At 50.1% G+C, this 52,860-nt stretch overlaps 1 protein-coding gene and 1 pseudogene across 1 annotated transcript; one reads left to right on the forward strand and one right to left on the reverse strand.

The window, feature by feature from the left end:
* Nucleotides 1-6,034: 6,034 nt before the first annotated feature.
* Nucleotides 6,035-49,037, forward strand: Ttc39a (tetratricopeptide repeat domain 39A). Its single transcript, XM_051171309.1, has 18 exons — nucleotides 6,035-6,151; nucleotides 15,244-15,348; nucleotides 24,567-24,698; nucleotides 25,447-25,523; nucleotides 25,894-25,961; nucleotides 29,966-30,030; nucleotides 31,854-31,953; nucleotides 32,585-32,650; nucleotides 34,320-34,428; nucleotides 34,841-34,908; nucleotides 34,987-35,046; nucleotides 36,459-36,620; nucleotides 43,495-43,586; nucleotides 44,971-45,091; nucleotides 46,683-46,794; nucleotides 47,162-47,276; nucleotides 48,039-48,155; nucleotides 48,566-49,037. Exons 1-18 carry the CDS (start codon nucleotides 6,114-6,116, stop codon nucleotides 48,687-48,689), a joined length of 1,731 nt encoding a protein of 576 aa, XP_051027266.1. The 5' UTR covers nucleotides 6,035-6,113; the 3' UTR covers nucleotides 48,690-49,037.
* Nucleotides 15,431-18,203, reverse strand: LOC127211901 (SAP domain-containing ribonucleoprotein-like; annotated as a pseudogene).
* Nucleotides 49,038-52,860: the final 3,823 nt, after the last annotated feature.

Consider the following 52,860-nt stretch of genomic DNA (forward strand, 5'->3'; position numbering starts at 1 on the left):
CATCTACCCAGATTGTCCTGGCTCTGCAGCCGGGCTTTAGCCCCCAACAAGGATCCCTTCTCCAGAGCGAGGATCCTTGGCTGTCAGCCAGAACTGTCCTTGGCCGCTCTTGCCTGCCTTATTGCTCTTTCTTCTGGGCCACCCTTAGCAGCACTTGAAGACCAGGCTGGGACAGAGATGGTCCTAGTCCTCTGACCTAAAATATCAGAGAACCATAGAGCTCCCTTCTCTCCCTTCTGTGGAGGGGAAGGGGAGAGAAACTAAGGGCCAGAATGGGCAGTACTATTCCCAAGGTCTCACAGTTTATGGGGACTGAGTACATTGGAGAGAGCAGGCATCTCCCCAGGGGGTCACTGCTGGGGAGTATTTGAATTGTGACTCGTTATCTGTAATCTCAGTACTTGGGGAGCAGAAGCAAGATGATCACCATAAGTTTGCGGCTAGCCTGGTCTACGTATCGAGTCCAAGGCTAGCCTGTCTATGTATCGAGTCCAAGGCTAGCCAGGACTATGTAGAGAGTTTCACAAAACAAAACCCTCTTCAAGGGCCTATGCCAATGGGCCTGTTCACTTGTAAATTATTAAGAAGGCCAAGCAAGCCTATAGCCTGCCGTGTGGAAGGACAGAACCAACTTCTGACAAGCTGTCCTGTGACCTCACAGGGTAAACAGCCCGTACTTGCCTTTTCTCTGCAAACAGTGTTAAAATGTTTACAGAGAAATAAAGCCTATTGTATTGTCACCAATTCAGACATGTTGGGAAAACTCTGGAGTCAGAGACCAGATCTGAAATGGCAGAGGCTTCATGCCAGGGCAGGGCCTGAGGGAGGCAGCTGGGGAGGAGGAAGGGGGCCAGCCCCTGTCCCAGGGCCCCTGAGTGTTTGGGATACTGTTCCAGGTTTACAGATGGAAGAGAGAGGCTCGCTGAGGTGGGGGCACTTTCTCTGGTAAGAGCATCAGTTGTCACACACCTGTATACTTCAGCCCCATGACCTCCATTTCAAATACCAACTTTCCTTTCTTCTCCCATTCTCTATTTGGGGCTGTACTTGCAGCAGCCCCTCTTTGCTCACGAAATTTTTGCATGACCCCCAGGTATATAGATCTATAAAATAGGTATGCAAATCAAACATTGACTCATAAAACTCATAAACTCATCTTAAAACAGTTCTTTGACACATATATAGGTAGTTTATTTTTTTTATGTATGAGTCCTCTATCTGCATGTACACCTGCAGGCCAGAAGAGGGCACCAGATCTCATTATAGATGGTTGTGAGCCACCATGTGGTTGCTGGGAATTGCACTCAGGACCTCTGGAAGAGCAGTCAGTGCTCTTAACCTCTGAACCATCTCTCCAGCCCCTCTTTGACAATTATAACTTTACCACTTATTAAAGATGAAAGTAAATTTTCACACAGTAAGATGAATGTGTTTTCTACTTTTTACTTATTTTCTTTATGTACATGAATGTTCTGCATGATTGTAGATGTGTGCACTACATGTGTGCCTGGTGACCTTGGAGTCCAGAAGAAGTTACAGGTCCCTTGATACTGGAGTTGCAGACAGTTGCAAACTGTCCTGTAGGTGCTAGGACTTGAACAGCCATGTTCTTAACCCCTGAGCCCTCTCTCCAGCCTCCTCATTTAGCTTTGGGTTTTGTTTTGTTTTGCTTTGGTTTTTGAGGCAGGGCCTCACTGTGTGCCCTTGGCTGTCCTGGAACTAGCTTTGTAGACCAGGTTGGCCTTAAACTCACAAGAATTCTACCTGCCTCTGTCTCCCCTGTGCTGGGATTAAAGGCGTGTGCCACCATGCCCAGCTTCATTTAACATTTTTTTTTTTAAACAATGAAATTCAAGTTAGCAAACCAACAGAATTTTAAAATATTTTATATTTATTTTGAGACAAGGTCTCCCTGCCTGACACCCTGAATCTCTCTCTAAACCAGGCTGGCCTCAAACTTACAAAGATCCACCTGCCTCTGCCTCCAGAGTGCTAGGATTACAGGCGTGTGCCACCACGCCCAGTCAGGCAGCAGTTTTTGAAGCCAAACATTGTAACACCATCTAACCAGAAGATGTATTATCTTGATACTGAGGAAAGATGGTAGGAAAATACTGAAAGTCTCTGTTGGGGAGCTATGTAGCTGGCTCGTGGATAAGTAAGCTTGCTGTGCAAGCGTGAGGGCCTGAATCCCTAGCACTCCTGTAAAAAGGCAGGTGTGGCTGCACGTGCCTGTGACTCCAGTGCTAAAGGGTGGCAATGAGTGGACTGAGGAGCTTGGGGTGAACCAGCCAGCCCTGCTAAAACTCAGTGAGGGACCCTTTTGCAAAGCAGTAAGATGGAAAGTGACAGAGGACGATTCCACGCATCCTGTAGTCTCCACCTGTGTACACACCCTTGTTTTCCATGATTATATTTCTATAATAGCAGAAACCTTCGGTGCACTGCAGGAAAACGCTGAATCGCATGGCACCACGGCAAGACGAGTGCCTGCTCAGAGCCAGGGCCCCGCAGTGAAATCACGTGGGGCTGCCTGGCCAGGAGCTGCCAGGAACACCTTGGATTCATAACAGATTTGGTTTTGAATTAATTCTTTTGGTTGTTATGCGTTCAGAAACCTTTTATTGTTGCCAAGAATTTTGCAACCCTCACATTCAGTTATGTAACTACATACAGCAGTGACAGCCTATACAGGTCAAGAAGGTGGGCTCTGGGGTGGAAGGGGAGAGCCAACTTGTGCAAGTTGTTCTCTGACCTGTACACACACATACACAAAATAGTGATTAAAATCCAAAAAAACCAAAAACAAACAAACAAACAAACAAAAAACTGTGTTCCGTAGGATAAGGGAGCAAGCCCTGGGTTTAAGCTGACTAGACCACGATCCAAACTTCCATTTTCTCATCTGTGGGCTGGGAGGCAGTGCCACTACATGCTCGCTAGGGCATTCTGAGGAGGTTTTGGTCACCTTGTATGTTCTGAGACCTCTCCAGCAGAGAAAGCACAGGTGGGAGGAGTGCACAGACGTTCTCCTAGCCATGCAGAAGTGTAACGATCCTGGCCTTGTGAAGGAAATGAGGAAGAATGCAGGCCCGACATCTCTCGGGCCTCACAAATCAGGAGACAGGTGTCCTGATGGGTGAGGAAGGGACTGGGCCTTGGGAAGCTCTGTTAGTCCTCAGGGCTCTGTTGTTGGCTCAAGGTGGGGCTGAGCTGGGTCCTCTGGGCTGGGCTGAAAGGGGGAAGCAATGATGACTTGAGGACCAGCAATGGCCTTGTGGGCCCCCTGCTGATGGTGGGCCTCACCAGTGTTCAGATTCAGGGGATGCCTGGCTCCAGCCTCAGGACCACTGTGGTGACTGGGGAAGAGTTCTGACTCTGCTGCTGATGTTGCTCTTCTGTCTTCATCTGTAAAATGGGGAGGCGAATCCAGTATCCAACCCCGGGCGCCAGCACTACTGGGCACTGTACGCCGGGCCCCTTTTATCTTTGTGTGCACAAATCCTTGCTGCTCATGGTGAAGTAGGTAGTATCATTTCCATTTTTCCCCTGTAGAAACTGAGCTTCACAGGGTAGTCAAAAATGAAAATTAGGTAAGATTATCCGTGTGCACTTACCACCACATGTGGCTTGTGAGAGTTAGCCGTTGTTGCTAAGCTAATGCCCTTAGAGGGAGGGAGCTTTGACCTCCTGAGCCCAGTGTTCACGGTCAGGCACAGAGACACAGTGATGACCTGACCAGTCCTTGAGAAATGTCCAAGAGAGACAGGAGCAAACCTCTCTTCCCGCTCCTTCTCCACCTCACACAGTGCCACTCAGAGAGGTTAAGGGCTGGTCAACAGAAATAAGAGATGAGGGCCCAGGATGCAGCCAGGAACTTCCCAGAGAGATGGCATCTGAAGTGATGCAAGTATGTAGTAAAAAAAAAAAAAAAAAAAAAAAAAAACTGGCTAAATAGAATCAGAACCAGTGCAGCTTAGAGCTTCAGGATCCTTACCCACCTGGCCTCTGATGGCTCCAAGCACACCCTGAATTGTTTTACATTAGCAATCTGTTGTGTCTACCTATCCCCTATGCTCTATTTCTTGCTGTGTTTGTCTGTCTGCCTGTCTGTCTCTGTCCTGTTTAACCTAGCTGTCCTGGAAGTCCTTAAAAAGCTGAGGGTGAGGGGGGGGCGAGAAGAAGCTGAGGGTGACCTTGAACTCCTGAGCCTCCTGCCTCTACCTCTCAAATGCTGAATTACAATATGTACTCTCATGGCTGGCTCTGTCTTTTCCTTTGAAAAGAGACCTCTGATTGGTAAGCTTCTGGCTCTATCCCTAGTTACATGGATGAATTAGGTGACCAGGAAGGAGTGTGCATTCTAGGTAGGCAAAAGGAACAGCATGTACAAATGCCTGGGGGGAACGTGATTGTGCAGGGCATGTGGCACGTGGCAGGCTTCAGCCTCATCACCTAGGATTTGTCTCTACACTGGTGCTGGTCTCTCCAGAATTACAAACTCCAGCCATCATCAGCTACTCCAGAGCTTTTGTCTATATCAGCCCCTGATGGAGCACACCTGCTCCTAACTCCGTTAAAAATACACTTCTCAAGGCTCAGCTCTGTTTCCCATCTGCCCCAGACAGACCCTCAGCCCACATACACACACTCTCACCCTAATCTGGATTCCTTGTGTACTAGTTGCCAGTAGATGCCATAATGGTCAGCTTTCCACAGCCAGCTGTCTTTTCAAGCCCATATGTGAGGCTACCAGCACTGGGATGATTTTCACAATGCAGTGTCTGGCCTCTGCTCACACAGGGCAGCATAAGAACTCACAGCTGAGGAGATGGCTCAGCAAGTAAGAGCGGTGGTTGCTCTCCCAGAGGCCCTGGGTTCGATTCCCAGCACCCATATGGCAGCTCACTGTCTGTCACCCCCAGTTCCAGAGGATCTCACACCTTCACACAAGCATAGCTGCAGGCAAAAGAGCAGTGCATATAAAATGAAAACAAAATAATTTTAAAAAGAACAACCACCATCGCCCAGTGCCTTTTCAGGCAGCCCCCTAGACACTTCTCCCTACTCCTAAGTTCAACTTGCCTGGCTCCTCTGGGATCTGGCCCAAGCCCTTCCCACCATGGCTGCATCTGCAGGCTGCCTTCTCCGTTGCTTCCACTTCTGACATCCTGGTGCTCAGGGCCAATCCGGGCCAGTTGAAATCCTTCCTCCCGTCCCTTGTAAAGGGACAGCTCTAATCTAATGGCAGCCACGTGTTATGATGAGTCACTGGAGCATCTGGGGCCCCAGAGGTAGTGGTTAGTTAACTCTTAATGAGCCAGGGCTCTCTGCTAGGAATCCTGTGGGCTTCATCTGAGCCTGCAAACCCACCTCAGGTCTCAGTGCATAGTGGGCATCTGGGGACTGACCCCACACTCTTGAGAGTGTGAGGAGAGGGGACCGAAGGGAGAAGGGAGTGAGTGTGTGAGCTCTGGAGTTAGGGGGCTGAGTTGCAGTTCCTGCTTGCCACTTACTGGAGTGGCTCAACACAGGTCACATGGAGTTTAACAGCTCCAGTTTCCACATCTGGAAAATGGCAGTCTTACGGATTGAGAGGGCGAGTACGAGCTGCCTGATAGCGGTGCATACTAACTCGCGTCATTTCCCGCCCTCTGGTCTCTGGCAAAACACTGTCCCCCGTACGACAGGTAGTTAGAATGAATGTCCACGCCTGACTGCAGAGGCTAGGCTTTCTCGGCTCAGAATGCCCAGCAACGCGGCTGGACCGCGAGAGCTCAGGTGCTGGGTGGCGGGAGCTGTGGCCTAGGGAAGGTGGAGAATTTCCCAGCCCCGAGTTGGAGGTACTGGCAGTTCCTGTGGGTGTCGTATGCACCCGAGGCCCGGGCTGCGCAGACCTTGAGCGCCGGAGGTCTCACCTGGCCAGCGCCAGGGGCGGGCGCTGCACAGCGCGGGCGCGGCCATGGCCCCACTGCGCGGGTGGGCAGCCCGAGACCGGCCCGGCCCCGCCGCCTTCCCCGCCCCCCTTCCCCTACGCGCCCCTCCCCGGCTGCCGCGTCCTGGGGATCCGGCCGCAGCACCTGGGCTGAGCCTGGCGTCCAGCGTGCGCAGCGATGACCACGGCCAGCGGCCCAGGCGACCTGCCCGCGGGGTGAGTGGTGGAGGCCGCCTCCGGGCGCGGGCCTTACCGGGCGGATGCTGCGGGGCCTCCCAGGAGGAGCCCCGGGACCGCACTGCGGCTCTAGCCGCTGCGCAGCCCGCGCCCGCTGCCTCCCTGGGACCCTGACTCAGGCAGGACCTCTGGGCCCTAACTTTATCTTCCCCCTCATGAAGTGTGTATCCGTTGGGTGGGCCTTGTTAGAATCACCCCTCCTCACAGATAAGGAAACTGAGGTATAGCTCTGAAGTGACTTCCCTTCGGTTATTCAGGAGGTAAGAGTGAATAGAGAGTTTTGAACACAGCTCTGTCTGGTGGCATCCCCTTTAGGGATATTTTGGGTATTTGAAGGGCTCCAAGGGTGGTCTAGCCCAGGATATTGGGTTTAAAGGGAACCTCGGTTGTCAAGGTGGGTGTTGTCCCTATCAACATGGCTGTCTTGGCCAGCCTCACCCCACTCCCCACCGAAGTCACTATCAGACTTCCTAGATTGTCCCCAGGCACTGCCAGCTGCTGTCTGAAGACCAACACCTCTGCTGTGCCTGGGTCTCAGTGCTTGGGGGCAGTTGCTGGGATTCCAAGCTGCTGAGAGGTTGCTGAGAGATCCTGCTCAGGTGAGCTGGGAGGGGTGCCCGCCCTACCTGGGGACTCAGACCAGGACAATATTTGCCAAGGGCCTGAGGCCTGACAGATGAACCGGGAGGGGAGAAGCCTGGTGCCACATGCCAGCCGGAAGCCTCCCCAGGGCCTGTGAGTGTCCAGTGGGTCTGACAGTGGAAGCTCCGTGCTGGGGGACACTGTGACCTGGAGGACTGTCACCTGTTAAGTTTTCCCTTAATCGTTTTCTGTTTTATAACTTTGGTCAAGGCTTTTTACCTCCCTGACTTCTGGTCCCTCCTTTGGAAAATACAGAGAGGCTGGGCCAGCAGAGAGCTCACGTCTGGAGCTTGGCTGGGTACTTTTCTGCACAGCCCTGGCCCAGCACTGCCCTCCAGTACCAGAACAGTGGTTTTTCAGAAGAAAAGGCAGACACAGAGCAAGGCTTCCATCCACAAATCCGGACTTCCTGGCTAAAAGCCAGACTCATCCCTCTTGCTCCCACGCCCACATCTGTGCCTGAGTCCCTGTAATGACCCTGGACACTCCAAGGCTCCAGGCCAGGAAGCACAAAATTTCTAGCACAAACAAGAGCACCTGTCTTGGTGTATGCCTGTGAGGGCCCACTCTTTGAGGCCACATAGGTCCATCTGTTCACTCCCAAGCTCCTCAGCAGTGTCATCCTGTAGGATTTGCAGAGGAAGAACAAAGCAGAAGCAACTCCCACCTCCACTGTACACACTTAGTCACTCAGCAAACACTCAGATCTTGTCTGCGTCTATGGAAGTCTTATCTACCATATAACAATTAATAGTTTATTGGCAGTGCGTGGGCTGAGACAGGGTCTTGTGTAGCCTGGGCTGCTATTGCGTTCTCTGTGTAGCCAAGGGTGACTTTGAGCACCTAATGCTCCCAACCCTACCTCCCACTAGCATGTGCCACCATGCCCAGCTAAAAATTGTGAAAAAAAATTTGTGTGTGTGTGTGTGAAATGTTTTTAAGGCTTCAGAAGACTATGGTAGGTAATTCTAAGGCATTTTTATTTTTAAATTATGTACTAGGTGGAGACCAGAAGGGGGCAATCAGAGCCCCTGTAGCTGGAGTTGTGAGCAGTTGTGAGCTAGTGATGTGGGTCCTGGGAACCAAACTCTGGCCCTTTGTGACAGCGCCACACATTCGTAGCCGCTAAGCCATCTCACCAGCCCTTGTGGTAAATAATAAAATTCAGCCCCATGTTCTTGTCAACCTGTGTAGCCAGATATTAACCCTGTGCCCCATATACTTTATTCTTTTTAAGAGAGAAGCCAGCCAGGCACAGTAGCACACTCCTGTAATTCTAGCTCTCAGGGAGGCAGAGGCAGGCAGTTCTTTGTGAGTTCAAGGCCAGCCTGGTCTATAGAAGCCAGGGCTACACAGAGAAACCCTGTTTTGAAAAAAGGAGGGAGAGAGAGAGAGACAGAGAGAGAGAGACAGAGAGAGAGAGATTGAACGAATTGAGAGAGAATGTTAGTCTCAAGGCCCCCCTGTAGAATCATCACCCCATGTCCCTCTCCAAAGATAACTGCCACCCTGAGTCTTGGATCTATTGTTCCGTATAGGAAAATCTAAAAACAGTCAAGATTGGGGCAGGGGTAGTTTGTTCTTACTTTCAAGTATTCTGTAACCGGAACCTGTAGCATGGACCATTCTGCGCCTTACTTTTCTAAAATTTAGGGTTCTGAGGTTTTTCCTCCTTGATCCCACACACTGGTCCACCTTACCCCAACACCTGCTTCACCACCCTGTGTAAAGATTGTTTATTTACTCGTCCTTCCTGTTAGACTTTGAGGTGGTTTCCTGTGTCCTGCTGTTCAAACACAGGATATTCCTGTATGGCTGTCTTTTGTACATAAGGAGTGTGCCTCTGTGGTCCTCCTGGTAGGTTACTGATATGCCCTCAAGCCTTCCCTTCCTCCTCTTCCTTCTTTCTCCACCACCTCCTCGACACCCCCCCCCCCCCCCCCGCCCGCAACCTTTCTCTTTGACAGGATCTCACTATGTCTACCTTTTCCGGCCTCAGATTCAAGATCTTGCTACCTCAGCCTTCCTGAGTGCTGGGAGTGTAGGAGTGTGCCCCCAAGCCTGGCTTGTTCCGCCCCTAAATCAGTTATGCTTGATGAGTGGATGATGACAATGCACAACACTAAAAGAGAATAACTAAGCCAGGTGTGGTGGTGGCGCATTCCTTTAATCCCAGCACTCGGGAGGCAGAGGCAGGCGGATCGCTGTGAGTTCGAGGCCAGCCTGGTCTACAAAGTGAGTCCAGGGCAGCCAAGGCTACACAGAGAAACCCTGTCTCGAAAAACAAAAACAAAAACAAAAACAAACCTAGTAATAGTCGTGAGTAATTCTGGCCTCAGTCTTTCTTCACAGACCTGGGGTGTAGGCACCATCAGTAGAGGCGTATCGACGTTGAGGAACGTTCTCCAGGCTGAGCTCAGTTGGCATGGTGCTTGTCCAGCATGCACAGAGCCCGAGTAAAGCTGAGCATGGCGGAGCACAGCTGCAATCCCAGCATGTGAGACTGGAGGCCAGAGGGTCAGAAACTCGAGCTCAGCCTTGGTGATATGATGAGATCCAGGCCAGTCCTGGATATTAGAGACCCAGTCCAGTCTCAGTAGACAAAACCAAAAACCCTTTACCGGGTGACCAGGTAACTGCTGAGATCAAGCTCAGCCCAAGGCTGCTTTCATAACTCCGCAAGGTCATGCGTGTTAAGTCACGCCGTGCAGTACTGACCGTGTGTGGCTAAGGGCCACAGGAGTGAAACCTCTTGACCTAGGAAGGTCAGTTCAGAAGCCACAACTTCCTATAGACACACGCTGTATTCTTTGAGCTAGAGTCCCCCACACCCCAAATGCAGAGCAGAGAGTAAAAGCCAGGGCTGGCTCCAGTCTGCTCGCTGAGTGACTTTGGTTTCCTGGCTGAGGCTATGGTAAGGGGGTTAACTGGGTCTAGCGGGGCTGGGGGTGGGTCTCCCAGTCACCTTGTCCCCAGCCCTGTTCATGACACAACAAAGTCATCAACTCGAACCCCATGTCATAGGGAGATAAGAGGGAAAAGAGAGGGGCTCCAGCTGCCTGGCACCCCTCCCACCCTCCAGCTTGCCTCTCACAGTGGCACCCCTGTGTGTGCATGTATGTGGGGGTGAGTGCCAATGTGTCTGAATGGAACAGTCCTTTTACCACTGTGCCCAAGACCGGATGCTGATGTAGGTCACCAGCCATGTTCCATGCAGCTTAGTGCCTGCCCATCCCCATCCCTTACCCAGCCCTTAACGTCCTGAGTACAGCAGAGAGGCCACCATCACAAGAATGCAAGTTGGACAAAACAAGGTACCTAGGAACAGAAAGGCCTGGATGACAAGAGGGACAGCCTGTCCTTCACTGTGCCGGCAGGGGAAGCCCTGGGGAAGTCCTGTGCTTTGCTCTAGCAGAAAGCCGCTGGGAAGAGCCTGCTCACACAGCGGCCTTCACTCTCTTGTCTTTCAAATGCAACTAAGAGCTCAGCTGGGAGGAGGAATAGGGGGCAGGGGGAATAATACCAGGGCCATTTTAGATAAAGCTTGGGCAGTCCCTTGGTGGAGGGAATGGTTGTTAATGCCATTAGTCCCCTGGGGCTTATGTCTCTAAATTTCCCAAGCTCCCTGGCTAGCCCCTGCCTCTTCTCGCCTGCTAGCAGGCTTTCCAGACCCTTTGCACGGATCTGGTCCCTTTTTGGACTTCCTCCTCCTCCTTGTTTTCAGTTCAGTGCCCTCTGGCTCACAGACCTTCCTTGAATGCCCAGCCCAGCCTGAGTTGGGGCCTCTTCAGCCAGATGACTTTTACAGTCTCAGCCCTGTTAACTATGGCTGTCATTGCTCTGCCTGCTGGGTGGCTCAGAACGTTGAACTCAAGAGCAGGTTTCAGTTGGGCCCAAACAGAACATCAACCAACAGAGAGAGAGAGTTTGGTAGGTGTAGTGGGAGGGAAGACAGGAGAAAACAGGGTTCAGGACTATCTCTAGTGTTAGGGGAGATCACTATAGACCAACCTCACTTTAGTTAAGCCAAAGAGGTCCTGGGGTCCCAGGGGAATCAGTCCAGTCAGGCATGTGTTTTATCACCTCTCTTTAGGATAGGATGAGGTATGAGGTCTGCAAAAATGAGAGGCAGGCTTTGCCCCTGCACTAGATCCCTTGAGGCTGAGCCCATGAACACCAACACAGGCAGAAACACAGATCAGAGCCCAGCATTTGGCTCTGTGGGCTTGTCCAAGTCACTTCACCTCTGTGCCTCTGCTTTTTCATCTGTAGTGGTTATAAGCCCATGTCACAGAACACTTTGAGAGTGCAAGTTGAGTGCCATTGAAGCCAGGTGTGGTGGTGCACGCCTTTAATCCCAGCACTCGGGAGACAGAGGCAGGCAGATCGCTTCGAGTTCGAGGCCAGCCTGGCCTACAAAGTGAGTCTAGAACAGCCAAGGCTACACAGAGAAACCCTGTCTCGAAAAAACAAAAACAAAAAAGTGCCATTGAGAGCTGGGTGTGGAGGCAGAGGCAGGTGGATTGCTGTGAGTGTGAGGCCAGCTGGTCTACAAAGTGAGTCCAGGACAGCCAAGGCTACACAGAGAAACCCTGTCTCGAAAAAACAAAAACAAACAAAAAGAATGCCATTGAGCACCCATGGTACTATGTTTGCAGCCTCTTAATTCATTCACACCACAAATAGAAATGGGTTAGACACCAGCTGTGAGGCTGGGCCCTGAACACAAAGGAAGACAGACATGCCAGGCCTCATGAGAAGAGGGCCAGCCAGCTTTGGGTGGGGCCTTTTATAACCATGGAAAGAAAGTGGGTCTTTGCTCTCAGAGGCACAGGAAGCCATGATGGACTTGAAGTAACATGGTCAGATCTGTGCTTTCAAAGATACCTGCGGCTGTGATGATGGGGGTGCGTCTGGGGTTAGTGTTTCCAATAGTCTGCCTTCAGACCTGGAGGCAGAGTGAGTTACACCAGGCACCCTCTCAGATGCCCTCCTGAATTCCTTGCCATTGGCAGGTCCTCTCTAACTGTGGGAGCTGGGGTATGACTGGAAACAGCAGCAGCCGTGGCATCCTTGGAGCTTTGAGACTCAGAAACCTCTAGCCACCCACAGCACAGAAGACAGGGTTTGGAGCTTGAACTGTTGTGAAGACTCAGAACGCAGCCTCGTTGCCCTCCACTCCTGTGGGGACCCTGGAGGGTTCCAGTGTCATTGAATAGGAGAGGATCTGCCAGTGTAGAGAGTGGCTCCTTTAAAAATGACAAATACCAGTTGATTTTCCTGCAAGAGCTGTGTTTTTTAAATGCACACCACCTTTGAGGACCCAGAATCCATAAAGTAAAATAATGAATTTTTACAGCCCTAGGGTGGTAGTGCCCAGGGAGCCTGTCCAAAGTCAACATAGTGCTTTCAGAAGAGATGGGTTCTCATCACAAGGTCCCTTTGCGATTACTTAAATGTGAGTTAGCAGTAACAGCAAAAATACATGAGGAAACAAGCCACTGTGAGCGACAGGCGCCAGAAATAATAAATAGCGGAACTGTTTTCTCTGAGGATCTCAGATGCTAAAACAATGTATAATTTAGTTGTGTTTAAGATGTGTGGAGGAGTGGAAGCTGCATCTGAAACAATAAGTAGGGAACCAAATATTGTCTAAAATAACCAACCAGGTTTGACAGAAGAATCCAGTGGAATCCCTGAGGATGGAAACCACAAACAACATGAGGAACCCAGTGACTAACACACCCCACACCTGCAGCAATGAAAGCCCAAAAAGGGAGCAGTGGGCTGAGGGGAAGGAGGAATCGCTGAAGGAAGCTCTCAGCCTGTAACCCAGGAGGAGGACTGCGCTAAGCATTTGAGGCCGGCCTGGATTGCTGTTTTAGTCTCCTTCTTCTCTTAGATTGATCTATTTTCTCTCTACGAATGTCTTGCCTGCATGTATGTGTGTGTGCCACACGAGTGCTGGTGCCTACAGGGGTCAGAAGGGGGCATCCTAACTCTGGAAGGCGAGTGACAGATGGCTGTGAGACGCCACGTGGGTGCTGAGTATTGAGCCCTGGCCCTCTGCAGGAGCAACAGGTGCCGTGAACTGCCGAGCCGTAAACTCTCCAGGCCCTGTCTTAGTTTCTTTTACTATTACTGTAATACTGACCAAAGCAATGTAAGAGGGAAAGGGATTCTGGGCTTACAGTTCTGGGAGCTGCTGTCCATCATGCTGGGGGAAAGTGTGGGAATGGGAGCAGGAAGCTGGCTGCTCATATTACATCTACCCTTAGGAAGCAAAGACCGAACAGGAAGATGAGCGGGACTGTAAAGGCTCAGGGCCTGCCTCTAGCGGCCCACTTCCCTTAGAAGACCCCCACCTCCTGAAGGTTCCACAGCGTCACTAATCAACACTAGCCAGCTGGGGACTGAGTGCTCATACAGGAGCCTTGAGGGGACAATTTCACATTCAAGCTACCTAGTAAGACCCCATCTTTTTTTTTTTTTTTTTTTAAAGATTTATTTATTTATTATTATGTATACAGTGCTCTGCTGCAAGCCAGAAGGGGGCGCCATATCACATTATAGATGGTTGTGAGCCACCATGTGGTTGCTGGGAATTGAACTCAGGACCTTTAGAAGAGCAGGTGGCGCTCTTAACCACTGAGCCATCTCTCCAGCCCAAGACCCCATCTTAAAAGACAAACAAGGGCAGGCAAAATGGCTCTGCAGGTAAAGATGCTTGCTGCCAAGCTTGATCATCATCACCATCACCACCATCATCACCACCATCATCACCATCATCATCATCATCAACAACAACACACACACACACACACACACACACACACACACACACACAAACTTAAAAAAAAATAAACCTGGCTGGAGAGATGGCTCAGCAGTTAAGAGCACTGTCTGCTCTTCCAGAGGTCCCAAGTTAAGTTCCCAGCAACCACATGGTGGCTCACAACCATCTATAATGTGATCTGCTGCCTTCTTCTGGTGGACATGCAGGCAAAACACTGTGTATATATGATAATAAATCTTTTTAAAAAATGAGTACAAAAAAAAAAAAAAGCCACCACCAATAAATGAGCACAGAACCTAAGAGAGATAGGAGAAGGGCATCTTATAGAACATGAAATTCAGTATTAAAAGCAGCTAAGAGTTGACTTGGGTTTCCATGACAGCAGCTTGGCTCAGAGGCCCACAGGCATGGAGGTAGGTGGGTGAGACGTGTTTTACAAGTGATGGTGTTTGATGATGGAGCCCAGTGAGAGGGGAGGGTCAAAGATGGCTATCAGACTTGGCTTGAGAGACTGGGTGGAGGTGTGTTACTCATTAGAAAGGACAAGGCTGAGAGGGAACAGACTTGGGAGAACATTCAAGACGTAAGCTTTGAAATGTGTCTGCCTGGGAAGATCTGCTGACAGGCCTCGGGGTATGTGTAGGAGCTGGCAGTGGAAAACTTTTTCTCCTCACCTTGGTTTGAAGATGAGGATTATCTTCAGCAGTATGTAAAGCTTCTATAAGTACCTTTTTTCAGGGGCACGCCTTTAATCCCAAGGCCCGGGCAGGTGGATCTCTGAGTTCCAGGCCTGCCTGATAGACATAAAGGATTCCAGGATAGCCTACGAGGCCCTGTCTCAAAAGTCTAAACAAAACAACCATGACACCTTCCAGTGAGACCACTGGAGAAGAGACATTTTTCATTTTCTCAGAAGAGAAAGTTGAGACTCAGGAAAGTCCCGGCCTTAGATTTCGTGTATTCCTTCACTCACCCACTCATGTATTGGTTAGAAGCTTTCTTTGTGCCAGACACTAAGATTGGGGACGCAGAAGTTATAGACACAAGATTCCTGGTTTTTAGTGGAGAGAGACAGAGAGTGGTTCAAATACATAGGTAGGATGCCAGGAGCTGTGGAGGGTCTTGAGCACCAGAAGGAGGCCAGGTCTGTAGGAGATGTCATTGGAAGGTGACTTGCGTATTGGAAGGCTCTGGAATGCTGATAGAGGACCACTGCCCTCCATGACCCATTGTGACAGTGTCAGTCAGTTCTAGAGTGTAGGCCTGAGGTCAGTAAGAACCCAGAGAAGAAATACCCAGAGAGGGACAAAGTGGGATCAGTGTTGGGTGGCGCCCCGCCGCCAGCCCCCCCTCCCCCGACCCTGGGGCGCTGCAAAGCTCAATGGGTCAGAGGGGCCACAAGGATTCCCTTTACACTTGTAAAGGGTAAGAAAGTTCACTCTCTTTAGCCCTGTCCCCACCCTGCAATTGAGTCTCCTTTCTTCCTCCTTGGGAACACCGACAGGTATCTCAGTATAGTGTGGGCAGCCCAGAGGAGGCTCAGTTGTCAAGTTGACCAGACCAGTGAGGCTCTGTTCTGGCCAGGAGAAGCCAAAGGTTCCCGTGTCAGGTGCATATCTGTCTCTTCCCTCAGGTCTCCTGTGAGCAGCCTCCATGAGGCCCTGGATCAGTGCATGACAGCCCTGGACCTCTTCCTTACAAACCAGTTCTCAGAAGCACTCAGCTACCTCAAGCCCAGGTGAGTTTAAGTCCCCGAGGACTTGCACACAGGCAAGTACACACATAGGGAGAATAGGGGTCAGAGGAGACCCTTGACTGCATCACACTTTTGAGGTCACCATGACCCGGAGAAGTCTCCTCCAAATGGCCGAGGATCCCCTCCCACAGCCCGTGAACATCTGGTGGTTTTTATAGTCACGGGGACCTGTGATTTCTTGTTCCCATCGGATCCACTGGTGGGGATGGAGGGGGTGGGATGTCTTCCAGTTCACTCTAAACCATTCCTTCCCCTTTAGGACCATTCACTGAGCCTCTGGGTTTAATGAGGATGGCTTTTTAAGGCATTTCTACAGTTTTTGCTGCTGGGTTGTTTGTTTAGTTTTGACATAGGTTCTCCAAGCCAACCTCTGACTTGAGATCCTCCTATCTCCACTTCCCAGGTGCTGGGGTTCCCAGTATGCATTCCACCAGGCCTGACAGACTACTTCTTTTGTTTGTTTGTTTGTTTGTTTGAAGACAGGATTTCTCTGTGTAGCCTTGGCTGTCCTAGACTCACTTTGTAGACCAGGCTGGCTTCAAACTCGCAGAGATCCACCTGCCTCTGCCTCCAGAGTGCTGGGATTAAAGGCGAGCACCACTATGCCCAGCTTGACATACTCCCTGTAAATAATATGTATATGTACTTTTTCTCTCCATCTTTCCTTTTAAAACTGAGGTATACATCGCATACCATAAAATTCACATTAATAAAAATGTGTGTGTTAGGCTGGGCGTGGTGGTGCACTCCTTTAATCCCAGCACTCGGAGGCAGAGGCAGGTGGATTGCTGTGAGTTCGAGGCCAGCCTGATCTACAAAGTGAGTCTAGGACAGCCAAGACTACACAGAGAAACCCTGTCTCAAAACAAACAAACAAAAAGTGTGTGTGTGTGTGTGTGTGTGTGTGTGTGTGTGTGTGTGTGTGTGTGTAAATTAGAGGACAACTCTAGGGAGTCAGGTTTTTCCTGCTACTTTGTGAGATCTTGGGATCAAACGCGGGCTGCCAGGCCTGTGCACAGCTGAGCCATCTCACTAGCCCAAAATTCACTATTTTGCCACTTAAAATAAATAAACAAACAAACAAAACACTCAACTTGTCTCAGCTAGACCGTGGTGGCACATACCTTTAATCTCAGCACTGGGGAGGCAGAGGCAGGTAGATCTGAGTTCAAGGACAGCCTGGTCTACGAAGTGAGTTCCAGGACAGCCAGGATAGCATATAAAGATCCTTTCTAAAAAGAAAATAATGGCCAGTCTTGGTGGTGCATGCCTTTAATCCCAGCACTGGGGAGGCAGAGGCAGGTGGATCGCTGTGAGTTCGAGGCCAGCCTGGTCTACAAAGCAAATCCAGGACAGCTAAGGCTACACAGAGAAACCCTGTCTTGAAAAACAAACAAGCAAAACAAACAAAAAGAAAGAAAGGGAAAGAATGTAGCTTTCTTAACTGGATATGATGCTTCACATTTTTAACCCCAGCACTTGGGAGATAGAGAAAGAAAGTTCAGCAATTGAGAGTTGTCTTCTGCTGTATAACAAATTCAGGGGCAGCCTGGGCTACATGTGATCTTATCTTGAAAAACCAAAAAGAATTTAGCTTTCTTACCGTGTTTCTTGTTGCTTCACTCATCTCTCTCCTACCATATTAACAATATTTAACCAAATCACTAATATTGTTATACCTTCACAAATACCACATCACTTATTATGCCTTTGGCAATGCAAAAAACAAAATGAAGACAAACAAACAAACAAAAAACCAGCCAAACCAACCAACCAAACACAGCCTCATTGTAAAGGGAACAAGAGAGAGTTTATTTTGGAGCCTTCCCCCCCCCCTCTTTTCTTTCTTCTTTTATTAATAAGCAAAATAATTAAAAACAAAACAAAACAAAAAATCCAACAACCTTAAATACAGAGCATCGGTTAAATCAAAGTGCTGCTGGAATTCAAGGGTGTACCTCAGGTACAGGCTTCCTCACTGTGGGGCACACGACTGTGCATGTAGGTGTGTGTGTGTGTGTGTGTGTGTGTGTGTGTGTGTGTGTGTGTACACAAACAAGAAGAATTTGAGAAACAGAACTCAGGGTGGGGCAGACAGCATGAACTTTCATTATACAACCCCCAAAACGCCGTGTTCTTTTCTTTGCCTCTGTATCCTCTGTGGTTCCATTTCCAGCTTAACTTGTCACAATCCCTAATCTCTGCTTCCTTTTTTTTTAACTTCTCATCGTCTTCAGATTTTCTAGAGACGGAGGAGACATTCAAACCAAAATCTCTGTGCTCTTTAGTTTACCCAGGTTAGCCATAGGCTTGGTGTCAGATGACAGACCTTTTGTTGGAACTGAAGAAATTCCAAACCTGGCTGCCATGCAGCCTTCTTGCTCTCCAACTTAGAGGAACATCGAATCAGTCAGCCCTCGTCTGCGTTCTCTCGGTCTGAGGCATCCCACCTGCCACTTTTACCACCTTCTTTCTGATGCCATATCGGCAGCATTTTCAGGAGGTTGCTCTTCAGCAGGCGGTTCTGTGGGCTGTGGGTCTTCTTCCTCACCTCCATCTCCCAGTGTGTCTTCTTCGTTTGCTTCCTCTTCAGCATGTTCTTCAAGATGTGCCCGGCAACCATTGATGAGATCCTGCTTTGCTCCCTTGGTCTCCACACCAGGAGCAAGACATTCTTGCTCTAGTTCAGCAAGCGCGTGGCGCTCCATCATCTCAGCTGCTATCTTGCTCCTGCACCTTACTCCAGCAGACCCCAGCGTGGCCCCCCACCCCAATTTTGGAGCCTTTTTGAGTGACCATATCCCAGGAACACAGATTGAAGTTTCCCCGAGTTCCATGTCCTAATGTAGAAACAGTCTCGTGAAGCGTTTATAGTTTTACAGAACAGAGAAAGTCATAAATCAAAGCAAGTGTGGGTACATCCGAGAGGCAGGCACAGCAGCATGACGGGAGCCTTACTGTAGTCTCCAGATGCTATATGGTACAGCAGTCATAGCTTCTGGACTGGTAGAAGCTAACAGTTAGCTAAGTTAATAGATTCCAAAATATTTTTATCTACTAGTCACAGGATGTTAGTTCCCCACAGAGATGGGCAAAGAATGGCCATGGGGTTGGGGTTGCAGGGGGTGGGGGGTGCTGGAACTAGCTGAGATAAGGTTAGCAGCCCCCAAGCCTGAAACATTCCAGGCTCTCCAGAGCACTAAAATCCCAACCAGCTGCAAACACCTTCACTCCAGGAGTGTTCCTTCACGCTCGGTGGTTAGTGCTCACTGTCAAGGTGGGCTGTGTACTAGATGATGTGGATGGCATTCCTTAGTGGGCTTGCTTCTTCGTTTCCTTTTCTTGTTTTGTTTTGTTTTCTTTCTTTCTTTTTTTTTTTTTCAAGGCAGAGTTTCTCTGTGTAGCCTTGGCTGTCCTGGACTCGCTTGGTAGACCAGGCTGGCCTCGAACTCACAGAGTTCATTTCCTAATTTGATGTCCTTTACAGTTAGCTCTTTGTAACCCTCCACGGGATGACCCCATCGCAAGTTCTCCCCAGATGTCCAAATGTACCAAGTGAGCTTTGAGCCCTGCTTGAAGGAGATTGGTGTCTCCTGGCCGCGTCCAGCTCCCCTTCCCTTCCCCAGCCCTTTCTGCCTTACCTTTCTGTTCTCATGTTGCCTCCATTAGTGCTTGGTGGCAAGAGTCTAGTCCATTGTGGGTGGTGCCATCCTTGGGTTGGTTGCTCTGGGTTCTGTAGGAAAGCAGGCTGAGCAAGCCATGGGGAGCAAGCCAGTAAGCAGCACTCCTCCATGGCCTCCGCATCAGCTCCTACCTCCAGGTTCCTGGCCTGCTTGAGTTCCTGTCCTGACTTCCTCCAGGGATGGACTGTGATTTGGAAGTGTAAGCCAGATAAACCCTTTGCTCCCCAGCTTGCTCTTGGTTACAGTGCTTTCAGCACAGCAGTAGTAACTGTGGCTAGGACATCCGGGTCCTAGATCTGACTCCATGTGAGACCTTTCTTGTCCCATCTCGGAAATGTTTCAGTCCTCTCTTCTTCCTGTAAGGATGTCCCAGGCTCCACAGCAATGGGCTTGGGACAAAGGTCTCTTTCATTCTGTAGTTTTGTAATCAACTCTTTCTGTTCTAGGAAGTTCCCTTAATCTTCTGTTCCTTAAGCAGGTGTAGGGCTTCCCAGGGCACCCTTCTGTAATCTTCTCCTTTCCATTTCTTTTATAAAGCCTGTGTGTGTGTGTGTGTGTGTGTGTGTGTGCGCGCGCGCGCGGGCGCGCATGCACGTGCGCTCTCCATATGTGTTGAGGTCAGAGGACAGCCCTCAGTAGTAAATTCTCTGTTGGTGTACTTTTAAAATGCATTTTTATTTTGGGTTCCTTAAGTTTCTTTTTCCCTACTCCACCCCAATCCCTTCTAACCCTCAGCACCAGGTAGGGGAGAAAGAAAGCTAGTGGGGAGAGGGGCATAGTTTTCCTTAGCTGCTCCCTGCTGTTTAGGGTCGGTGGGTTCCTTGGGGCAAGTCCAGTCCTGTTTTCAGGACATCTCTGGCTTCTCCCACTACATCAATGGCACCAGGAGCAGCAGTGGGGAAGCACCAGGAACCTTCTTTTCTCTCAGAGCCCCCCAGTCTCTCTTTGGGTCTGGCTTTTATCCTAACTGACAAAGACCACTTCCCACAGGAGGTAGTTCCCAGCTGACAAATATCATGTGCCCTCTCATGAGGCTGTCATCAGCTGTGGACAAACCAAAGCAGCGCCCATATCTCACACCTGGGATTAAAACAAAAACATCTTTACATATAAAGCAAAACTTCCACAACAGTTCTCCTCTTCCCCTGGGGGGGTTCTGGGGGTTGAGGCTGGGCAGCAAGTGCCCTTACATGCTGAGCCGGCTTGCTGGCCCCTCCCCCACCACTTGCTTGTCTACTTGCCCTCTGTGTCCTTAAGTTTTTTCCTTGACTTCTCTTTACTTCCATGATCATGTGACTGATTTCCCAGCACTCATTATTTTCTCTGGATTTCTTTTTTTATTTTTTGCCCTTAATATCTTGTTTTTCTTTCTTTCTTCCACTTTCCTGTGTGTGTACATGTGTGTGTGAATGTGTGTGCGAGTTCATGTGGGGGCCCAGAGTTGATGTTGGGTCATCCTTGGTTACTCTTCCATGTTGATGGAGGCGGGGTCTCGGAATCAAAGCCTGCTGATGTGACTGCTCCTGCCACCCAGCTTGCTCTGGCGATTCCCGGTCTCCACATTCTTGGGGTAGAATTACGGATGGGCCAGCATTTATATAGGTTTCTGCTTTAACTAGTGAGCTGCCTCTCCAGCTCCCCGACCCTTATTTTATATATTTTATGTGTATTTTATGTGTTTGCTGGTATGTAAGTCTACATATCATGTGTGCCCATAGAAGCCGGAAGAGGGCTTCAGATCCCCTGGAAGTGGAGTTAAAGGAAATTCTGAACCACGATGTGAGTGCTGGGAATTAAACCCAGGTCCTTTGACAGAATAAAGGCTTTTAACTGCTGAGCCACCTTTCCACACACCACCCCCTTCCCTTTGAGATGAAATCTTACTATGTAGCCCAAGCTACCTTCAAACTTGAGATCCTCCTGCCTCAGCTTGCCCATCTCTGGGATCGTGTGTGTGTGTGTGTGTGTGTGTGTGTGTGTGTGTGTGTGTGTGTGTGCCCGCCCCACTTCTAGGATATCTGTGCTTTTCGGTCTGAGAGGTCAGTGGCAAGCTCTCTGAACCTCACCTTAAGGAAACCAAAATTATCAGATGATCCAGGCAAATCACCCCCAACATGAGAACCAGAGGCTCTTTCCAGAAACTGCCAGATTTCCTCCTATAGCATGGAGGCGGAAGCACCTCACCACCTCCGTGAGAACAGCAGCACAGCAGCACAGCAGCATAGCAGCACAGCTGCACAGCAGCACAGCTGCACAGCAGCATAGCAGCACAGCCCCTTGGCCCCATTTACAGCCACTGAAACTCGAGGGAAGGCCGGGTCCGCAGTCATTCAGTCCTGACCCTAGCAAGGGAGCAGCACCCCTTCTGTGTTGGGTGTGGGTTCAGCCATGTCCCCTTCCTGCCCACCCATCTCTGAATAACACTGTCCACACTGCTGGCTTATGATTCTCAGCACCTTGCCTCCAGGGACTGTCGGGAACACAGAGGCAACTCCGGTAATGCTTCCTGATGAATAGATGACCATGGTTTGTCAGTGGCAGAGCTCAGGCTTAAATCCAGGCCCACCCAGTGCTACAAGCTGATTCCGACTGCTGAACTCTCCCAGCTCTCATGCAGGGTGGAGTGGGCACCTTGCATGGGAGGGCCTTGTATGGCTTCTCCCAAGAGGAGGGTGGCAGCAGAAAAGGACATGCTGGGAGATATATATGCCTGAGTTTCTCCAACTCGAGTTTCTCTGATGAGGCTGTACTGGGGGGATGACAAGGAGAGGAGGTGTTTCTGAGCAGGATGAGGGGTTTAGCTGAGGCTGACCCCCAGCTCAGGAATCACCTGTCTGCAGGCTCCTTGCCACCTTGCTCAGTGGTAGCTTGCAGGAGTGGGCAATTGTGTAGGCCTGGCCTGGGGTTCCTAAATGGGTACAGTAGAAGGCCAGAGAGTTCAGGGCAAGGAGGCCAGATATTGAGGCTGAGGCAGGGCAAGAAGGCTGCCAAAGACAGGACAGGGCCTGAACCTTGCGCTGCTAGTGGAGGGGGAGAGGGTCTGAGACCACCATCTGCTCCAGTGATGGCTCTTGCCCATTCTCCCCAATCCTGACAGCTGGTCTGGGTCCCAGGACCTCAGGGCATCCTTTCACAGAGCTGTGTTCTGCTCAGGGATCCAAGAGCCGTATGTATACATGTGGGGTACACATAAAACTCTAGGTATCTGAACTTTTTTGTGGGGGGGGTGTCACCATACCTCTGTATTCTGTTTCCCACTCCAGGCCCCTCCAGGTTGGGATCTTCTGGGTAGTGGGCTGGTGAGGGCCAGGATTCCCAGCCAGAGGTACATGTTTAGGGCCTTGGGTCTCAAACTAGAAATTCCACTTTGTCTGCCAGCTGCCTGGGCAGGGCTCCTTCCTTCCGGGTGCAGCCGGCGAGGCTGGGTGGGTAGGGCTGAGTCCTGGGCTCAGAACTTACGGAAGAGGAAGAGAAACAGGGTTGGAGAGACCTGGGGAAGAGGCTGGGAGTGTCCCGAGGGGTGCTGTTGGTCCTCTTGGGAAAGCTCCTCAAGGAAGTGACTCTGGACACTGGTGGGACCGAAGGACTCACATATACTGAGCAGGGGGTCACTTGGCCAGAGATCAGGGAACAAGTTCAGTCACTCTAGGACAAGAAGATTATTGTATTCTTTCTTTGTTTCTTTGCTTCTCCCCCCCCCCCCTCTCTTCTGTGGGTTCTCTAGCTGGCCTGGAACTTGCCATATAGACCAAGGTAGCCTGGAACTTACAGAGACCTACCTACCTCTGCATCCTGAGTGTGCTGAGATTAAAGGTGCGCTCCACCATGCCAGGCCGTCTTTGTTTTCTAGTAAGGCTATTCTGAGGGGCTCAGAGAGGCCAATAGAACTACCTGAGTCATGCAGCAGGTGACCAGCAAAGCCAAGGTGCCATCCTGTGTCTGGGGGATTCTAAAGTTCCTCACTCTCACTATGGACAGCCAGAATTTTTCCACAAGCCATTGTCCCTACACAGAGTAGCCATGTCACAGGCTGGGAGGAATCTGGGACCTGGCAGGGCTGGGGAGAAGTCCACCAGCCTTTTATTCCTTTGGTCCTCATGAATACTGACTGATAGCTGACATCACCTGGTATAGTGGCACGCCTGCAATCCCAGCCCTTGGCAGGCAGACTGAGACCCTGTCTCAAAAAAAAAACAAAAAACAAAAAACAAAAAACAACAACAACAAAAAAAAACAACCAAACTCCTAACCTGTGATGGTTACCCAGAAGGAAACTCATCCCCAGGCTTTGCTTTAACAAGAAAAGGAAATGGGGAAAGTCACGAGATCTAACAATAAACCCTTTTTATAAAATTTAGTCATCTCTCCTCTAATGTTCCCAGCATTGGCCTGGTACTGAGGAGTTGTGTAAATAACTCACAAAGGCACACTTGGAGAAGGGAACCAAACTGTGCAGGCTCCTGCCTCAGCAGGCGAGCGGTTCCCCTGCCAGCCTCAGTGACCCCAGCCCTCCAGGGCCATCACCCTATGTTGAGTGGCATTGGCCAAAGTCCTTTTTCTAGCCGCTATTGGCCTCTGCCCTCTCCACATTGGGCTAAATGCTGCCCCTGACACCCTTTAGTCTAGCGGCTGGGGTCTGAGGAGGCCCGGGGAGGCAGGAGATGAAGGCGTTCTGAGATCGGGCGCCTTGGCTTAACCCTGTCACATCAGGCCACAGAGATGAGTCACACCCAAGCCCTGCCCTGAGGCACCCACAGTCTAGAGAGAGGGTTAAGCTTATGCTCATAGGGGCTCAGTTTAGTCTGTGACTTGTCATAGACATGTGGTTCCCAAGGGAGGAGTCTGAATTCCCAGGGGTCTTGAAGGCTGAGGACTGTGGTGAATGAGTCAGAAGATGTGGGGCAGGAGAAAGACATCTCAAGCTTGGGGGAGCAGCCTCTGCAAGGGCCTGCAGGAGGAAAGTGTGGGTTCTGAGGTTGTCGAGCTTGGTGGCCCCAGGGTTACAGTGTTGAGTGCTGGGAAGTCCAGCCAGGAGCTGTAAATCAGATGAGGTAGGGGAAGCAACAGCGATAGAAGGCCCAGGAGGGTGGTGCTGGGGACAGGCAGGACCAGAGGCTGGCCTGCTAGAGGAAAGGCAGAAGGAAGAGGCAGGCGCTGAGCCAGCACTGAGCATCCTCAGCCAGCACCAGGATCTGTCTTCAGGAGAGAATAACTAAGGCTTGGGTCATTGGCCAGCAAGAAGAAGAGCTGAGAACCGGACTAGGATCTTTAGTTTCTCAATTAGTTTTTAAACTTTTGTCAGTGTCTTACTTGTCTGCAATGCACTGTTAGCAGATTGCTCCTGCGCCCCCATTGCATTCTCTGTCCACTCCCATTCCTTCTTGGATGGAGCGCATTGGAGATGCCACGAAAGGGTTAAACTTTGGAAATATGGCCCCAGGTAAGACCCAGCTGAGCTGGCAGGTGACCTGCAGCCAGCCACCTCTGGTGCTCTCAATGTCCATTTTTGTCCCACAGAACCAAGGATAGCATGTACCACTCACTGACGTATGCCACCATCCTGGAGATGCAGGCCATGATGACCTTCGACCCTCAGGACATTCTGCTTGCTGGCAACATGATGAAGGAGGCACAGTCCTTGTGTCAGAGGTTGGAGCTGTGGGGGCAGGGATAGGGGGAGTGAGGCCCATGCTTCCATCTTCTTGTCCTAACCAAGTGCCTGGTGTGTTGCTAAATGCTGCTGCTTTTGGCTAAGAGGGCTTGGCTGAGGGCTGGCCCTGTCAGCGTAGCTGTAAAGCTGTGTCTGAGGCAGTCACGGGGGTAGGGGTGGGGGGAATGGAGTCTGTCTCTGCCACTTTTTAACTCTGGCTTGGGTAGGTCCCTCTCAGGACTCCACTTTCTTCATTTATAAAAGAGGTGTGGTGACCTATGAGTCACAGAGTTGCCCTGGGGACCCGGCAGCAGGGCCAGGTGTGTACGGTAAATCATTAGGCCTGGGCAGTTCCACTCTTCCCACTACCTGGCGGGGACACAGCCCTACCCAGGACATCTAAGAAGAGGCAGGCCAGCTGGAGGCCCTGTACAGCTTCACCCCACAGTGGGGGCTCTTAGGGGAGGTGATGGCCAAACATGGTCCAGGAGGGTGGCCAGAGACAGCCGCAAGGCCAAAGGACTAGAAAGCCCCGGATTGGGAGAGCGGGGCACCTGAGTCTGGAGAATCCTGGGGGAGGTGCCCACAAACCTTCAAATATTTAAAAGTATAGCAAAGAGAGTGTGTGTGTGTGTGTGTGTGTGTGCGCGCGCGCGCGCGCGCGCGCGCGCGCACAAACAAATGTGACCTAAGGCTTGCCCCTCTTTCAACTCCATGGAATCACCAGAGGCCTTTCTCCTTCTCTAGGCACCGAAGGAAGTCTTCTATGACGGACTCCTTCAGCAACCTAGTGCACCGTCCCACCATGGACCAGTTCACAGAAGGTGCGGCATCCAAGATGTCCTCTCCAGCATGGAGTCTGGTGGCTCCAGGCCCAGGGAGGGAGGAAGAGCGTGGAGGGGAGAAGAGAAAAGTTATTCGTTTTGGTGTCCCCAAGGGGGCCTGTGATATGGCCTAATGCTGGGACAGAGAGAGGAGGCTCTGGCCTGTGGCCTTTGAAGGAGGGGTTAGAACAGGAGAGGCCCAGCCACCCAACGTTCTCAGCTAAGCCCCTGGAAGTCTGAAAAAGTGGCTTTGCTCCTCAGGCCCAAGGGTGTTCAGAATGTACCTTCGTGACTTCACACACCCCAGAGGGAGTGTGGCTCCATGTGAGCCTCCTGCCTAGAATCCCAGGCTTTTTTTTTCCCCCTGCAGAAGAAATCCATGCAGAAGTCTGTTATGCAGAATGCCTACTGCAGAGAGCAGCCTTGACCTTCCTTCAGGTAGGACGTTCTACCCGCCCCCCCCCCCCCAGCCCCAGCCCCCAGCTCACTCCACATATGTGCAGAGAGCCTGGCCCAGCTGGACGAGGAGGGTTGGTGTTTCTCCCTCACACACCTGGGTTTTCGTGGTGTGGCCTCCTCTGGTCACTGCTGGTGCTCCCAACACAGGCACTGCCACAGATCTGCTCGGCTTGCTTCTCGCAGCAACACTTGTAGCAAATGATACATAGGCTTTTGTGGGTATGTAGACCTGACACTTTGTATATAATTGTGTGTGGAGAAGAGGCTGATGTCGGATATCTTCTATCTCTTTCCACCTTCTAAAACATTTGTTTATGCCAGGTGTGGTGGTGCACGCCTTTAATCCCAGCACTTGGGAGGCAGAGGCAGGTAGATCGCTGTGAGTTCGAGGCCAGCCTGGTCTACAAAGTGAGTCCATGACAGCCAAGGCCACACAGAGAAACCCTGTCTCGGAAAACCAAAACCAAAACCAAAAACCAAAAAACAATAAAATATTTATTTATTTAGTGCAGTTGTGTGTGTGCATGTGTGCCTGTGACAGGGAGGGTGAAAGGCCTGACATGGATGTGTGGAGGTCAGAGGAGAACATTTTGGGAATTGGTTCTCTCCTTCTCCTTTGTCTTTGAGGCAGAGCCTCTTGTGTTTTTGCTGCTAGCTGGCCTGAAGGCTTCCCGGGTGATTCTCGGGGAGAGATTACAGATGCACTCCCCCACATCTGGCTTACTTAGCACATGGGTTGCAGGGATGGGATTCTGTCCTTAGGCTTGTCTGGCAAGCATTCATTGTGAGGCATCTCTCTAGCTTCGGGACATGTCGTGTTTGTATCCCTCCCACAACATGAGGCCCTTTGGACGTGTTTACACTTTTACTTAACTTTCACCTCAGAGGACAGCAAAGCAGAGTCTTCAGGAGAGGGTTTCTAAAGCGACGTGATTAGCAAATAGTGAGCTGGGATTTGAACTTGGGTCTTGCCGAGTCAGAGACAGGTCCCCATACCACAGTGGGAACTATGCACGTTGTCACTGCGCACTAGAACTCCTTTGTTAGATATGACCGCCATCCCCGTTCATGTGCATGCATGCGTGTGTATGCATGTGCGTTCATGTGCACGTGTGCCTGTGTATTGGAGGAGGGCAGATACATTTTAGTGTTGGGTGCTATTTATTTTCTTTAGCTCCTTTTTTGTGGTTTTAGACAGGGTCTCTATGTGCAGCTCTTAACTGACCTGGAACTCACTGTAGACCAAAGCAGCCTTGAACTCACAGCAATCCACCTGCCTCTGCATCCCAAGTGCGGAGAGTAAAGGTGATTGCTACCATACCTGGATGCTTTAGCTATTTTTAATTTTTAAAAAATAGTATTTTAGAGGCTGGAGAGATGGCTCAGGGATTAAGAGCACTGACTACTCTTCCAAAGGTCCGGAGTTTAATTCTCAGCAGCCACATGGTGGCTCAAAGCCATCTATAACGAAATCTGGTGCCCTCTTCTGGCATACAAGTATACATGCGGGCAAAGCTCTGTATACATAATAAATAAATAAATCTTAAATTATGTATTATTTTATTACTATATTTTATATGTGTGGGTGTTTTGTCTACATATGTGCCTGTGTACTTCATGAATGCCTAGAGCCCTTGGAGGCCAGAAGGGGGCATTGGATTTCCTGTAACTGAAATTACAGATGGTTGTGAAGCACCATGTAGGTGCTGTGAATTTAACTGAGGCCTTCTAGAAGGATAGTCAATGAGCCAATATATCAGTCCTATAATATTACTTGTGTATATATTTTCAGGGCTGACACTTTGGTACTGGAAACTAATTGGTGTGCTCTCCAGCCCCCTCTTTAAGCTTTTTCCCCCCTAATTATATATATTTCACGCGGGGGGGGGGGGCGGGTTGAGACAGGGCTTCTCTGTATAATTTTGGCTTTCTTGGAACTCACTCTGTAGACCAGGCTAGCCTGCCTCCTTCTGCCTCCCAAGTGCTAAGCTTAAAGGCATATGCCACCACTGCCTAGCTAATTGTGATTTTAAAAAAATTTTTATTTATTTATTTATGCGCACGAATGCTATATTTGCATGTGTTCCTGCATGACAGAAGAGGGCATCAGAAAGAAGGAGGCATCAAATTTCATTATAGATGGCCATGAACAACAGTGTGGCAGCTGGGAATTGAACTCAGGACCTCTGGAAGAGCAGCCAGTGCTCTTAACTGCTGAGCCATCTCTCCTGCCCCTTAAATTGTAATTTAATTACATTTCTCCCTTCTCTTTCCTACCTCCAAAATCTCCCTTATTCCCCTCCCCAGTCTCCTTCATTTATGGACTCTTTCTTTCTCACTGTTATTACACACACATGTTTCTATATATATTCATATATATTTAATATAATTCAATCCATACAATGTTACTTGTATGTGTGTTGTTTTCAAGGCTGACAGTTTGGCCTGGACAACCAATTGGTATGCTTTTCCCTGGAGAAGACCACCCCTCCCACTCCTGGCTTCCTCAGTTGCCTATAGTTCCTTGTGTAAAGTTGAGGCCTCTATGGCTTTCCCCTGTCCACTTTGCCAGGAAACTAGGTTTCATCCATGCTCAGCTCACAGTTGGGCAGCCACGTTGGTGAGACTTTATGGGTGTAGCTTCCGACATTGCAGGAGACACAGGCTCACGGCAAACTCTCTGATCCTCTGCCCTCTCTTCTGCAGTGTTCCCTGGGCCTTAGGTGTGGGAATGCTTTGTAGATGTATTCATTGGGACTGGGCTCCACAGCTCTGTGTTTTGACTGGTCGTGGTTTTCTGTAGTGGTCACCATCCATTACAGAAAGAAGTTTCCTCGATGAAACTTCCTGTGGGGCATAAGGGCAAATGTTTATAGACCGTTGTTAGGGTTAATGCTGGTTTAGTACGTTGATCAATGTGGATTCCCCTCCGAGACCCTTCACTGGCACTAGTAGTTGGCTAGGTTTCCAATACTAGACATGGCTTCCCTCTTAAATTCAGTTAGAGCGCTATTGGTTACTGCCAAGGTATGCATGCCACTAGTGCCCCCTCATGATTATCATGCCGCGATGATCATTGACGTGGTTCATGGGCGTCATAGCAGGTTTCCTTAGCTCTTAAAAAAAATCATTCTGGCCCTTAGAGTGATTGGAGCTGGATTAAGCCTAGTCCTCAGTTTAGGACTCACTGAAGCAAGGGTGGCATTTTGTTTTATTTGTTTGTTTATTATTATTACACACATACTCTGATTGAGCTGGAGGCCAGCGTCTACCTAGCGAGACTCATCCCTCCGCCCCCTGATGCTGTCCCAGCCTCCTTCCCAGGGGGAAGCCATTACCTTCCTAATCTTCCCACCTGACTGTTTCCCCCTTGTCCCTGAGCAGCACATTATTATGCCTTGGTTGGCTTTGTGTGTCACAAAGGCATTCTTCATTTGTCCTTGTGAGGCTGGGTAATAGTCTCTCATGTAACTATGCCTCAGTTTCCCTAGCCTTCCAGAGGTGAGCCTTGGTTGCTTTTGGTTTTTGGTTTCATGAACATTAGTGCTGTGGACATTACTAAGAATGCTCTTTCACCCCATGTCCATTCTTTTTCTGTGAGTAGACACCCAGGATTGGGGTTACCAGGCAAACTGGGGGACTGCTGGGACGTTAAATAATAAGTTACAATAACTTTCCTCAACATTCCAAAATGAGCACCCCCTCCTCATCTCACATGTCCCTTCTACCTACAGGGAGAAGACGCTGTTGACGCGCGCGTGCACACGTGTGTGTGTGTGTCTGTGTGTGTGTGTGTGTGTGTGTGTGTGTGTGTGTAAGGGGTTGCGGCAGTCTGCTTTGAGTGACCTCTGACCACTCCCCCCTCATATATCATAGATCTGGGCACAGGATGGAGGGCTGTCAAGGCCTATAGCCTTGTGTGGTTCCTTCAGCCTCCAGTCACCTGCCCTGGACCCAGCTCTCTTCATCTCTCTCCATCACAGGATGAGAACATGGTGAGCTTCATCAAGGGTGGCATCAAAGTTCGAAACAGCTACCAGACTTACAAGTAAGTGGGACCAGCCTGTGGAGAGCTGGGAGCCTGGGGCCACAGAGTCACCTCAGGCTGTATTGTGCGAAGTCCGAGGTCTGGAAAACTGAGAGCTCAGACAGATTTCTGTACCCCCTAGAACCTCCATTTTCTGGAATAATGTCCCCCTGGGTTTCTGGCTATACTTGTGTGTTTGACTTCTTGAGTGCCTTGTCTGCTAGGGGAAAAGATCCAGGTTCTACACAAACAGCCTGGGCTGGTGGGCCGGGAGACAGATGGACAGAGGGACTTTAAGGAAATGCCCAGTCCAAAGCCTGCTTTTCCTACGAGGCCTTCCTTGACCTTTTCAACACACAGAGATTGCATATGTACATACTCACACATGGACACAGACACGAACACACACAGACACGTACACATGGACACAGGCACCTACCCACACATAGACACATAGACATGTACACAGGTACATGCTCCCCAGGGCTAGAATCATCCCCGCACTATGTCTGGGTCCCTGACACAAGGCCTCTGGGCCAGGGACAAGCTGTGCTGATGGAAAGCCTGAAGACTTAGCCCAGAGCACTTTAACCCAGTGTAGCGTTTCATCCCTTATCTGCAAGTCTGAAATGAGATAAAGCACTGAACGCTGGCCCTCCCTCCCTAAGGTATATATTAGAACTTACTTCCTAGTACACTGTGAGAACACTTGCTGTCCTTAACCTTTTCCACCAGGGTGACTGTCCCTTGCACAGGACACCTGAAGGCCTGTGCTGCAATTGTCCAGGGGCAAGTAGACAAGTGCCACAGTCCCTCCAGTGTCCTTGCCAGCTTCCAGAATGGTGACTGCAAAACAACAGCCTGGTCAGGCCACCCCTTTTCCAACTCCCAGGCTCCTCTCACTCAGAGGGGAGCCCTGAGTCAGATCACCCCGTGAGGTCCCCTCCCCCATCTTTGCTGCCTCTCCCACATCACTCTGCTGCAGACCCTTAGGCCTGCCTGCCCTCCGTTCTTCAAATATGGCAAGCTCATCTGTGCCTCGCAGCTTTCAGGACATATTGTCTCTGTCAGGACACTGCATCAGGCTAGCTCCAACTCACCTCCCAGGTCCTAGCTCATGGGTCACCTCTTCACGTAAATGCCATCTCAAGAAATCCTCTTTATACCCAGACTAAGCGCAGCCCCAGGGCAGAGAGGGTAGAGCTATGGGGACAGGGTGGGGCTACTGTGCTCGATGCTGCTGCCCTCTAATGCCTGGTGCAGAGAAGTGGAGGGGTGTGTGTGTGTGTGTGTGTGTGTGTGTGTGTGTGTGTGTGTATGTGTATGTATCTCTGACTAGAAAGCCTCTGTGCTAGTAGTCACTAGGAGAAAGAGGGTTGGATTCCAGGCAAGGAAATGTCCTGAGGGACAGGGGTTTGCATTTGGCCTGTGGTGCTGCAGTTTCTTATCTGTGGGGTCACTCTGCCCCCTGTGAGACATGGGTCCAGAGACATCCTGGCTGTCCCATTGAGGAGAGGCTCCTGCTCATGCCTAGAGGAAAGAACCCAGGGATGTCTTAAACATCCTCCACTGTGAACAGGCTCCCTCTTTTCCCCCAGCACAGACCTATCCAGCCTTAGATGTCAGTTGAGGCCGATGGAGTATATTTTACCACTGGGCCCAATGTGGTGCCATTTAGGGGTGAGAAGCATGTGTCTGTGGTAGAAGCGGGAAATCTGTTGAGTACGAGTTCTCTGTGGCTGCAGAACTTTATATCCACCACTGTTGAATTCTGAGCCCACCCTGGTAGGGAGGTGGAGGGATGGATCCCAGTGTGGCTGTGGCTAAGCGGCACCCTTCCACAGGGAACTGGATAGCCTCGTCCAGTCCTCGCAATACTGCAAGGGAGAGAGCCACAGGCACTTTGAAGGAGGGGTGAAGCTCGGCGTAGGAGCCTTCAACCTGGTGAGTGGGGGGGGGGCCCTCATTTCTTCAGTTGCTGGGCCCCAGATGCAGCTCCCCTGCGTGCCTTTGTCCCACACAAGGTCACCTCTGTGTGCCACTGTGCCTGGCCATGCGCAAGCCATAAGGGCCTAGAGATGATTCTTAAAGATCACCAGCCTTAAGGACTCAAGTTGAGGTGTCACAGAGGATGACCCCCTCTAGAGGGTCCACATGTGCCTACGTGGTGGTTTGAACCCGTGTGAGGGGGGTGGTTATAGCCACAGAAACTGGCAACCCCAGGAGACCGGACAGCTGCTGCCCCAGAGAGCTGGCTGTTAAATGCTTACTAGGGGCAGGGAAGGAGACAGGCCTGAGAGCAGCAGCGACCCACAGGGGACAGAGGCCCAAGTTCTCTTCGGGGGTCCCCTGGGGAGGGTTCCCAGGGGGTGGAAGTGTGTTCCAGGCAGAGGAGCAGTGTGAGCTGGGTCCGAGGGACATGGAAATGCTGAGCCTGCCTGTGGGGGCAGCAAGCTGGTATGGGTCTGGAAAAGGTGGCCGCTCTCTCCTACCTGGGTAAAGGGCAAGCTGTGGGTGGGGTCCTCTGACTTTTCTTAGGGTGCCCTCCACACACCCACTGCCTCTGACCCTGCAGACGCTGTCCATGCTTCCCACCAGGATCCTGAGACTGCTGGAATTTGTCGGGTTTTCAGGAAACAAGGTAAATGCCTACCCTTGGGTACCCTCCATCTGCCCAGTCAATGGGCTTAGACAGAGTGGGGCTGAAGGGCCGTGGGGCCTGGTGCCAGGCCTGGCTCAGATCTCTCTCAGCCCCAGGCATCCCTTGGGCTTTGTGAGGCCACAGAACTCTCCCTGCCTGGCGTCTTGCAGGGTAGAGGGACTGTGCCATAAAGGTAGATGTGAGGGCAGCCCCATAAGGACTCGAGGCCACACTGTAATCTTAACATGGCATGTCTCAGGAGCCCCAGTCTTCCCCCTTTGATTACCTGCTCCTTCCCAGACCTGGAGCTAATTCAGCTTTTGGTACTCTGTCTCATCTGTGAGCTGCGCAGGGAGCCCTCCTGTGCATCAGACGTTGAGAGGAACCAGGGCAAGGCCTTGCACACCAGCAGAGGTGGAGGCAAGCAGACCAGGAAGGCCCCTTGAGGAGGTGGCCAGTGTGGTGAAAGATGCACTGGTCTGGAAATCAGGAGTCATCCCTAGCCTTCCTCATGACCCCAGACAACAACTCCTCTTTTCCCATGAGCCTCCTCTCTGTAAAATAAGAGGCTTCACATCCTGAAGATGTCCTGAAGATGCTGGGGGAGAGGGGTTCTCTCTAGCCAACCTGATAGCTGACACATTATATGGACCACTACTTTATGGTTCACCTGTTACTTTCCCTAAAATGACATTTTTACCTAAATGTATTTAAAGAAAATGTTACTATTACAATATCCATCTTATTTAATCATGAAAAAAAAAATCATTAAGATGGCTCACAGCTTTAATACTAGCATTTAGGAGGCAGAGGCAGGAGGCTGTCTGTGAGTCCAAGGCCAGCAGCCTGGTCTGTCTGCATAGTGAGTTTCAGGGCAGTTACAGATACATGGTGAAACCCACAAACCCAGAGACTGACACATAACAGCCTCCAGAAATAGCTGTGGGCCACCTGGGCGGCGTCTCTCTGTGGGTGAGAGCTGAGTTATGTGAGCCCAGATCTGGGGTTTCCTCCAGGCACCACCCAAAGGACAGAACACAGAGGAGGGAAACAGGCTCAAGGCTCAGTGCCTCCTCAGGCCCATCCTTGGCCCTGAGAAACCCCCTGTCTGTGGTCCACAGCTGGAGGTATCAGGGGCTGGGGAGTGGTTCCCTAGAGTTGGATAGGGGGCCACAGGAAGGCTAGGTGGGAAAGTCAGCCCTAACCTGAAGCCGCAGCTTGGGCAGAGCCTGTTCCACAACAGAGCAGCTGTGGAGGGCTTGAGGCAGGCCGGGCCTATATTGGAGAAAGGGCATGAACGCTGAGGAAGGTAGGGACTACACACACATACACAGGCTGGGTCTGGTCCCAGAGATGTTCTGGAACATTCTTCCCCAGGAAGCCTTTCTGGGCCCCAGGCTTCCTGGCACCATCGGTCCCAGCTTGTAGTTAGGATTACTTTCCTCAGGCCATTGCTCCTCCTCAGCAGACTGGGCAGCTTGGCTTCCATTCCCGTCAAGAGCAGGTGCAGATGGAGAGATGGGGTAGGGAGGCCAGCCCTTTGCTCAGGGCCACAGTTGTGGTGCCACCCATCCTGCCTCCAGCGAACAGACTCTCTTCTAGCTGCCCACCTGGGCCCCGCGGTTCTCTGGGAACCCCTGCCTGTCTTCTTGGTCCCCCCGCCCCCCAGGACTACGGGCTGCTGCAGCTGGAGGAAGGCGCGACGGGGCACAGCTTCCGCGCGGTGCTGTGCGTCATGCTGCTGCTGTGTTACCACACCTTCCTCACCTTTGTGCTCGGTAGGAGAACCGGTGTGCTGGGTGCTGGGATCCTGGGTGAGAGGCTGCAGACACCCCCCTCCCCACCCCCTGCTTAGGTGCCCAGGACTGGGGCAGAGCCATTTCAGCGGGCCACTTCTCTCTGCGCAGGTTCCGTCTGTGAAACTGGGGGTAATAGTGCCACCTTGTGGAAGGTGTAAGGATGCTGCCCCTTGTTCTGGGTGTGGACTCAGAAATGGCCTCCGGGTTATTGAGCCTGTGCTGTGCCAGGATAGTAGGCACACTTGCTTGTTCAAGCCTCCTGTTATTCTGGAGATGGGGGGTGTTGTGCCATTTCACAAGGGAGGCCTTAAGAAGGCCTTGGCAGGTTGCTAGGGGGAGCGCAGGCCCCAGCAGTGGTAACCTGAGCGCTGTGCCTCCCTGCCACCCCCAGGCACAGGAAACGTCAACATCGAGGAAGCAGAGAAGCTGTTGAAGCCTTATCTGAACCGATACCCCAAGGTGAGACCAACCCCTGCTGGGCTCCCCAAACTACCAGTACCCAGTGGACCGCATGGATCCTCATGAGTGTCATTGCAGGGCGCCATCTTCCTGTTTTTTGCCGGGCGGATTGAAGCTATCAAAGGAAATATTGACGCTGTGAGTGATGTGGGGGCCTCGTGGGGGGTGTTCCAGCCAAGCAGGAAGTTAGGCACATAGAGGCAGCCTCAGAGGTTGGAGGAGCCCATAAAAGAGGCAGAGTGGGAGAGGCAAATCTGAGAGAAGTGGTGTGTGAGGGGGAGGGTGTGGCATCTGTGCTGTAGGCCTTTGATAGGGAGATTTGGATTATGGCATTCCTGGTCAGGAAAAGCTGCTGCCCAGGGCATGGTGACCTAAACTGGGTGTGTTGAGTGGGGGTGGGGGGAGTGGGGAGGAGGAGGGGAGAGAGCCAGTGTTTCTCAACCTGTGGGTGCAACCTCTTTGTGGAGGGTCAAGCAGCCCTTTCACAGTGGTCACCTAAGACCATCAGAAAAGACAGACATTTACTTTACAACTCATAACAGTAGCTAAATTACAGTTAGGAAGTAGCGACGAAAGTCATTTTATGTTTGGGGGTCACTACAGCACAAGGGACTGTATTAAAGGGCTGCAGCCTTAGGAGGTTGAGGACCACTGGGTCAGAGACAGGGAAGGTCACAGTCATGGCAAAGGCCATGACTACATGTCACTATGCCAAGGTACAAGACTGCACCGCAGAGTCCTGGAAGGCTTCAGCCAGCCCTAGCAGGATAAAACTGCAGGTGTGGGTAACCATGGAAACGACTAGATTCTGGCATTTTCTCTGAGGCACAGGCCTTATTTTATCAGGGTAATATTAACACCCTCTGGGGCTGTGAGGATGGCCCAGTTGGTAAATTGCTTGGCACAAAAGGATCAGACCAGAGTTTAGTCCCCAGCACTCATGTGAAAAAGCCAGACATGGTGGCATGTGTTTATAATCCCAGTCCTGGGGGCAGGAAAGGTGGGTGCCTGAGGTTTGCTGACCAGCCAGCCTAGTCGAATTGGGAGCCCTAGCTCCCAGTGAGAAACTTTGCCTTAAGACAAAGTGGAGCCAGGTGTGGTGGCACATGCCTTTAATCCCAGCACTCGGGAGGCAGAAGCAGGCGGATCACTGTGAGTTCAAGGCCAGCCTGGTCTACAAAGGGAGTCCAGGACAGCCAAGGCTACACAGAGAAACCCTGTCTCGAAAAACCAAAACCAAACAAAACAAAAAAGATGGATAGTTGTCCTTTCCCCACCCCCACCCTACCCCCACCCTCACCTGCACCCTCACCCCCACCCTCATGTGCTCTGTCCTATGCTCTCATTTAGTGACCAAATCTCTAGAATCAAAATGAGTGGCAACCGTGGGGCCTATGGACAAGAAGCCAGATTCCCTCCCTGGCTTCCCAGACCCCATCTCTGTTTGGTACAGTTCTGAACCTCTGTGCCCTGGGAGAGGCTATGCCTGCTGGGTAGTTAAAGGGTGCAGAGGGTGTGATGGAGCCAGGCTGACCTGCAGCTGCCCATAGGCCATCCGGCGGTTCGAGGAGTGCTGTGAGGCCCAGCAGGACTGGAAGCAATTTCACCACATGTGCTACTGGGAGCTGATGTGGTGCTTTACCTACAAGGGCCAGTGGAAGATGGCCTACTTCTACGCAGACCTGCTCAGCAAGGAGAACTCCTGGTCCAAGGTGGGCTGACACATGGGGGGGTCAGGAATCACCTTAGACGGGCTAGGGAGCCCCTGAACGAAGGGCCAGACCTTCGTTCTGAACAAAGATGTGTCCACTGGGAGCTAAACAGAACCAAATGTCTGAGAAGGGCTGGGAGGAGCTAAAAGCTGTGAGGAGCAGAGAAACTTGCTGGGGATTGAGTCCAGGGCCTTGTCTGTCCACGCTCAGCATTTCCTTTATTCTGAGCTACGGCCCTTCAACTCCAATGCGTAGCTCTGTAGTCACAAGGAATGGAGATGTCTCACGCGTCAGCACGTGCTGTCTCCTGTGGCAGGGGTGTTTTTCTTTTGTGCCACCCAAGTGTGTTAGCCATCAGCCATATGGATATACCAAGCACGCCTAGCACAACCAAGAGGCGGAGTGTTCGTATTTAATTTATTTTTAATCAAAAGGCCCCAGGGGGTCTAGTGGTTACTGGGATCAAACAGATCTAAGCCACCACGGGGGCTCATCAGCTCATACAACTGAAATTACTTGCCATCACCTGATTCCACGAACTCAAATTGTACCATTTGGCTTAGCCATCTCACATGCAGCTGTGTTCTCTTGTCTGACACCTGTGTTGCAGACAGCTTCTCTTCACAGGGCAGGCAGGGTGGCCAGGGGCTGCCCCTAAGTTATATCTTCCCCTTAGTTTCAACCAAAGTCCACGATTAAACCTCACACATCTTGTATCGGCATCTGAAACAGGTGAGAAGGTTCCCTTCTGGAATGGAAGTAGGAGAGGTGTGTTTTCAGAAGAAAAAAAAGGGGCGATGTGACCGGGAGTGGGAGAAGGGTGAGAGAGAGGGAGAAAGGAGGGGAGGAGACTACAGTATTACAGACATGCCATGTAGGCAAAATAAGACATAAATAAAGCATAAATCTGCCAACACAGATAGCCAGATTTATCAAAGTCAGCCAGTGCTGACAGTATTATTGCTAGGAATCATGATAGTGCAGCATTCCAAAGCAAGAGTCCCCAGTGTCCGGTCTGGTTTGTAGCTCACACATACCAATGACTTTATCCCTTGCCCACAGCAGACATTGCTAATCAATCCGGGCATCCTCCTGTGACTTTTGAAGCTTCTTGAAGAGCTCCAGGCAGTTAGGACATCTCTGCACTGGCACATATTATGAGATCTATTTGTCATCTGTATCTCATTCCTTTCTCACTCTGCCTATGTGTGGATTTCGCTCTGCCATGCTCTTTACTGGGAACGAAGCTGAAGGAAACCCAGGTGCAGATGGAGCTCAGAGGGAGCAGGTTCCCCTGCGTAATCACTATGTCTCCAGCATCTGTCTTCCCTTCTTACTATACCCAGTAAGGCAGAGGTAATAGGCTCCATTGAGCCCGTGTGGAACTCTGGGGTTTGGGGTTACACAGTGGATTTGAGGTCATTCCCATGAGACCATTTTTTCCTTTTATTGCTCAAGTCCTCCTGAGGAGCTGGGTTTGCCCTGAGGCCTCCCTATGTTGAAGGTGCTTCCTCGGGCCTAGCTTTGGGGCCACATCTCACTCCCAACAAAAACAAAGCCTTGTGGGACCTTTTGGAATTAAATATAACTGCTGAATTTTTCCTTTGGAGTGAGGCAGGTAGCCAAGTCCACCCACATGGGGACAGGGAGAGATGGAGTGGCCACACAGCTACAGTGAGATGCAGGGGGCGGGGTCAGACTTCCTAGGTGGGGAACTCTGCTGTGGGAAACAGCTTACTGTATACATTCAGGGCAACATGGTCTCCTGTCTTCAAAACTTTCCTCAGATAGGTGTCCTCTGAAAACTGGCCTCATCCCTTTCTACTTTCCAGCTCCAGGCCACCTCAGCGTCCGTCCACTGCCAACTCTAGGGATTTATTTGCTTGCAGACACTGCCATAATGCTAGCTCCTGTATTCAGGTCCTTCTCTGCCTGGACCATTTAAACTTCACCCTGTGGAGATCTTGAGTTTGCCCAGAGCTTGCAGCCTGGGGCTAAGATGGTAGGAATTTGGTGATGACACTGCTCATCTCGGCAGGGAGCCCAGAGGCAGCCCTGAGAGGCCCAGCCAAGAGGACCAAGGGGACTTGAGGAAGGCGAACGCTTTGAGCAGAACCAGGGAGGATTTAGGGAAAGAAGAGAGAAAGTGAGATGACAGACCAAACCCAGAGCAAGGAACGCGAGGGCTCAGGGAGGGCACCGCCAAGAGCTTTCGTGTCCACTGGGTGAGGGCTGTGGTAGGAGAGTAGGGCAGGGGTGCTAAGGCCACTTGCTGGAGGCTTACAGGCAGGCACTGTCTACCTGGCATGGCCTGTGTTTCCTACTCCAGTGAGGTAAACACTGGATCCCAGGTAAAAGCTGACCCCAGGGAGGAGGGCCTCGGTTCAGAAAGGTGTGCCTGATGTCCCAGGATGAGGTGACAGTTCGTGAGTCAACCATGTACCCCAGCCTGACTCCTGGTGGTACAGTGAAGGCCGGCAGAGGAAAGAGGCGAAGAGAGAAAGTGTTTTCACAGGCAAAAGCCCTGAGAGGCTGTGGAAATACTTCAAAGAAATGGCATCAAATGATCCATAAGAGGAGTTTGGAGCAGGTGGTGAGAGGCTCTTTGAGCTTTGTTATAACTGTGGGTTGGAGAGGGCCTTGAATTTTTTTTTTTAAAGATTTATTTATTTATTATATAAAGTGTTCTGCTTGCATGTACGCTTGCATAACAGAAGAGGGCACCAGATCACATTACAGATGGTTGGGAGCCACCATGCGGTTGCTGGGAATTGAACTCAGGACCTTTGGAAGATCAGCCAGTGCTGTTAACCTCTGAGCCATCTCTCCAGCCTGGGCCTTGAATTCTTGTTCTTGTTAGGCGCCCTCAGGGTTTTTGCTTTGTTCCTTCTGTATTCCTGCCCTAGGCTAGGGCGTGGCACTGAAGAGTGCCCAACAAAAACAAGAATTTAAGGCCCTCTCAGTGCCAGGCCCTAGCCTAGGGCAGGAATACAGAAGGAACAAAGCAAAAACCCTACTGAAAGCTTCTCCTGGAAAGACACAAAGCACACAAAATGTGCAGTGTTTCATGTTGGCTTCCAGCGAAAAAAGTCCCGAGTCAGGTGCAGGTAAGGGGTAGGCCACGTGTGCCTGCTTAGGCTGCAGTGGACTGCAGGAGGGAGCCCCTCCGGTCTGGAGCAGGGCAATGGCTGGGATTAAAGGCGTGCGCCAGCATGCTCTGCTGTTGCCCGGCTGCCACAGAGCTTTTAAAGTCTTGTCCAGCATCCTTTTTTTTTTTTCTTTTAGCTCCTGTGGCTTTAGTGATTTCCATCTGTCTCTGTCCCCGCCCCCCCATATGACTTATGTGCTATGTGTTCCCCATGACTACATGAGACTACATATTAATACCTTTCGTATGTGGTAGTTATTACTCAATAACTCACTTTTGTGTGCTAGAGCATGTATCTGGCACGTGGATCTATGGAGGAGGCCAGAGGCTGGCTTCCAGATGGCGTTCCCTGTTGCTCTCCTTTTATCTTTTGAGGCAATGTCTCTTCGGTTCACATGAGCCTTGCCACTTCAGCTCCGTGGGCTTGCCACTGAACTCTAGGGAGCATCCTGTGTCTGCGCTGCCCAGCCCCGCCCTAGGGTTCCAGACACCTGCAACAACACCTGGCTTTGAGTGTGTGCTGAAGCACTGAACTCAGGTCCTCATGCATGGGCGGCAAACACCTTACTTACTAGGCCATCTCCCCAGCCCTGTTTTTTTGTTTTGTCCTGGCTGTTTTTTCTGTCCACTTGACATAAGCTGGAGTCGTCATCTGAGAGGAGGGAACTTCAGTTGAAAAAAAATGCCTTTGTAAGATCAGGCTATAGGTAAAGCCTGTAGGGATTTTTCTTTTTTTAGGTAGTGATTAAGGTGGGAGGGTTCAGCCCATTGTGGGTGATGCCACCCTGGGCTGGTGGTTCTGTGTTCTATAAGAAAGCAGGCTGAAAGCCGGGCATGGTGGTGCATGCCTTTAATCCCAGCACTTGGGAGGCAGAGGCAGGTGGATTGCTGTGAGTTCCGAGGCCGGCCTGGTATACAAAGCGAGTCCAGGACAGTCAAGGCTACACAGAGAGACCCTGTCTCAAACAAACAAACAAACAAAAAACAAAAACAAACAAACAAAAAACAAAAAAAAAGAAAGAAAGAAAGCAGGCTGAGCAAGCCAGTAAGCAGCACTGGCCTTGGGTTCCTGCCATGTTTGAGTTCCTGTCCTGACTGCTTTAGATGATGAACTGTTATGTGAAACAGTGAGTAAACACTTTCCTCCACAAATATCCTTTGTTCCATCACAGCATTAGTGACTCTGACTGAGATAAACTGGTACCAGGATCGTGGGTGTTGCCATAACAGACCTGGCCATGTTTTGGGGAGGACAGTGGAAGGACTTTGGAACTGGGGGCTGGAAAAGCCACTGAGTGTTCAAAGTTTGGTGAGCTGTTCTGTGGGAGCTTGGGAGATAAGAATTTTTGAGAGTAATACAGATGATGGAGGCCTGGCTTATGAAGTTCTGGTTAGCGAAGGCTGAAGAAACAGCTTGTTGTGATCAGCAAGAGGCCAGAACCTCTGAAGTGAAGTCTTCACTTTGCTTTACTGGGACAATGGATGCCGGTTAGCTAAGAGATTAGCAGTGGTTAAGGAGAGACCAGCAGCATTGAGGTAAAGCCTTCCGGGAAGTGTTTCTAGAGGTGGCCACCACTGTACCTTGCACTCGGAGCTGAATTCGGTAATGTATGAGTCACACAGGTGGTACTGGTTTGGAAGGCATGAAGGGCTTACCGACAGCAGCTGAGGCTTGGCCCTGTGAAGACGCCAGGGTAGACTACTGCAGATGGTGCAGGCTCAGGAGCTGCCGAAGCCTGTTCCTTTAGGTAGCCTCAGGACTGGTACAGCTCAATTGCACGCTAGCTCTATTTTTATATTTGTGAAGAATATCCATCCTGGCTGCACCAGTTCACACTCTGAGCAGTCTACAGGGCTTCTCTTTTCCCATATCCTCACTGGTATTTGTTGTCACTGGTTTTCTTTCCTTTTGTGTGTGTGTGTGTGTGTGTGTGTGTGTGTGTGTGTGTGTGTGTGTGTGTGTAGCCGTGACTGTCCTGAACTGGCTTTGTAGACCAGGCTGGCCTCGAACTCACATCGATACACCTGCCTCTGCCTCCCAAGAGCTGGGATTAAAGGCGTGCGCCACCACTGCCCGGCTTGTCATTGGTTTTCTTGAATGTAGTTGCCAAGAATATTGAACATTTCCCCAGATATTTACTATTTGTATCTTGTTTTGAAAACTGTCTTGTATTGTTACTATTGTGTACAGGTGTGCTGGTGTGTGTGTGTGTGTGTGTGTGTGTGTGTGTGTGTGTGTGTGTGTGTGTATGTAGGTAGGTCAGAGGACAACTTGTGGACTTCTACCCTTAGTGGATTTCTGGGATTGAACTAAGGTCGTTGACCTTGTAGCCACCACTTTACCGTTGGAGCCATCTAGATGACTTTTACTTTTTTCTTTCTTTTTTAAATTTAAAACATTCTTCTTTTGAGACAGGGTCTCACTTAGCCCAGGCTGGCCTCCAACTTAAAAGGAAGCTAAAGATGAACTTGAACTCGTGACCTCCTTGCCCCCACTTCCTGACTGTTGCAGTCACAGGCAGCTTAGATCCCACTCATTTGCTGATGGGTTGATTGTCAGGCAAACCTTTTCAAAGTCTTTTCTTTTTAAACAGACATCACAATGTGTTTCACTTGGCTATCTCATGGTAATTAGAGGCCCCACTGTCAGCTTTAAATTCTTAGCTTAGAAACCCAAACAGTGTTTTGGGACAGTTTCCAGTGAGAAAGATGTTCCTGAGTGGAAGATGTGGAGTTGTCTCCACTGCCTATGAAATTGATTTTCAGTTAGTATATATGTGCTACTGCCAGGTCTTTACTAAATTCAGAAGATACCCCAGATACTCAATCTAGAAGAACAAAGCTGGACAAGAGGTACATTTGCGGGAACTAGTGTACCCTTCTCAGGGACAGGGGAGAGGTAGTGAGCAAGGGTGACACCATGTTAAAGGTTCCATGAGGGCACCCCATTTCACCCCCCCCCGAAGACCAGCTTGGCCCCCATTTGAAGGGCGGGCCACCTGAGGGTCTGTGCTCCAGCGTGGAAAGTCCAGGATGTCCTGGTCCCTTTTCTTCACCTATTTCTATCTTGGCCAAGGCAGCTGTTTTAAAACTGGCCACTTGAGGGCAGCACAGAGCCAAACACCCCTAACCCTGACCCTGACCTGGAGCCTTTCTTGTGGAATTTGTGCTGATGGCATGCGGTGGCAGGTCAGTCTGCTGCTGAGGCAGGGCTCCCCACTTCCCCTGTCAGGTGGTCTGTAAGCTAGCATGCAAGATCCTTTCAGACGTTTTCCTTAGAATGGATTGAGAGGAAGGTGTAAAATTGAGTGACATAGATCTACCACTCAGCCAGGGTCCTATCTGGACCTGTATCTCCTTCATACAGTCCCTGCTGCAAGCCCCCTGTGTTCCATGCATGTCTTCCACTCAGAGGGGTACCCTTGAGTCTCTGAATCTTCCCACCATCCTTCAGGGGCCACCTGCAGTCACTGATTCCCAGTAGCACCCGTCCATGCTGTTCAGGTGTTTCTCCTGATGGGGTGGAGGTAGAGAGGAAGGCTGCTTTGCCGGCATCTAACTCGCAGCTCAGAATTCCTCAGCTGCTTCAGCATCCTTCCCTGGGGGGCTTGGTGATGGCAAATCTCTCTGCTGGAGCACAGTGAGGGTGGAACCACAGTACTTGTGACTGTGGAACTGTGACTACTGGGAGGGTTACTCACAGCGCACCATTGCTGTCTCCCACAGGCCACCTACATCTACATGAAGGCTGCCTACCTCAGCATGTTTGGGAAGGAAGAGTACAAGCCGTTTGGAGATGATGAAGTGGAGCTGTTCAGGTGGGCTCCACCGTGGTGCTCCTGTTGTAGGCCTTAGTGTGGGCAAATGGTCAGGCTCTGCTCGTGGCTACCTGAGCTGTAGTGATGGGATAGGTACTCCCATCTCTAAGATACCTGTCCCAAAGTGCCCTGTGCCCTTATTCCCCTCTGGCTACCACTCCATTGCCAGTTCTGCTGGTGGTTAGAACCTTTGAATGTGTTTTGACAGAATCTTCTAGCACTTAGCCTCTTTCATCTGGTCACTAGGACAGACCCTGTGTTAGTTCCTTTTCTGGTGCTGTGATAAAGCACCACGACCAAGGCAACTTATAGAAGAAAGTTTATTTTGGCTTATGGTCCCAGAGGCTGAGTCCATCACGGCCGGGGTGATGGCACAGGAGTGGTGGCAAAGGGGTGGGCATGGTAGCAGCTGAGAGATCGTGTCTTCACGGCCAGCAAGCGCAAAGGGGAGAGCAAGATTGGAAGGAGGGTGAGGCTATGAATTCTCAAAGCTTGCCCCAGTGACATATTTCCTCTAGCCCAGACATACCTCCCAAACCGCCCCTGAAACAGCACAGCCCACGGAGAGCCACGTGTTCAAATGCCGATAGGGCTCAGGCTGTAACAGAGCACTTGTGTGCGGAGTGCCTGCGGCTCACAAAACTCCCCTGAAAGCTTGAGAGGAGGTGGTACGATCTATGCTTTTAGGATTAGAAGACAGCCCTAGAGAGGTTCTGCAGTGAGTAAGCAGCAAGGAACCTGGGGTGGCCTCACCCGTCCAGTTGTTCCCTGGGCCCATACAGTTCGGGGTCTGAGATTCCAGCCACACCCAGTGGCCAGGCAGCTGGTAGTGGGTGAGTCTCCAGCCAAGGCATGCCCAGCTGTGCGCATTTTAGTCTATCCTTGAAACAGCTCAGGAGGCCACAGCTCAGGAGGCTGGAGTTAATTAAGGGGTTGAGTTGTTTGTCTGTGCAGGTCCCTCCCTCTCTCCGGGTGTTGGTCTTGCCTGTGAAACTGGGATTAGACTTTTGTAGGCCCTCCCAGGAAGGCCTGGGCAGAAGGGAGATAACTCTGAGCCAGGCCTAGGAGATATGTAGGTACATTCTTACACTGCCAGGCCTGGGACCTTTGCTCAGCCACCTTTAAAAGCAATCAGGTCATGCAGGGTCTGTGAAATGAGACATAACCACAGGCTGGCTTGCACCTTGAAATGCTTTTTAGAGCCAAGCTCTCTCCTAATACAGTGTGGAAACAGGTCTAGCCAGGCTAAGCAGAGGCTGGAGACCCACTCTTGTTCTCCCTATACCCCTGCCCCTGTTGTTGTGGGGAACTGAACGTCTTAGGCAGGAGCTCCCCCACTGAACTGCATGCATCTTCAAGCCTTCTTTCCTCATTTCTTTTTCAGGGCTGTGCCAGGCTTGAAGCTCAAGATTGCTGGGAAATCTCTACCCACAGAGAAATTTGCCATCCGAAAGTCCAGGCGCTACCTCTCCCCCAACCCCATCTCATTGCCAATCCCTGCTCTGGTGGGTAGGAAGTGGATGATGGGACCAGAGGGTTTCACAATTCACATGGGTTGGGAGACAGGCCAGCAGGCTGCAGATGCCAAGGCAGGAAGAATAGCTCTCTTAGACATTAGACCAATACCCCAACCCCAAGCAGAGGGACCACCTGGCTGTCTTGTTTCTAGAATGACTGTTCTGCTGTCACTGCTATTCACATTAGATCAACCTTTTCTGAGGTGAGGGTTGGGTCTCAGGACAGGCTATGTTTGAACAAAACCTGGGTTGTAGGGGGATGGAAGGCCTAAGGCAGGTCAGCACAAAGATGATCTTGCTTGTGTAGCCCACACAGATGTAGTAAAAAACTTGAACTCAGCTGTGAGGCTCTAGAGCCTAAATCCAGGGCCACTGTTAGGCCAATTCCACACATGACTGGAGCTAGCATCAGATAAGTCCTGCTCTGTTCTGCTTGTTGGACAAACTTTATGGTCCCAGCTTTCCCACTCAATAGTGTGTAACCTTAGGGTCCTTCCACCTACTGTAAAGTCAGCATGTTCATGAGTACCTGACCCAGTCCATGCAGAGGCCTGAGAATCCGCTGATGACATGGGAGCTTGTACCATGCATATTTCTATGTAAGTTTAAAAGTATTTTACAGACTGAGTACAGCAGCACATGCCTGTAAATTCAGCACTTGGAAGGTAGAGGCAGGAGGGCAGACTGGTCTGGTTTGCAAAGTGAGTCCACAACAGCCAAGGCTACACAGAGAAGCCAGTCTCGAAAAACAAAAAGGTTATCACTACCAAAATGGGGAAGGCGGGTACTATGAGAAGGGCAGGAGATATGATTATACCGATAATTTATGTAGAAAGTAATTTGTGATTAAGTACACTGGGAAGGACAGACCCAACCCAGGTTATATATGGCTGATTCTTCTAGAGCCTTTACAGCCAGTTTTCTATCCTGAGACCACAGAGCAGCTTAAGGAACAGTGATCTAAATCTACATTGTAACAAGAACCATACCAATCTTTTAGGGCTTTCTGTAAACTGCACTCATATCCACTCCCTGGCTTGATGATTTAGGAAATGTGACTCTAAGCTAACTGCTATTGAAAAATGAAAATTTAATGAGTTTCCCATCAGTCAAGGAGGAAAAAAGAAATCAGGATGTTTTCTAACTTCATGATGAGGCTGCCATCCTTGAGCCCGCTGCTGTTGGGGAGAGAGACAGTCTTAGGTTCTAGTGTCCTGAGATATTAATAGCGCTGGGGCAGGGAGGGCTTCCTGGACAGTGCTGGGCATGGCCTACTCCTCAAGGAGGGGGAGCCTGGATAAAGAGAGGGCATGGTAAGTATTCCTGCATGCTACAGTATACAAGTACCTGAAACCTACCGAGTCCTCACGGACCAGATCGGCTCCCCTTAACAAATCCCTGGTGAGGCTGCCTTTCCAATGCCCTCAGCCCTGCAGCTTTCTAAGCTGGAAAGAGACCCGGGAGACCAGGGATCCAAAGGCCTCGAGACTTTTGAACTGAGCTGCCTGTTTTACAGATGGGAAAACTGAGGCCCTGCTAAGGTAGACCTAGGCCTGACTTACTCCACTCCCACTCTCAGGAAATGATGTACATCTGGAATGGCTATGCTGTGATTGGGAAGCAGCCGAAACTCACTGATGGGATGCTTGACGTCATCACCAAGGCTGAAGAGATGCTGGCAACGGGCCCAGGTGAATACCCTCAGGCTCCTGACCCTGCCAGGCTAGGTCAGGTCTATAGAGTTGAAGGTTCCTCTGCCAAAAATGTCCTTTCTCACCCCTCTATTCCAGTCAACAATCTTTTAGAACACCAGTGTTAGCTCCTCTAAGCAAGTGTCCCTTGTCTTCTTGTCCAGGGCCTTCTCTTGAGCTTCCTCCAGTCACTCCTAATACACTCTGGAGCCACATCTCAGTATTTGTCTTTTCTTCTCAGATGTGAGTCCCCTGAGGTGAATCCTGTCTTGATTCACTTGTGTCCTGGGTTCCACAGAGGGGCTCCCTGAGTAATTATTGCAGAAGTGAGCAAGCCTGCCTTCTTCCCCCACACCCCTGTTCTCAGAGAATGAGTACTCAGCAGATGACGACTGCTTGGTCAAATTGCTGAAAGGCCTGTGTCTGAAATACCTGGGCCGCATCCAGGAGGCGGAGGAGAATTTCAGGAGCATCTCTGCCAAGTAAGTGCCTTTGGCTGCTCCTGCTGGGCTTGGCTTCTTCATCCTCCCACTCCACTACAGTGGCTGACTCCAGCTAACTCACTCACCACACACATGCCTGATGTCTACTCTGTGCCAGGATAAGAGAAAAGGCTATCAGGGCTAATGTTTAACTTGGGTGTTTATGGCTCAGGGTTTTAATCCCAGCACTAGGGAGGCAGAGGCAGGAGGGTCTCTAAAAGAATCTGAGGCCAAGACATAGTGAGACCTTTATTCTTTTTGTTTTTCGAGACGGGGTTTCTCTGTGTAGCCTTGGTTGTGTAGACCAGGTTGACCTTGAACTCAGTGATCTGCCTGCCTCTGCCTCCCAGAGTGCTGGGATCAAAGGCATGCGCAAATAAATCTCCAAGTTTAGCTGGTAGACAAAAGTAAAAGAACGTTTTAAGTGGTGTCTGAACACAGGACACACCTAAAGCTGGGAACCAGTCAGGACCTCCCTGCCTAAACCTATAGAGAAAGGCCGGACTCAGAAGGCCTTTTCTTCACAGGCCTAAGCTAGCCTGCGGACAGTCTCCAGGGCACGGAGCAGGGGACAGAGGATGCCAGATAGGGAACAGGCTTCCCAGTTTAATAGACTATTCAAACTGGAGAAATAGTGGTTGAGACTGAAATAGGACATTACAGGATCCATAGGGTGCCAGCTTTTCTTAGAAACGGATATGAAGTTCTGAGAAGGCTGAGAGAGGACCTGAAGGATGGGCCATGTCTGCTTCTGTTCTGCAGTGAAAAGAAGATTAAATATGACCACTACTTGATTCCAAATGCCCTCCTGGAGCTGGCCCTGCTATTTATGGAGCAAGGCAGAAACGAAGAGGCCATCAAACTCCTAGACTCTGCAAAGTAAGGCTTGGTCAACCTCCACGTTTCCTGTCTGTGCTCCCTCTGAGCGGAGATGCCAAACAACAGTAAGGCTGCTGGCAAAGTGTTCTGGGAACGCAGCTCTGATCTACCACAAGAGGCTTTCCCCTCAGTTTGCAAGTAATTGCTTGGAATTCACGAGACAGGAAGTGAGCTTCCAATGGCCCACCCCAGCCACCAAGAGTAGCCGGAGAGTACACCCTTTTTAATAAGGCTTCCATTGGGCAGGGCTCAGCTCACTCTTGGCTCCCTTCAGTGCCCTAAAATCAAGTTTCAGGTTGTAGGTGGATGGAGGTGGTAATGGTGGTGGTCTCTCACATAGCTCAAATGGGGTTTGATACACTTCACAGAACAGCCAAGCTTCACTGATCTACTCCTCTGCTCCCCTTTAGGCAAAACTACAAGAATTATTCCATGGAGTCAAGGACACATTTCCGAATCCAGGCAGCCACACTCCAGGCCAGATCTTCCCTAGAAGATGGCAACAGATCTATAGTCTCATCAGTGTCCTTGTAGCTTTTTGCAGCACTTCTGGGCTGGAAGATGAACACAGACAGCTAGCTGGACAGAGCTCCTGGAAACATTTCAAAAGATCTCCCCTTGCCCTGCCCTTCCTCGGGGTACACCCGGTGCTCCAGTGGGATGGCACAAGAATATCTGTGCAGAAGCAAAGACAGCATTTTTACCAGTGTGGCCAAGGCCTTTGCCACAGGCAGAGCAGGGGGGGCACTATGCCTGCCCTATCACACATACGGGTACTTGTTTTACACTGTGATGTTTAAGAGAATGTATGAACAGTTTACACTTCTTTAGAAATACATTGATGGGATTACAATTAGTTTAAAAAAAAAAAAAAAAACCAAAACTACCTGTAAATCTGTTTTCATTCAGACTGCTCTGGAAGTAAATCTCTCTACATGCGGCCAAAGGCCAAACTGCTTTTTCAAACTTCAGCAATGTCTTAGCTTTTGAGGATAAGGGAGTTCCTAGCATCTGAAATTTTATTGTTTTGTTTTTTGTCAAGACAGGGTTTCTCTGTGTAGCCTTGGTTGTGTAGACTAGGCTGGCCTCGGACTCAGAGATCCATCTGCCTCTGCCACCCAAGTGCTGGGATTGACGGCGTGTGCCACCACCGGACCTCCTGGCTAGCTAGCATTTAAAAGCAACTTTTCATATATGAATTTGGGGTTTTGTCTAATAATTGGGGCAAAGGCAAGAGCATCAGAAGTGCAAGGTCATTCTTGGAGAGTTTGAAGACAGAATGAGCTACTTAAGACCCTGGTCTCAAACTAAAATGTACATAGAAAAGATCCGGCAACACTGACCCTTACAGAGGACAGACAGGAGCTAGAGCTACAGGGCAGGCTGTTACTTTTCTGTGCCTACAGCACATATTCTAACCAAAACAAACCCCTCTATTCATGATCCCTTTTTTCAGTTAAATCTTTAAAAGAACTACACAAAAGTCTTTTCTGCAGACAAGCCCTTTACAAGTGTGTTTTTTTTCTAAAGCTTAGATGCTAAGAGAGCAACCTGGGCAGGACAGGGTGAGGAGTGATTAGACAGCAAGTGCTGAATGAAGGTGAGCCCTCCAGGGCCCTGCTCACATGATGCCAACACAGGATTTGTAAAATTGCAGCTTGCAGTTGAGTGGATTAAGCCTCTGGTACTCCACCTGTAGCTTCTGAGAGTCTGTCAGAGAACACCTTGTTTCTAAATCCTGTCCTCAAACAGGTGGAATCCTATCCTAGGCTCTTCCATGTCCTGAGTCATTCTAGGTCACCTCTTCTCTAGTGCAGAGTTTCATAGCACCTCTGCCCTGGAGGAGACTGTGACAGCTGGGAAGCCCAAAGGGCAAGCGATCTTCACAGTCCAAGTCCCAGGATGGAACAGTTGCCAAGGAAGCCGCAACCATGCACAGGATCTGAACGGGCCCTTGGCTATGCAGCCTAGCACAGAGGATCATTGGTCTGCGGGGTAGTTGGCAGTATGCTGGTCCGTATCAGCTCTCCCACACTTTGGCAGGTCTCCCTACTTCCTTATCTCTCGAGTCAGAGTGGGAGTCTTTCCAAGACAGTTATCACCATTCACAGCAAAAACCCACAACCTGACACCAAAGCTAGGCTTCTGAAAGGCCAACCTCAACCCAAGGCTTGGCTCAGGTCTAGGTGGGTGATTCCCAGCAAGAATGGCATGAGAAGTCTTCAGAAAGTCTCAGCAGGCTGGGACCATTTAACAAAGGAATCACATCCACTTTTCTCTGCCATTACTGGGGTTATTTAATTCTAAAATGAGGGGGAATCAATAATATCCTCATTTACTTCAAATATACAACCTTTCAGAATGCCTCAACACTATTTCCTGATGCCCTCGTACCCCTCATGTTAAATGAGAAGGTTGGGTTCTGAAATCCAAGCAATAAATTGGAACACCTCAGACCTGTCAATTACAAGGTTAGCTGGGGTTAGCTCAACTTCTCTAAAACCAGGTGAAAAGCTTAACATTGACCAACAGAGTAAACCATAGTCAACCCCATTTAGAAACCTGAAAACCCATTCCTAAATGAGCAACTGTAACTGCTTCCATTGCATAAAGCCAGTCAGTCAAAGAAACAGAGCTCCTTGGAGGCACACAGTTGCCACACAGACTGTGATAAGCAGGCTTCCAGTCAGAGGCATCACAGTGAACACCTTGAAAATGACTGGGAAAGGTGGTTTTCCTTCACAGGATGTGGTGACAAATACCTGTAATCCCAGGGCTTGAGTAGTGGAGGTAGGAAGATTAAGAATTCATGCTGGCAGCGGCGGCTTAATCCGTTATAACACTCAGGAGGCAAATCTCTGAGTTTGAGGCTAGCCTGGTCTATACAGTTGAGTTCTAGGAGAGCCAGGGTTACACAGAGAAACCCTGTCAAAACAAGAGTATTTTACCCTGTGTCACTGGGGAGTGACATCATCCAACTGATTTTAACATTGTTTAGAGTGGATTACCTGGGGTTAAACATGGCTAACAGCTCCAACAATTTCTGGTTTTTCTGAAACACTAACAAAAATATTTTATACCTTCCTTCACCAGAACTAGGCTTAGGAGAGAATCATGTTTTCAATATGGTAAGTAAACCTCGGTCACTTGGTAAGAGTTCGCATCTCAGTCGCGTAGAAGTAGACAATCATCTCTATTAAATTTACCCTTAGCGCCCCACCCCCTGCCTCCCACCCCCCAGAGCCCAGCAGAGGATACCAGCTGCTGATGTTCTAGACTGAGAACTAGACCCAGAGGAAATGATCCTCCAAACAGAAACCCCTCTACAACACTCCAGGCTGCTCTCTAACCTCCATGTATACACACAGAAATCTTAGAGTGATAATTTTTAGTCAGTAATATTAACTATCAGTGCCTGCTGTTCAGTGCTATAAAAAGCAAAATATTCAAGAATAAAGTGAAAAATTAAATTGTGCAGGTAACTTTAAAACTCCTTTCCCTGGACCTAATGAGAACATTATGGGTCAGGTCAAGGGTCGTAATATGCCTTATCTAGATTTTCTGTATCTGTGCTAAACAAGGAAAAACAGCAAAGGACAGACATGTGGCAAGAACCCTATGTAATCTTACCTATAAATTCAGTCACAAATAATTAAAGAGCACCTAAAACTCTATTGTCAGTCACCTACAGGAACAAAACACAATGTACCAAAGCAAACACTTTACAGTAGCTTGGAAAAGGATTATCTACCAGTGACTCCAAACTCTGCCACCGCATCAAAATGGCTTGGAGACAGTAGTGGTTTCAACAGGAACTGTCCCCCATGGGCTCAGATGATTCAGCACCTGGTCCCCTGCTGGCAGCACTGCCTAGGAAGAGCCTTGCTTATACTTCACAAGTAGGATGGGAGGTTATAGCTTCGCCCACTTCTAGTTTTTGCTTCCGGGTGTGCCGATGAAAGGTAGGATATCTCAGCTTCCTGCACCACTGTGTAGACCTAGTCCACCCTCTAGAACAAGTAAGCCCAAATAAAGTTTTTCAAGCCAGAGTTTCTGTGTAGCTTGGCTGTCCTGGACTGGCTTTGTAGACCAGGCTGGCCTCAAACTCAGAGATCAGCCTGCCTCTTCCTCCCACAGTGCCTGGCCCAAATACATTAGTAACAGAAAAGTAATTACTATAGAGAATGTGAAAATTAGTTTCTTTTCTCTCTGCAGCTTAAGAGATGAGAGTCCATGTTACTAAACTCAGACCCTACATGGAAGTAGCTGAGGATGAGCTCAGACTTTGACACTCTGGCCTTCACCTCCAATTGCTAGGGCTACAGGCATGCACTTGAACATTTTAAGCTTCTAACAAACAGAATGAAAATTCTTTCAGAGACTATTTTAATACCTCTCAGGTAAATAGCATATGGATCAACCAGTGATTATGTATTTTTAACAAAGTTAGCACCTAAGAGTCTTGAGAGATTAAGTTTTAATTGAGATAAACATTAGAACAGGGGCCAGACTGCCCTTTCTGCTTCTTTTTCAAGTAAGTAAATTTAATATTACTTCAGAATTATTAAGTAAAAGGTCAACTCATGTTCATTTCAAAAGTAAAGATTAAAAATTAGTCTGAGCTTTAGTTAAGATACATTTGCATTCAGGTACGAGCAAATAACTAAGAAATGACTTGCTACACAGAGTTGTTGATGCCCATAAT

Source organism: Acomys russatus, chromosome 29 (genome assembly GCF_903995435.1).
Source record: "Acomys russatus chromosome 29, mAcoRus1.1, whole genome shotgun sequence".
Classification (NCBI taxonomy): domain Eukaryota; kingdom Metazoa; phylum Chordata; class Mammalia; order Rodentia; family Muridae; genus Acomys; species Acomys russatus.

Excerpts from the sequence above, each read along its gene's own strand:
- Ttc39a (XM_051171309.1), top strand. The coding sequence starts at position 6,114 with ATGACCACGGCCAGCGGCCCAGGCGACCTGCCCGCGGG. Across the intron at positions 34,909-34,986 it reads ATCTGAACCGATACCCCAAG|GGCGCCATCTTCCTGTTTTT; the intron begins GTGAGACCAACC and ends GTGTCATTGCAG. Across the intron at positions 43,587-44,970 it reads GATGAAGTGGAGCTGTTCAG|GGCTGTGCCAGGCTTGAAGC; the intron begins GTGGGCTCCACC and ends TTTCTTTTTCAG.